At 37.1% G+C, this 70,394-nt stretch overlaps 8 protein-coding genes across 30 annotated transcripts in view; 3 read left to right on the top strand and 5 right to left on the bottom strand.

The window, feature by feature from the left end:
- LOC135608351 (DNA (cytosine-5)-methyltransferase CMT2-like) overlaps positions 1–15,918 on the bottom strand; it is a 20,678-nt gene extending 4,760 nt beyond the window's left edge. For 2 of the 3 annotated variants that reach the window (XM_065101147.1, XM_065101148.1), the window contains exons 1-15: positions 14,753–15,918; positions 13,458–13,492; positions 13,248–13,350; positions 11,614–11,721; positions 11,335–11,454; positions 11,083–11,176; positions 9,435–9,562; positions 9,264–9,329; positions 8,932–9,177; positions 6,308–6,366; positions 6,169–6,235; positions 5,727–6,056; positions 5,583–5,651; positions 3,056–3,142; positions 2,896–2,983 (exon numbers count right to left, since the gene is read on the bottom strand). In XM_065101147.1, coding sequence (XP_064957219.1) covers positions 2,896–2,983; positions 3,056–3,142; positions 5,583–5,651; positions 5,727–6,056; positions 6,169–6,235; positions 6,308–6,366; positions 8,932–9,177; positions 9,264–9,329; positions 9,435–9,562; positions 11,083–11,176; positions 11,335–11,454; positions 11,614–11,721; positions 13,248–13,350; positions 13,458–13,492; positions 14,753–15,853 — 2,701 coding nt within the window. In that variant the 5' untranslated portion in view covers positions 15,854–15,918. The remainder of the gene's footprint in view (positions 1–2,895; positions 2,984–3,055; positions 3,143–5,582; positions 5,652–5,726; positions 6,057–6,168; positions 6,236–6,307; positions 6,367–8,931; positions 9,178–9,263; positions 9,330–9,434; positions 9,563–11,082; positions 11,177–11,334; positions 11,455–11,613; positions 11,722–13,247; positions 13,351–13,457; positions 13,493–14,752) is intronic. The other variant, XM_065101149.1, reaches the window with a different exon arrangement.
- Positions 15,919–18,430: 2,512 nt separating this feature from the next.
- On the bottom strand, positions 18,431–24,880 carry LOC135608349 (uncharacterized). Its single transcript, XM_065101145.1, has 9 exons — positions 24,673–24,880; positions 24,345–24,593; positions 23,396–23,464; positions 23,013–23,042; positions 22,288–22,320; positions 21,214–21,284; positions 20,770–20,851; positions 19,002–19,088; positions 18,431–18,911 (listed from the first exon to the last, which is right to left on the bottom strand). Exons 2-9 carry the CDS (start codon positions 24,444–24,446, stop codon positions 18,858–18,860), a joined length of 528 nt encoding a protein of 175 aa, XP_064957217.1. The 5' UTR covers positions 24,447–24,593; positions 24,673–24,880; the 3' UTR covers positions 18,431–18,857.
- A 182-nt stretch (positions 24,881–25,062) lies between these two features.
- On the top strand, positions 25,063–31,203 carry LOC103978643 (ruBisCO large subunit-binding protein subunit beta, chloroplastic). The gene is made up of 15 exons (XM_009394495.3): positions 25,063–25,220; positions 27,240–27,494; positions 27,593–27,718; positions 28,143–28,280; positions 28,359–28,454; positions 28,556–28,798; positions 28,911–29,145; positions 29,252–29,421; positions 29,515–29,592; positions 29,714–29,785; positions 29,883–29,987; positions 30,118–30,210; positions 30,299–30,391; positions 30,731–30,854; positions 30,957–31,203. Exons 2-15 carry the CDS (start codon positions 27,243–27,245, stop codon positions 30,968–30,970), a joined length of 1,839 nt encoding a protein of 612 aa, XP_009392770.2. The 5' UTR covers positions 25,063–25,220; positions 27,240–27,242; the 3' UTR covers positions 30,971–31,203.
- Positions 31,204–31,675: 472 nt separating this feature from the next.
- LOC135608350 (NADH dehydrogenase [ubiquinone] iron-sulfur protein 6, mitochondrial-like) lies at positions 31,676–33,691 on the bottom strand. Its single transcript, XM_065101146.1, has 3 exons — positions 33,482–33,691; positions 32,174–32,258; positions 31,676–32,075 (listed from the first exon to the last, which is right to left on the bottom strand). Exons 1-3 carry the CDS (start codon positions 33,593–33,595, stop codon positions 31,966–31,968), a joined length of 309 nt encoding a protein of 102 aa, XP_064957218.1. The 5' UTR covers positions 33,596–33,691; the 3' UTR covers positions 31,676–31,965.
- Positions 33,692–34,221: 530 nt separating this feature from the next.
- Positions 34,222–39,484, top strand: LOC135608348 (heat stress transcription factor A-1-like). Its single transcript, XM_065101144.1, has 2 exons — positions 34,222–34,730; positions 37,876–39,484. The coding sequence occupies exons 1-2, from the start codon at positions 34,455–34,457 to the stop codon at positions 39,115–39,117; spliced, it is 1,518 nt and encodes a 505-aa protein (XP_064957216.1). The 5' UTR covers positions 34,222–34,454; the 3' UTR covers positions 39,118–39,484.
- Positions 39,485–40,755: 1,271 nt separating this feature from the next.
- Positions 40,756–41,187, bottom strand: LOC135607625 (protein HAIKU1-like). The gene has a single exon (XM_065099578.1). The coding sequence runs from the start codon at positions 41,185–41,187 to the stop codon at positions 40,756–40,758; it is 432 nt and encodes a 143-aa protein (XP_064955650.1).
- Positions 41,188–41,889: 702 nt separating this feature from the next.
- Positions 41,890–58,431, bottom strand: LOC135581053 (protein PARALOG OF AIPP2-like). Of its 20 annotated transcripts, none has more exons than XM_065101124.1 (17): positions 58,121–58,431; positions 57,549–57,629; positions 54,128–55,339; positions 51,712–51,797; positions 51,103–51,629; positions 50,528–50,977; positions 50,320–50,432; positions 49,622–50,238; positions 49,256–49,486; positions 49,037–49,161; positions 48,285–48,877; positions 45,383–45,503; positions 44,499–45,310; positions 44,285–44,355; positions 43,914–44,179; positions 43,319–43,425; positions 41,890–42,642 (listed from the first exon to the last, which is right to left on the bottom strand). In XM_065101124.1, the coding sequence occupies exons 1-13, from the start codon at positions 58,187–58,189 to the stop codon at positions 44,502–44,504; spliced, it is 5,034 nt and encodes a 1,677-aa protein (XP_064957196.1). In that variant the 5' UTR covers positions 58,190–58,431; the 3' UTR covers positions 41,890–42,642; positions 43,319–43,425; positions 43,914–44,179; positions 44,285–44,355; positions 44,499–44,501. The 20 variants fall into 20 exon arrangements, with proteins under 20 accessions (XP_064957196.1, XP_064957202.1, XP_064957205.1 ...); XM_065101130.1 differs by having other exon boundaries at positions 44,070–44,179; XM_065101133.1 differs by lacking the exon at positions 41,890–42,642 and having other exon boundaries at positions 42,823–43,425; positions 43,914–43,992; positions 44,095–44,203.
- An 11,736-nt stretch (positions 58,432–70,167) lies between these two features.
- Positions 70,168–70,394, top strand: part of LOC135608346 (AT-hook motif nuclear-localized protein 23-like) — a 2,758-nt gene continuing 2,531 nt past the window's right edge. Inside the window, exon 1 of one of the 2 annotated variants that reach the window (XM_065101121.1) lies at positions 70,168–70,394. This exon is cut by the window's right edge and continues 1,138 nt beyond it. The gene's annotated coding sequence lies outside the window, so the exon portion shown is untranslated. The other variant, XM_065101120.1, reaches the window with a different exon arrangement.

Here is a 70,394-nt window from a genome sequence, read left to right as displayed (position 1 = left end):
GTGGATCAGAGCAACAACTCTCGTCATTGTCCTAATATTGCATGCCATAAGATGTATCTGACTAGAAAAAAAAAAAAACAATCAACTTTCAACATGCATATGTTGGCCATGAGATCAGTAAGAAGGTTTTGAATAAGATGAACTCCTAACGATCTTTGTATCGTATAGGCTCTACCACATACGCTAGTAGATAACTATATATCAATCCTCTTCCTCTTTCCTTGTATCTTTTCGTTCATAAACGAGCTTCATGGGTCCTTGTGCTCTATGATCCATGTCCAAAATGGTATGAGTGAAATCCTGCTCATTGCTCCATGCCTCACTCATCAACTCTGAGAAGCCAAAACAAGAAGATTGAGTTACCCAAACCATCATCATCTGTGGATGCACTACTATTCATGTCACTAGTATCTCCATGGACCACATGAAGCACAAATGTTTCTTGTCACCCAACTGAATCTGTTGCTCATCAATTGCATCCAACGAATCAATTGACTATGAAACCTAACCTTTTCTATGCACAATAGCCACATGTCTCTCTCGATTGTATCTTGGCACAACCCCTAATAGATTGGTTGCTCGAAGTCCAACCATATTCTGATATTGGGCGATACTCTTCCTCATATCAATTGATATCCTGGACCCCAGTTGTTCCTCTTCTTCTCGAATTACCTCAGGAATGAAACACAATGGACATGGGTCTCTTATCAAATCAAATAGAGGGTCGCCTTAGTTGTTTGGAACATGAACCCAATCAAGCATTGGATCCAAATCAAGCCTATTCCAATGGATCTAGTCTAGATCATCAAGGATCAAGCATTGATTCTCAGAAATCTAGCTTAGATCTAAAAGAATCTAGGCCTAATCTTAATAGATCAAGCAAGACCTAATGTGGTATATATGGAAGAGATCAAAGCTAAGGTTAGAAGAGAAAGCATAAACACTAACCTAATCGCAGAAATAGCTTGAAGATTGGGTTCAACTTTACCTTTGATTGAGAAACAAATTAAACTGCATCTAGGACTTCAACCTTCTTCTAGAGCAAATAGGCCCTTGATGTCTTGATCGAGTTTGGAAGAGATTTGAGAAAGACTTTTTGAGAGATTTGAACAGATCCTGAGGGAAACTAGCATGAGATAGGGGTGTGTAAGAGGAAGAGTAGAAGAGAAAAAAGGGTTCAAGTGAATGGTTTAAGGCATCCAAAGAGAACCCATGGATCTCTTGGGACAATTAACCACTCAATGGGCTTACCATCCGGTAGAGGAGCAGTAAAAGACGGGCTCAAGTGGCTAGTTTAAGGCATCCATAGAGACCCCAGGGGGTCTCTTGGGTAAATGGACCATCCTATGGACTTACTGCACCAATTACAAGGCCTATACCAGATGGTAAGGCAATTTGCAAGGGTTACTGCATGATAACCCCTATTTTGGTTTGGACAGACTGGTTTATATTGGTCTGTGTCTCAGTGGTTGCCCAAACCAGCATAAACTACCTGTCATGTACAGTTCAAGCAATTTTGTATTCCATGGTATTATCTCTTCACCTATAGTTCACCAAATAATCAACAGTTATGAATCTTTACCTATCAACTAGCAATGATCCAATCCTTACAATAATAAGGAGCATATTGATAAGAACCTAAATAGGACAACTATTTCATAGTTAAGAACGGTAGCGTGTAATACGGATTTTGTCTTTAGTTGGTGGGTCATAACTATAAACAACAATTACAGTTCCAATGATTCAAATTCCATATCAATATGATTCTTGGAAGCCACATGGTTCAAAAGGTCATAGAGACTATGAGTAGGGGTTAGCATTTCTCCAAGAGACTATGAGTGTAGATATTTCAATCAGAATAATGAAGAAATTTTCGTTAATTTATGGTTTGCAATTTAAAATTGATGCAGCCTCAACAAGCAGAAAAACTCATGTGGAGAAAAGAACAAATAAGTAAATCATATTGTATAAGATGCAGTAGAGGGACAAGGGAGGAGGAATGATTGGACCACGGTAGTATGCAGGAGAAGATCCCTGCAAGATAGATACTCATTAAGGGCTGAAAGTAGCAAAGATCCAAGGTAAAGGTCATGGTCCTATGGATATGGAGGAGCTTCTACAATTGGTGTATGACAGGCACAAGCAGCTTGGCATAAATAACAAAGAGACCAAAAAGAAAAGGCAGGAGAAGAAAGGAGAAATAGATAAGAGAATAAGAGAAGAGTTGACAACAATAAAAGAGAATAGATACATAATATATTTAACAGACTTAGATACTTCACAAGAATATGATTACGTTATCTATTTAACATCTTGATGTGGATATCTATTCTCACACTTATTTTATATATTTTTAAAGTCTCTCAAACCATATCCATATATCATTTACTAGTGGAACAGTATATTAAATGCTAAGATCTATACTGAACCTTGCTTTAAGAAAGGATCCATATCCTCATCTGACACTCTAACAATCACTGACCAACATGTACAGAAAAAAAATGTAGAGATAGACAAAGTTTTGACAAATCGACTTTGCTAAAGTGACAACAATAACATACCTAATTCTAAAATTTTTAGGTACAAGGCAAGTGCTCAAAGTTCATGCTTAGTCATATATACAAGATCTTATGGATCTACAAACCAAGCTCAGGCAAGTAGTCAACAGTAAAAGTTGAAAATTCCTGTCATTTATGAGTATAACTGAAGGCAGGACCAGCTAGACCAAGAAAAGATACTATTCTAGATTTCAAGAGGACAGATCAGTTCAAGCTTTATAGGGAAAACATAGAATGAACTGTTGCAAGAACAATGAAATGATGTTTGGCTAAAGGTTAATCTACAATTGACTCCAATACACCACTTAATTTTACTTCTAATGAGATAATGACGCACCATCTTTTGGCATCCGAATGTATCGCTGGAATTCGGTTTGAGGGCTTTTTCCATATGGCATCTGATCCATGTCTTCTGAATGTTTGACCTGTGTAGAAGAACTACAGTTTGCACCATGGTTTACAGATTATGAACATCTAGAAACACTATCAAGCCTTACTAATGGAAGATCAGCAATGGCATCCTCAAGGATGACTTCTTTCTCAAGCACCCGTGGTTGGTCTTCATCATACCCAACAAGATTACGCTGTTATCACAGTTAACTAAGAATTAGAGCATGTAAATTAACACTAATATCAAGCTTAGAGTTAAAACCTAGTGGTGTCCTAAGAAACAAACAAGCAAAATAAATTACAATTGCAGTACAACTCAACCATGCCTTAACCAAGCAAACAATCAACAAAGACAGTCATACAGAACATAACCTGAAGTAAGAAGAAACTGAATGCAACAGTTGGCAACTAAAATGAACGTTAATGCAACCTTAAAAATAATGGTGAACAGCTTAAATAGAAAGAAAGAACTGAGATTTAGTATGTAAGTATCATTACTGATAACAATATGAACAATTCCACATTTTGAGGATCTGAAACATATATTTTAGGCTCTCGTTAAGGTACTTATTTTTCTACTAGTTTGGTAAAGCTTCTAAAATCTTCAAAAGCTTCAAAACTTGGTTTTTTCCCTTATGCTAAAATTTGAACTCTCTTCTGTGGGAATATATTATTCTAACTTCTTGTATTCCACTAGGTTGATATTGTTCTTTTTAACCAAACAGTTAGCAAACGAAGTGCCAGAAGGCCGAGCTGATCACAGCCAGGGTGCATGGAATTGAAGTATATTGAGTAAAATCAATAAACATAACATTTCTATTTCAAATACAAATACAAAATTCTTGTTTTATCTCAATCTTCTGAGGAATATTACTACAGTATTAGATTAGAGAATTCGATCCAATCTTTTTTTATCTTAATGAATCTTTCTTAACAATTATATAAGAATTCCAGAGAAAAAGCCAAAAAAGAAACATAAAAGTCAATTTCAAATCAAAGGACATTATTACTAAATACAAACAACAAAGACACTGTTACAGAAGCAAATCAGAAATTGTGGCATGCGATGCTAGACAAAAGCCTCACTGATTTACCATCATGCTGCTATGGAGCAAGTAGATGCATCAAATGAACAACATGGTATAATAATCTCAGATATATTATGGACAATTGTAACCCAGATTTCAAAAAAAAACAAAACAAAATTTCATGCCTTCAATGCAAATAACTATTATTTGATTGTCACTGCAAACTATGAAAATGATATCCCAACATAATAAAAGTCTGCTACTTTGGAAGATAGTCTATTTGACCACACTGACATTCCTGGGATGCAATTGAAATATCACATGCTTTGTCAGATAGCAGAGGAAGGTCCAACAAATATGATGCTAAATGTAGAGCAAAAATTGTTCAATAAAATGAGTACTAAACAAATTGCCTCATGCTTTAGCAATGTAACATGATTTTAGTTTCCAAATTAATCCACACGCTGAAAGATGTTCCACCAGCAAATTAAGAATTTTCTTTTGAATCATCTTTCAATATAAGGTCACCCCTTGCATTGTTTTGTCAACTTTCCTTCTGATCAATTAGCTAGTTAATCAGATGAGTAATGGAAATAATGGCCCTCAGAAAAAGGAAGTTAGACTATTGTTTAATGTGGCTTTTTTCATCTATTTCAGATAAACCATTTCTTTTGATATACATTAAGATTGCACTTTACATGTGTTACATAACTTTAGTAGTCCTAGGAATAGACCTAAGAATATAGTTAAGTTGGATAGACGAGAAATTTCATTTAGTAAAAGTTTTTGATATCTTAACCAATTATTCGAGATAGTTAGCAAACATTTGCAAATATTCCTATATTCCAAATTAGATACCACAACAATCTATCAACAAACATCTCAACTCCTCTTCTCTTGTATTCCTTTTATTCCCCGCACCTCCAATTGTTGCATGTGCATTCTTTCTTAGGAGATCAACTGAAGTATTATCTGAAGACATTTATTTTAAGAATGAAACTGGGTCATACAACCCATTGGTTTAGCACAAGGGTAGGGCAGAATTTGGTTAAATCAGATCATCACAGATCCTGCCCATCGATGGATGTTTAATGTCCTTTATGAACAAAATAAGCCTAAAATGAAATATTAGATTAATGTCACTAATGACACTAATTATAGGTTAAAGAAGTGAGAAAGTTTATTTGATCAAATGCAGGCATTGTAGATGATTAGGAGCTTAAATGTTTCCATTAGAATAATAGTGAAGAAGAAAAAGAAGGCCCTTGACATTCCATCAAGCTGCTAAGTTGTTGTAGTTAATTACTTGGACTCTTCCCAGATTCAGAAATTGTAAGACATAGGCAAAGGTGAAACATATACGAGAGCTGGAAAATACAGGATCATTTCATTGCATAGCTGGCTTACCAGAAATACAGATTAAGTCATCTAAATGCTCAGTGACCAATAGATCCCATTAGGATAAGTGGATAAATATCCACAAGGATTTATATATACACAAAATGATGCAACAACAGTACAAACAAAAAATAGAGTGCAGCAATATTCAATAAGCAACAGTAATACACATACACAGAAAAACCATGAATGTTATTTACAATTTTACCTCAAATTCCACTGGGGAACCTCTCTTCAGAATCACCTCATGAGTTGGTAATGGAAATGGAGGCAGTTTCTGCAGTTGAGAAAGAAAAACTTATCGAAAGAAGCAGCTTAGATTACTTAAGAATTAGCAACATTAACAACTTGCCTCATTAGGGTGACACCCCCATAGAAAGGCACGCAAACGAAATTGTGGAACACCATAACAACCAGCAGCCATGATCCCAAGTCTAGCTTGGTAGTTGATAGAAACTAAACGACTTAGAGCATATCGTCCAAGTGTAGCATTAGCAAAGCTCAAGATATCCACCACATTTTCCATTAAAACATATTTAGGCTTCAAATATTGTACAATGTCCATGAAAACTACTATTTGTCGATTTTTTTCATCGTCTAAAGGTGCACTAAAATTCCTATACCTATTATAGCCACTAATACCTTGACATGGAGGGCCTCCACACACCACATCTACATCCCCCTGAAAGATGCGATTGAAATATCAGCTTGCACAACTAACAAATTTTGTCATAAACTACGTTTTAGATAACTCCAAATTCAGAAGAGTACTAAAGCATTATACCATCACTTACAGGAAGTGGTAATAATTTTGACTTGAACCCTTCTGTCACAAATTCTCTTAGTCGTCCTTCACAATTGCTGACAAGATTCCGACAAGAGTCATTGAGGAAACTGGTAAACAGTATCATGTCTTAACACCAATTTGCCTACCTTAAACTTTCCATTGGTTCCCAGGTATCCTCACCAGGACCATAGCCCTTCCATCGTACCTGGAAATTTCAGGGTACAACAGAAATTATCCATATTCATCAGAAGATCCCCTAAAACTATAGAAAAAAAAAGAGATACTGGAAAATATACACTGCATTACAAGCATATGCCAGTTCTAAAGTTGTCCAACAGTGGTAAGTTTGACGAACACACATGAATGATGAACGTTCATTCAAAAGGACCTCAGTTGAACTTCTAAGTAATTCAGTAAATAAAAAGTAAGAAAATGCAAGGTCAACAGATTTTCATAAAGATATAAAAAATTCTGGAAAATCATCCAGATTTGTTAAGACAGGTGGTGCATAATGAAAACATAAATTCATCTCTAACATGGGAGAAAAGGAGTGGAATAAAAAACAAATCCTGTAGCAAATCAGCAAAAGCATCACAAGTATGACAAACTGTAGTGAATATTTAGATATTACTGCAATTCAGATTGTATAACCCTTGCATATGATTGTCACTAACTTGCTACGTTTGCATTATATGAGGTCTGGGGAGGATTAATGTACATTGCCTTATCTTTAAATATTTAAAGAGACTCTTTACATGAATCGAACCCTAGTCACCCAAATCACAAAAAAGAAACCTTACCATTGTACCAAAACCTACCCTCTTGTTATATTTTCCAATGCAAAGTGAAAATTATTTTTATTTTGAGTGTGGTTTAACTTATGCTTAAGGCAGCATAAAAATTCTCACATGCTCCATTATGATCAGTATAGCATGACAAATCACATTAAACAGAGCTACTCCCCAGTAATATAGGTGCAAATGCACGAGTTTGCCAAATATCCCATGCCAACCAATTTACTTAATGTGTAAACAAGAAAAGTCAAATTTATCTACAACCAAAATTTTCATCATCAGACACACCATTTCTCACCAAATGAAATATCAACCATCACAACACAGAATTGTAGCAACCCATGGCAAACAACAGTGTAATATTTGCAAAAGATAAACAGCAGCATACTGCCGCTTTATTCATGGCAAAATAATAAGGGAAATCTTTTTCTTAGTTCTCTTTGCTTTCATAAAGCACTCTTCCTCAATGCTTTATAATTGACATGATTAACAAACTAAATTGAATGAGAAGAAAAGAGAACTGTCTAGGGTCGAAACTCGAAAGTATGGTCTCTTTCAAAAAGGAAAGCAGTTCTTTCATGTAGGATAAAATTATATTTACAAATTTGAATTCAGTAATATCATCAATCTCTACACTTGATATCAATTTCTAAAATAAAGATCAGTCTGGTGCTATTATTCTGTCTTTTATTCCAAGATTTAAAATACCTGATTGGATAGGTGCAATATGAACAGTATTTACTTTCCCCAGTCTAGTCAAGTACGCAGGCCATATCAAGTGAAACTCTCTGGTCTGACAGAGCATACAACCTGTGTTTTTATAATTACTCCACATAGTAAAACCACCAGGTGCAAAACCCTTCATTCAAATAAAGACCATTGAGCAAGACACTTGCCAACATTTTCAACCAACACAAACCTGTAACTACTAGTCCAGGACTGGTCTGAAAAGTAGACCAGATCTCACCAGGAGTTAACCTCCCAGTGTCTATCAAATACATGGCTTTGCCCATTATTTGATGCATACTGGTCTTGCATGGGTGATAAGCCTACAAACTGGTACAAGGCCCATCCAGTCAAATAAAAGGCTACTGTGGAAAAACCTTGGCAAAAAATTTCAACAAGGCTTTTCCTCCGTGATATCTTCCTCTTTCTTTCTTTCACTCTGATTTGAAGATCTAGCAATGTGACAAGGAGACTTCATGATAACCTCTCACCGGTTCGACTTCTACTCCTCTTTCACTCTGGTCCATCCACATATGAGGTATGATTTTCATTAAAAATTTTACTTAGCATCACCTTCAATCAATAAACTAATCCTACTTCTAGGGCAGATAAAGCATAGATTTTCATGGATCTACTCCAGATTTTGGTGTACCTAGGCCAGATCAGTTGATCAAGCCTAGGTTTATGTGAACAGAACATAGATTACAGAGGACTGAGACATGGATTCTTGTGCCACTGAAATCAAATCATACGAGCCTACCAGAGAGTATCCAGATAAGTACACTAATTCCAGGCTCAAATATCTTTTGTTAGAAACATGGGGTGTGCCATAAGAGATCGGTTGTCAATGGGGCATAATGTAGGAACTAGGAAGTCAGTTTTCATACAGACATTATAAGGTCAAAGGTAGCACATCATAAGCACTTGATCCACTAGATGCAATTGATGAGCAACCATTCCAGGAGGGTGACAAGACTTCTCCCTTTAGTCCAGTCTCCATGTTATTTCTAAAACAATAACATTAATGTTATGTTCATTACATCAATGACAAACTTCTTATTTTAACAAACAAGCCTTCTCCATTCATGTAATGAACATGACAGAAAAGGAGTTGGAACAAGATTCATCAACCAAAATAAAGAGTCCAGAAATTAATAAATAAAAAAAAATCAAATACAATGATAATAAAATCTAAAGCAGATATTACACACTAAGGCCATAAAATCTATAGGACAAATAAGATCATATACCTTGAATTTTAAACCAGATTTTCCTGTACTAGTGGGATCTCCATAACATATATCAACTATCTTCAGTACTTCGTATTCTCCATCTGAGATCTTGAAGTTTGAGTCAGTAATCCTCTTAGAGTATTTCACTATAAAGTTCTTTGAACAAGAATCTCCTAGTTTACCAACATTTACACAATATTTTTTGCAGAGTTTTCTCCATTCTTTCAATAAGCTAAAGAAATCATCGGCAGACTCATTTCTAACCTGTCAGAGTGAGCATATCAACATTGAAGTATTAAAATGCTTATGAACAATGACAAAAAAATTAATGAAATGATCAAATAGCATACTTGAGTTTCTTTATGATTAAGTTTAAAACTTTCGCAAGCAGCCTCATCGGAGTCAACTGCCCATCTCTATGAAGGAAAAGAAAAGTATATCAGCAAGAATGAATGTGAGTTGCATCCAAAAAGTAAATATTAACACATCTGCAAATAGTTGGTTATTATGAGATAACTTGCCGACACAAGTTTTACACCAGCGAAATGAGCTCCAAAGCAAAGCCCAGTTGACATCCCACCACAGCCAGAATATAGATCTAATAAACCTAGCTCTGTCTTTTCCAATGCAAGGTCAACATTGCCTTTTCCTGCAAGGTCACATAAATCATATAACATAAAAACATCATAATATTAGTCAATGAACTTAAAAAGTGAAACAACAATGGAGGAAGAAATAGATCTGAAGGAAAAAGTGTGTGCCAAGGAATAAATGAGAAACTAACAGGCACAAGAAGCTCATTAGGCTTATCAATGTCAATCAAACATTTGAAGAACAAGAAAGAATTTCCTTAACAGATGCAGAAATTCAACCATCTCAAACTACAGATGATAGCACCCAATGACTGACCTAGATTCTGCGACATCAGTAAATTGAGGACTAAGATTGAATTGGTTAGAACAGTAGTTGGACTCTAGGAAGTTCAAAGGGCATGATTGCAGATGTCGCTAAGCATACCCTCTTATTCCATCTGAAACCTGTGGCATTGCCAGAAAAGGTCTAGGGCAACCAGACAGGTACATGACTAGTATTTACTGGTTTGGCCAAGTACATTCATTTAATTTTATTTAGTGATATCGAGAAATATAGGTCAGTATACTGTGCAGTAGACAAATACCTCATTTGTCTAATTACTTACCAAAACCAATATTGAACCAGTAGTTAAATCCTTAATCTGAAGTCCAGTTTACTAAATTGGCTAACAAAAATTGATCAGAATCTTGAGACTGACCAACTGTTTCTCGTATTTTCCAACTTTAATAGCATTCCAGTAATTCTTCATGGGATCATTAATTCAGCCCCATCCTACATCTAACCATGGTTTTCAATTTTCTCAAATATTGGTTTTGACAAATTGTTAAATTGGTGCAGTACCAATACATAGCGCAATATACCGACTTGTACCAACTGAGATCACAAAAATGATAGCATGTTGTAATTAGACCTAAATTATCACGTTACAATAGTATTAAGTTGTTTAGGATTTCTTAAACCTATGCTTTCAATGAAGTTATTATATCATCCAAATAGACCAGGATGAGAAGAGCCTGGAAAATCTTGTTTTTAAGTCCAGTAACAAATCATATTTCAACTGTTCTGGAAATGTTCATACATATATACTAGAAAATATACTTTCTTGTTTAGTTTTACAATTACATATATATCTTTACATGATACTAAATTTAATGTTTCCCATAACAAGCATATGTACATAGATAATGACAAAAAAAGAGCTGTGGTAAGTGGGTCAGTGGCTTTTTAGCACAAAGAACCACATCAAAATCATTTAAAAGTCATATGATTTGGAATTTATCTGTATCTATAACTTAAATAGCTTATAATTTAACATGTCATGCCTTCTTAATTACTAAATAGCTAGAAAAGCATGTACACAATCTCAAGAAACTAGAAAGTGCAGAACAAGATCAATAGTTGCATAGTTGATTTCTACTCTTTTTCATGAACTACATTATCTCTAGCATCTACAAAATATACACATGTTATGTGCACATAAATGACAAGTGAAAATATGGAAGCAAGAGTATCGGAAGCAAGAAATCTGAATTCACTATAATATAAGAATCAATTTAGACAAGCAATACAACTTACTGCTCTGCATATTATAGAATGAAGAATATTCCACGGAGTATTTCATGTCACAATAAAAATAACATGAAGGAATAGATTTAGACTCCAAGCATTCCTGCAAAGAAACAAGTTTTTGGTCTAAAGCAAATAAATCAAACAGTAAAGAAACAGGAGAAGAAGGGCAAGTCAGATTGAATAGTAGAAAGCGTAACGCTTAATAGGATAAAAATACTTCAATTCAAATAAAAGACGAAAAGCACAATTGTCACATACACTGGCAGGAACTTCTGCAATCCGAACTTTTGAAACAAGGCAATCTAATAAGTTGTCATTCTTTAGATCAGAGTAGAAAAGTCGCTTTCTATCATGGAGTGCTGCTTGCTCTTTCAAAACCTATAATGAATGGTAGGAGACATTAAGAAATGATTATGCAACATTAATCTGTCTGTTTTTGTTCTATAATTTTTATATTTGTATGGGAAATAAAAGGAAAAGGATCAGGATGAAGGAAATAGGATTCCAAACAGAAATTAAAAAGTAAAAACATCTTACAGTATCTTCAGCTCGAAAGAACCATTGCACTCTACAGTAGTAGTCCCCTTTTTTTGTTTCAAAAAATTCCAAGATCCTGCCAATATAATTGGGCTTGTGTTTTGGACCCTATAAGACAGTAGAAACTCATTAGATAGTTTACTTGTAGCTAAATTTAGTAAGAATTGGTTCTGAAGGCAAAAGCCTCTCTACTCTCTATATCTCTTCTATAGATAGGACAATAGTTTTTCTACTTGTTGATAAGTTCCCCGCCTAACATGCAGGTTTTAAGGGAAGGACACTCCATAATCTAAAAAAATCAGTTTCTCCTTGGCTCTTAGGCACAAACACTTTCACTATAATGAAAATTTATGAATTCTTGCTTAAGAATGGCAAGAATGATAGAAATCTAGATTTGCATTGAGGACTTAGTTAGTGTTTATGTTACTGTGTGCGTGCTGGCATGTTTTGAAGCAAGGAATCAAAGATTATTCAGAAATGCAGTAAAGGGACACAACTATGGGGCAATTTTGTTATAAAGAAGACTGACTGAAGATTTTTGTTGTCTATCTTATCCTCTATTCTTCTGTTTCCTATCTTGTTTGTTTTTTATTCTTCATCCTTTTCTTGTTTTTATCTCTGCATCTAATTACCTTTTCTTATTTTCATATGTTCAGTTCAAACTTTTGAAACAATACTGGTGGGAATTCCTTTCAGCTTTTCCTTTAAAAGGGATAAAACACACACACATGTGTGTGTATGCGCTACCCATTTAAAACCCTATGTATAGATTAAGATTTGCTAACAATACCAATAAAAACTAACTATTCACCATTTCTGATCATGGTTTACTTACTCCTGTAAAAATTGACAAGAAAAAATGAAAAGCATGACCAAACTATTCAGTGGCAAAACCAGAAATCAAAGTTTTACTTCTCCGTCTGGCTTCTGGCATGCACTTATGAAGCAAAATATGCAATCATTAAAGATAATAAGGAGGCTCGACCAGAGTTATAGTTTCTTTTTTTTATAGAATTAGAAATTAGAAACTGATTAAAGAGGAATTTTCATAATTTCATTCTATTTTTTTGTTTTTCAGAATCATTTTTACTATCTCTAAATTTTTTGGAAGTAGAAAATTCTTACTTCATTTAGTTTAAAACAAACAGCTTTCAATTCTGTTTAGCCACATGACCATCCTTTGTTCCCATACACAAGCCATAGCTATTCAAAAGTATGGTGATCTTCATAGTGCCTATAATTAATGAAATTATCAATCATCCAACAAGTCGAGCAATAGACACAACATCAAGGTCACAAATACCAGTCAGTACAATGCATACTGACCTATATTTACAAGTTCAACAAAGGACATATATCAGGCTATATGATCAGATACTGGCCGGTATTACTCATTCTTTTTTTGGTTGGTATAGAGTTATATGAGTCCATATACTGCCCGATGCATGAAAGATTAACAAAAGCAGCACCGGACCAAGATTTGAGGCCCAGAATGCAAAATGTTTTTTTCTCATAACAAAAACTAAAAATGAAATTTTTCTATCTTTAATTCTTAAGAACAAAACAATGTAGAAACAATGGAAAACAGGTCCAGCTAAATGACAGGTCTTGACAATCACACAAGGATAGCTCACCTTTACATATGCACAATCTCCAATGTCGAATAGGCATCCGCATATGCTAGCTTTTTGGTAGTGGCATTTAACATCTAGGATGATTTCATCTTCATCATCAATGCTATATCACAAAATATAACATCAATACGTCAGAAATGTTGAAGAAAATAAAGGTTAAATAGTCATTCCACATAAGTATCTGTAGTATGTTTAGAAGCTGCAGCTTACTTGGAGGTACTGCTCTTTCTATTTCCCCCTTTATCCTACAAAATCAAGACATCAAAAGATAAATTAGCAGTCCATAAATTAGAGAAACCAATATAGATCATTTTAGGGACAATAGATTGTAATGCCAAAAACATATAGATTTTAAAAAATATTTGAAATATGAAACATTAAAAGTAGAAATTATTTAGCCTATAAAGCAAGTACATTTAGAGGTCATGGCTTAGCAACAAGTCCATAAGGTGCAGATACAGATGAGCAAAGATGCGGAAACAATTTCCACAGACAAATGTTCCATCCAAGCAATGAAAGTGCCTTGACCACCAAAGATGGAGAGTCTAACAGCATAGGCAAAGTGGCTGAAGATGGAGCACCAGATCATCACTCCAAATCTGATACAAACCAGACGAAAGCGAACCCTTCAATCGCCAAAATTTCCAACAGATTACCAGCATCCTGAAGCACGGGCCTGAACGATGGTAAAAAAAAAAGTAAACCAACAGAACTCGTTCTTTTTTAAAACGTATTATTCTGTCCAGGTCAGCAGCTTGACACTTTCCGCCATATTTCCTTTATCAGTCTTTGATTTTCATTCTGCTGCATAATCATAAATTAGGTGCTACTTACTATTCCATTAAGGTTCTACAACTGAACTTGAAGGCTGAGATACTTGGAATAAACTAGGTACACTTGAATCAAAAGCAAGTATACATAAGTAACCTTCTTTTTAAGTTTGACACTCCTTGCCTAGTGAACAGGCATAAAGACACTGGGTACAAGAGAACACAGTCACATATTATACACCCTGAAAAGGTAGGAAAAGTTAAGGATGATAAAACTTAGTCAGAAAGCCCCAAAAACTGAGAGTTTTACCCCAGGCAGCTAGGCAGAGTGACACCTTTCTTATCTTTGCTGTAAAGGATTAGAATTTTCCATAAACGCATGACAACAAAGTTTTGCCAAGATAAACTGCCTGGAAAGTCTTTAAATGAAGCATTTGGAAACACCATCATGCCCTGGACAATATAAGACGCATCTCTAGAGCAGACAAATGTGCCATAATAAGAAATAATAGAGAGAGGTTACGCTAGTTGTCTCATAATTTCCAATTTAAAAAATCTACTTTACAGTTTCCACTCACTTTAAATAAGTCATCTTTAAAACATCAAATGTGACCAACACATTAATATTAACATCAGCATCCTTTAAGATACTCTAAAAGGCTGCATTTAGTCACAAAATTGCAAAATCTAGCATGAGATCCTATTTGGAAAAATACCACTACATAGTATGATTACCTTCCAACCAAAGCGGTGGGGCCACCTCTGCCTTGCCACCTCCTCCGTCACAGTCTCGCCAACAAAGAAGCATGCATTATTATTGTTGCACAGCTTACTTGATTCAGAAGTGACATTCGGGTTAATAGGATGTACTAATACTTCATTTGAAGAGAGCTTCAGCTTCTTAGGAGACCGTGAATCTTTCATCCCAGGTGATTTCCTGCTCTCAAGCTTCTTTGGATGTGTATCACCATTCAAATCATTGGATTTCCCACTTTCACTGAAGGATCTCATATTGATTCTTGGTGAGCACCTTAAATTTCCTTTCTCCAACAACTTGACACGAGGAGCGGTCATGCAATCACCGTCACTCACTATAACGTTTGAGCTAGAATTCTCAGTTCTGGATATTCTCGCCGAGCGGCGCAAGCCACCATTTTTAGCGACAACCTTGGAACCATCATTACTAACCAGAGTGGAAACATCATTACTAACCATATTGATTCTTGGCGAGCGCCTTAAATTGCCTTTCTCCAACAACTTTTCATGAGTGGTCATGCAGTCGTCGTTATTCGCTGTAAAGTTTGAGCTAGAATTTTCAGCTCTGGATATCCTTGCGGAGCGGCGCAAGCCACCGTTTTTAGCCACAATATTGGAACCATCATTACTAACCAGAGTGGAACCCGATAGGGTCCTGGTTGATATCAAGGCCCTCAGTAACCGCCACAGGTCATTCTTCTTGGCCTTTTGTCCAAACGAACAAGAATTGCGCTTCAAAGAATATACCGATGGCTTTGGCGATCCAAGCTTCTTTGGTGATGAACCAATGCAGCCATTTTTGGCGGCATCTTGATTAGCAGATGAAGCCTCGAAAATGGGGTAGTCCGAGCCAGGGCCGGGGAATCTCATCATCCTCGGTGACTGCCGCACGCTATTCGCCTCAACGTTCTGGGAAGAAAAACAACCTTCGCCCATCAAAGAGTCCAACGGCGGCGGCGGCTCCGACGGTCTGGGCGACGTTGGCGACGAGTAAGCGAGTCCGTTCTCGACAGCATCCTGATCGGGCTGTGGAGGCGCCAGCATTCCTGGAGACCTGCGTGGGGAGCCATCGCCCTCCATGGGCGATTGATCCCCAAAGCCCTGGGAATCGGAGACAGCGGCGGATAAAATGTGGAATTAGGGTTTCTCGAGGGATAAAGTGACGAAGAGGAGAACCGGGGCCCCGGCCAGTGAGTCGGCTCTCGTGTCTTATGCCAGACACCCACCAAAACAATTTGTATTATTATTGGTCGATAGATGGGTCCCGTGTACCCTTCTCGTCTCCCAACGAATGAGAAAATTGATAATTTGCGTAAGCCGGTCGGCCAAGACAGGCATGGCAGAGGCCAAGGCGGGAGTTCAATTTTATGGCGATCGGGCGCGGGGACAGGAGGGAACGTGCCATCGCCGTACGATCACCGACCACTCGATCGAACGGCAGGGAGTTGATCGGGTGGATAAGGGACGAAGACGGCCGAATCTAAGAGACGGCGGCCTGGATTCGTGGGCCGACATCGAACGGACTTGACCTTTGTCTTAATTCATCCCTTATTTTGAGGTGTCCTTTTTATCCTTTCTTTTAATGGGAAACGACTGCAACTTACAACTGTGATCTTTTTCCGGTTTGACTTGGGTTTAGATATCCTCTGATGGAATAAAAATTAAAATTAGATTTAAAAAAAAGGTATTTGAGTCAGAATCAATTTTGAATAAAATAATATCATAGCTGATATTGTCGGATATTATGTGTATCTAATTTGTCTAAATCAGATTTATGTCCTTTGATCGAATCCGAGCCATGTTGGTATGAATAAATAAGAATCCAAGTTCAGTTAAAACAGGAACAACTAGTTAAATTGAATATAAATTGAGTGATGTGAAATTAATAGATATCTGGGATGTGACATATTAACAACAACGGCTGATACATGTTACCCATTATCGTTAGATCTTCTTAGCATTATAATCTTTAGGTTCAAAAAATTTATATTATAATTTTTTATTTTTTTTTGCTCTATGATGCTATCAATTTTATCAATAAAAATATAAAAATAATAAGCAAAATAATAATTTCAATGTTCTATTTGGTGGTAACGAATGACGTTAATGATGGCGGATGATGACGTTGTTGGGAGCCACGAGTGGTTATGTGGATAAGGAGAGCAACAACGAGATATGAGAATCGTTCTGCATATGCGTTAATATTAATACAATTGTTCAATGGTGAAAGAGTTGCTTAGTATTTACATCGATTGCCCTTTCGTCCATCAGCAATTGAGTCGATGTCGATGCAAATACAAAATAGTGAAAATGTCACTCGACAATTGTGTTGATTCCAACGCAGATACAAAAATGATGAAATAGTTGCTCGACAATTATATCGGTGGCGATGCAGATGTAAAATGACCCTTATCTCTTGTTATCTTTTTCTTCATTCATAACAATTACCCATGTCCCCAATAGCATCGGTATATGCTACCATCGACGTGGTCTATCATCACTAACTAGAATATTAAAATTATTATTTTTCTATTGTTTTCATATTTCCATCGCTAATGGGATAAATGAACTTAGATATTTCATTTTTATAAATATATGAAGATTCCAATGTAAATTTTTTAAATCCAATGATTATAATACTAAGGAGATCTAAGTACATACAGTAATTTATAATTATCCCTTGATCTCATATAATGTTATGTAAGCCCAACACATTGAACAAACAATTTACATAATCAACTCTATCTTCACATTGGAACAACACTTCATCTTGTAAAACTAATTTCATAAATTAATTATCATTTACTCACGAAGATTATCGAAACTCATTATAAGTGAATCGTGTAAACTACTTTACACACGAGATATTCTTAATCATTTAATTTTTTTCGAATTCATTAGTTGGATGTCAATGGGACAAAATGGGAGCACCATCCCTATTCCCATCCCAAGGGTGAGGATAAGGAATCCTCATTGAAAGTATGAAATCCATAGATTCTCAATATTCTCTTAATTTAAATTTTTTTATTAAAAATTAATATAAAAATTAATCAAATAATATCAAAAATCATAAAAATAAAATATTTTTTTGAATAATTTGTTTCATATATCATGGTAGGATACAATATTTATTATTTTTAAAATTAAACTAAAAAAATAAGGTGCGTCACTTTTTTATTTTTAATTTGGTGAGACAAATTAACACACTATTTTCTTCACAAAGTCACACTAGTTTGGAATTGCATGTACTGAACATGTGGATGTGAAAATTGCATGAATGTTATATGCTAACAAAACAAGTCAAACCAGATAATGACTTCTCTAGGATAGGAAACAACTGAAAGCAAAGATCATAAAGAATAATAAGAAAAATTAATGCATTCAGGTAATTTCGATCAGTTGTGCCTAATCCATCATTATAATACACCAAGAAGGTATTCAGATATCTGGATCTACAATAAACTGAATCAGTGTACTTGTATTAACTGCAGAAAATCCTAGGAAGAAAAATTTGCCAAAGAACATGAATGTGCAAAGAATGAACAATTGTAATAAACATTTCCTGAATCAACCAGATATGGATTTATGTCACACCTCCTTCCCTTGTTCATGTCTTGGATTTCAAGCTTAAAGGAAAAGTTTAAACCCCCCACACAGTTATGCATGACAGATCTTTGTTCAAGTTCCACTTATCTGAAATACACTTACAATACAACTGTTGATCGAGGAAAACATCTTGGTTGATCTAAGCAAACACCTATTCATCAAATGTACAGCAGTTGATTGAGCAAACAAGTAGAAGCAAATATCTGTCAAGGCAGCAGTCCAATGTAGCTTCATAATCATTCATGAAAAAGATGCAACTGCAAACTGTAAGGATGATGCCCTTATCTATAATTGCAATAGAAAATGTAGTCAAAGATTCTGTAGAGGCTAGTTATATCTTGTTTCTTGATCAGTGACAGTGAAACAAAGGAGCAAATCTTAAGCTCAATCTTCCTTCACTGGAACTGAGACGAACAATTGGAAAGATTCTCTCATAGCTTAAGCTTTGACATGTGGGATTTTTCACCAAACACTGGCTTCACCCGTTCAAGCTGCCATGGTACTTTTCAAAGTTGCCATTCCAGCTTCTCAACTGCAAATTGAAAACCAAAATAGCAACAAGATGCTGAGAAGCACAACACAAGTTATTACAAGAAGGCATTCAACTTGCTGCCATCCATACCTGCTCCACAATGTCTGCAGTGGAGAGATCCTGACTAGTCTTAAGCGACTCAATGCGAGCTTTCATAACATTGTTGTAATCATCAACCTGAATGAAAAACAGCAAGTAGTAAGAAAGACTCATCATCATCACCCCTGCCCTTTCACGTCAACACTGGTCAGCTATAAAGCACAGCTCAAGAAAACCAGAGATTTCAAGAACCTAACAAACATCAGCCAAACTAAAGTCATTTCCCAAAGTCTACGTTGAGCACTTGACCAAAAACTAAAAACAGCATATGGCAGTGAAGAGACCTACCTAATGGGTGCAATCTAAGCAAAGAATGATTCTTGAGAAACCTCGATATAAATTTAGAAAAAGGGAATTAGCATGATCTGCTAAAAGGAAGTAGTATTCACTTTAAGGCAAAAAAGAAATAGCTAACAGAACACAACTGCCAATAGGTTTAAGCTGTAAGAGCAAGCACAGTGTATGAACCTACTTCCATTGAAGAATCTGAAAGGATCAGAAGCATGCAGCCTTCCTTGCATGCAGAGACACTACCACACACACGATAAGGTTGTCCACTTCAGTATCAGAATCAGCTATGTCACGTACGGCTTGCTACAGCTCCAATCAAGCTCAAGTAAGAACCTTAGCAATTTACAGCCTAGACCATTTTACAGCTCAGGATCCCAAGCCGTAGTTTCCCCATGGTAGGTTTCAAAGTATAACATACAACAGAATTCGTAGTTATAAAAGCAGCATTCTTCTAAAATTGTCTACACAGATGCATTACAATATGATGGACACATGCTTAAGTATTTTATTCAATAATCAATGATTAAAAAATAATCCATAATGTTGTTGCTTTATTGGCTTCCACAACCAGCTTTACTAACTGATGTATTTCACCTGATCAAACATCTATGGAATAGGCAAAACTAGAAGCAATACATGTGACAGTGACAGTAAATGCCTGGTTTTTCCCTCTGCAATCCTCTACTTTCCTGCCCTCAACCTCTGGTTGCCACCTGTGGCAGCCATTGGCCTCCTTCCATTCCTCATCTTCTTTTATTTATTTTATGGTTGACAATCCACTAGAATTGTACCAGCATACAACAGTCATGATTAATCAACTATGACTAATTTCAACCGATTTCTGGTAATGAAGTTGTGAAATAGGCTGGAGACTGAGTGACGTCGGTTGACAGTAATGAGAATTGAGTGGATACATGCTGAAGTCAATTGACACAGCGAACTATGGCATAAACAATGATAAATTCACTAACATGATCTTGGGTTGGGAAGAATCCATGTAGCTTCTTTTGGAGGTTCTCTCTCAAAATCTGTTTGTCACTAGACAAAAACATCACGTGTCCAAGTCATGTTCAATCAAGTAAACCTATATGAGTATGCCTGATTATTCTTTTGTATTTGAAGATAAAAAAGAGCTAATACTTGGCCATTCTTGAACCAGCTACTTCCACTACCACTGGCTATCTACATAACATCAACAAATACTAGCATATCTCTCCTATTTTTGATGTTTCTTCAATTTGTATTTCTGTGCAAATGTCAGGCATGGTGTAATTCAAATTTTTAAGATAGTGCGCTCATTCCTAAATGTCTATTTATTCACTATGAAAAAAATATCAGAGAGTCGATACTTATTTTAGTCATATGTAATATATATACTGATTCAATTGTATACCATCAAACATACCAACTTCATCAAATGTACTAGAAATAATCCTGAAGGAAGATCAAGTTTTTTAATTTAATCTACCTTCTGCAACAGACTCGTCAAGTCTTGGATTTCATCCTTCTTTGCTTTTAATATCTTCTCTGTGATGCCTCCTATGTCTGTCCTGATTCAGAGACATTCATTATCAACAAAACTAGCAAAGCAGAAAAGATAGCAATATATGTGAATTTGCATCTTTATCATATATTTGAATGTTCTAGATATGCAAAAATTTCAAGATATAGACATGGCAAGCATAAAGTCATCTAAAAATAGGGACTCTAGTACAGACCAATCAAGTATAAACAAAATTTTTCATAAACAACAACACAGTCTATAAACCTATAATGAGTTCAGAACATCAAAAAATCGTGGAAGCTCCTTGTAGCAGATGAAGTCCATTCTCTCCAATCGTTTAACTTGATGCAGTATGCAGATTGTTCATTCATTAGGAAAATCATGAAATCTTCTGACCTTGTTACTTACTTATCTGCAGCAAGGACATCAAGGTTATGCTCTTCCACAAGTTGCTCTATCATATCAAGAGTCTTACCTACCTGTTATGAGTAATTTAACTTCTGTAAGTTTTCATATTAAATCAAAAGTAACAAGATAAACTTCATCATTGACTTGAAATCGCACTTACCAGATCAATTCATAATTGTAAGAAAATATGGAATTAGGAGAATAAATTAGTGACATTTAGATGCATCAAGGTCTCTTCAAGCTCGTTGCAAAGGCAAATGCTATTAAGATGATATTTAGAAGGTGAAGAACAAAAGTTAATAGAGTTGTATCTTTCCCCTTAAGGGAAAGGTTGGGCAGAAGCCTATCCAACTCATTTCTAAAGAAAATGAAAGAGAAAAAAAGAACAAGAAGATCCTATAGGAGAAAAAGAAGTATAAATAATGTACAAACAACTTGGCAACCCAGTGGAAGTGACATCAATCCACCACACATTGTGACCAAACTCATTTCATCTAGAAAATGTAAGAGCTAGAGAAGTACAAAAGGATACCACACGAGCAAAGAAGTACACAACATAGTAACAAACAATGTTGCGGCACAAAGCAAGTGATATTAACAAAGAAATCAGATTTATTGTATACAACAGATGGCTGGATCTATCAAATGGACTTAAACACTTGCAAATGTAGGAGGTCATAGAATTGTTGGACGGTCTATCAGCTACTTAAGGCTATCCAATGGCCCTTTGCAAGATAAAACAACTTGTTATGATGCTTCATTGAGCCTTTTTCTGCTCGATGAGATCACTTTTGGCACGTAGATCGACTTAATATATGCCAACAGGTCTTCATGTAGGAGCTTAGGGCTTACCATTGTAACTTCTTTATTGTTCATCCCTTTTCCCTTAGTTTACCTCATTTCTCTACATTGACAAGATTGACATGGCATCACTCACATGCTTCATTAAAATTTACAGGCAAATTACCACAAGTGTGGCAACTACAAATATGGATTCTAGGAGCAAACTCGTTGGCCATATCTTGGAAACAAACTCTCTGCCTTTATCAGAAAATTTGTATGTTATATGCATACCTCTGTCTCTTGACATATAGATTCGAACTCCTCCTGCACAAGTGAAAAAAAAAGAAGAAAAAAGGAGCTTTGTTGGTATGTTTACAACATTAATAAACGTATCTATTAGTTAAACAAAAAAAATTAAAATTTCTAAATTACAAACCTTTATATAATTATATGAAATCACAGAGCTCAATGGTGAAAAATGATCCATGATAGTTGGTACTTTTTGATTTTGTTATTATTGTTATATACAATTAGGTGAAATAAATTCATCTCATTCTAGAAGAGTTTGTGATAACAAAGGTAACTTATCCATATTCAAGTTGTCTAACTAGATATATGGCTAGATATCATCATACAAAATGACACTGGATATTTTCATTCTACCATTAATGGAAAGGGCATCAGAAAATTGCAATGTTGATGAGCATGAGACATAAGTTGCAGGAACCAAATCTACAACATACTCATGATCAATAAAAAATAACAGGTTAAAAATATATCTCAAATGTACAGTGAACTCTATACCTAACTTAACAATGTGCCAATCAACTAGTTAGACAAAGAAGATTGTCCATTGGATGTCAATTCCTCATGAGGATACAAAGCCAAGAACATCATATTTTCATAATCCAATCCTATATACACTGTCATTGGATAGCTTAGTATGAACTATGGACCACGTGTTGCCATCAAATTAAACAAGTAACTAATATATGTCCAGAATAAAATTTTCATACCTCTATATTCTCATGTAATGACTTAAGCACCTGGAAAAGCAAAGAGAAAAAGCGTAAATATTATCTTCACAGCAGTCAAGTAAAAAAGTACAGATACACTGAAAAAAATGTAAATCCTTCTCTGAATACATACAAGATATACTATCAAGATCTCAGCCTCTACTAATCAAACATGTAAAGTACGTTGGCATTCAACAGCCAAACATCCAACAAGTGTTACTCTGTCATATCAACTTTATACCTAAAATATTATTTTAAAGTAACCACAATTTACAGCATCTTGCTGTTATCTCTAGCAAAAGATCAGATATGACATATGGCACTTAGATGCAAAAACTCATCAATCATTAAGCAATTTATAAAACACATTTTAAAAAATTTACCTGTACAAACATGAGATAAAGGCTTTCTCTCTCAGAATTGGTAATTGTTGGAAATGCTTTCTCCACATCCTAAAGACACGTGTTAAACAAATAATAATTTCCATAGTTACCAAAGTCTTAATACATGATTAGAACCGCTCAGAACTAAAACTACAAAAGAGGAGTATATGCCAAAAGATCATAAATGCAAACAAATAACCAGAGACCGTTAGTAGATAGATTCATTTACAACTAAATAACCCTCTTATTTCTTCTTACAGTGATTCATATAAAGTTAGATCGACTATAAAAGGAACAAAATGTAAGAACATATAATTCAGTAGGTCATGATATCATGTAATAACAACCTATCAAGTCATTCTAGGGATTTAAATACATGACAAAGATAACAGGTTCATCAATGTGTTCCAATTTGAGCAAGAAGTGACTGAAATTTCAACATCTTCTATGGTGCCTGAATAACAGCAGGTTATATGTGCTATATGGTTGGTACATCCGTTTAATCACGATGTTACACCTACCCAATTCATCCCTTTAAAGGCTGCATATTGCCACTAATTTCATCTAGATATCGCCAGCCATTTCTATCAAGCCACTCGAAGATCTGGGCTATTCATGAAGGATTATTCAGTCAACTTCTAAAGAACAACAACTTCTAGTTGTATACCAAGGCTCTCTTTGCATTAAATAAACTTTGGGTCGGTTCTTCTACAAACGTCAACTATTTTCTACAGCGGATAATTAAAAAAAATGCAGGTATTGAATAGTTTATTAGCAGAAGCAATACAAAATTACATCTAGAAGCCAAACTCTAGCTAGCAAACTCAAAATTTCATCTTCTATATTTCACAAAGCTGATATTTTGAACACACGTCTTTTGCGAAGAAGCATATACCGAAGCTTCATGAATAATCAGAGAGAAATTATAGAAGAACACATCAAAGATCACCTCTTTGGAGAAGGCCGTGAGAAGAGAACGAATGCCGAGCTTAAAGGACTTCTTAAGATTTGAATGCCGAGAACTCATCGGCAGATCGCCACGACCGTCCATTGGCGCAAGAAACAAAGGCCCCTTTCGAGATTATCACTAGCAGAAACGGGCGCGGAAACGAAGAGTTGAATCGCTTCACACGAGAAATGGAGGATTTCGAATTCTAGGGTTGATGGGGATGTGGCAACGGAAGAGGCTTCATTCGATCTGTTCGTCCGAGAAGGCAAGATAAGATCTTTGAACAAAATTACATATATATCCCTCGGACCAATTTAATCCCTCTCACCCTCTCTAACGACATCAATCAAAGCGAGCGGCGGCGTCGAAGGACCGAGCGTCGGCTCCGCGGATGGAACGGATTTGAAGAGGCGACCGTCGTCGTCGGAGATGGTGGGATCGAATCGCACGCGCCGAGGAAGAAGACCCGAAGCAGGGGCGGTGTCTGGATCCGAACCGGGCCGAATTAAATCGGATTCGGGTTACCTGGCACCGAATGGATCGGGTTCGGGTTGACTCCATTACCCGTCAAGGTTAGAGTGAATGTTGGATTAGGAATACTAACAATAGAATAAGGAGGTATTAGTCATTACGGTAAATACTTTGGACTGTTATGTAAATAGCCCCATAAAACATCACAGGTTCCATCGACTTCCAGATAGTTCGGCGTCATTGAATCCAACGGCCGAGATCGTTCCGGACCTCCACAAGCGAAAGCCTCCCATAAAACCTCATCAGCCGCCATATCGGCGGCTCGCTGGTAGCCTCTCCACAACAGTCGATCCTGCGCGAGCGAGCCCTATCCGCTCAAATCCTGAGACCCTACCCTTCTTCAAGGTGGTATTTTTATCTCGATCTTGTTTCTTGTCTTCGATCTGGTGGTCGCAGTGATCCTCCTTTTATTGCCTTTGTTTCTTTCACGAATGGATTGGTTAGAGTTCGGATGGTGTAAGTCTGAGTACCAAGATTTGAGATTTGGTGTCTGATCGGATGATTCCTACTCTAATCCTCCAGAAAGCTTGCGCCTTTTGTGTACCGTCCCAGACTTCTGAGATGCAGCAAGATAGGTGAAAACTGAGGGGAAGTGTATTGGAGCATGCTAATATTAAAGTTTATCCCTTATTTCTTTTTGTGTTACTCGGGAGAGTGAGAGATGACTGGGAGGCGGTAGTCAATCGAACTTTCTCGCCGAAGAAGTAGATAAACTGAAGCTGCTTCCTTCTTTTAGGCAAAAAGGGGAAAAGGATAAAACATATTGAAGCTGAAACTATCAGTGTCTGAGGAGATAGTGAACTGTCGAATAATAATTCTGGGAATTCATGGAGTAATTGAAATGTCTATGTGTTTTCTTATCATTTTTTTAAAGATCGTATAGGAATAAATATCTAAATTGTCACCATAAATCATAAAAGATAGAAAACTGATATGTGTTTTTTCTTTCTAAGTTTTCACATGTTATTGGTTCTCATCTCACTTTTCATGTGTCTGAGAATTGGACAATAACATGTCATACTGAGAGCTCGGTTGTGCAGAATAGAAAGTGCCGTGCATCTCCAGTAGTGCCATTGGAAACTCAGCTTTCTCTTTGTCATTTTAACTACTTAAGACCATGATTTTTACAGCTTCTTTGCTCCTCAAGGTTGTTGGCTGTTGATGGTGAATGTATTGGCTTGATTATTAATAAAGGAAATCAGTGTCATGTTATCAACTAACTTCAAGGATCATTTTGCATTCTGGTACAGTATTGCATTTATATCTCTGCTAAAGGAAGTTAATATCTTCCCATTTTTGCTTATGACCTTGATGATTAACTTGTGAGGATCAAGATTTCAGTTGCTACATCTTGGAATGAGATCGATTTGAATGTATACATTGCAAAAAATTTCTCTGCCCAAACAAAAGATCCATTTATTGCCAGTTAACTACATTCGAGGAATCTGACCAATACATGTTTTATGCTTTCTATATGATCTGTTCTGTCAGGTTGATGGTGGGCAAAGTAAAGACTCACTAGATGTGATTGATTGTGTGACTGTGGGAAGGGGATGGGCATGTTAGGTTCTAAAAGGTGATACATGCACGTGCACTGTGTTGACATCCCATAATAGGGAGCATATGAGAGATAAGAAACTAGAATATACAATTTTGCTAGACTAATCAACCTACAAAATGTGACCTGCGGACTGTGTTATCTAATGTTTCTGACAGTTGAAAATTTTGGTTCTTGAGATTGGTTTCTTGAGAAGTTTCATAACAAAATCTAACCTAACTGAATAATTATCTCCATAACAGGTTCAAAGGACGTAGTCTACCTAATTTACCCAGTTTGCTGAAGATCACATGATTTATCCTAGAACAGTGTACTTTAGGATGGCATCCCCCATATTTAAGTTATGCCTTTTAGTTGGAAACTTATGTTCATTTTGTGTGATAATGCAAATAAATTTTTGCCTGAGTTATGTGGGATTTAATTTTTAAATCTTTTTAATGCCACACCATGATTAGTTTCATTTATCAATTGAATATTTTGTATGGTGATAACTGAACATATCCAACCACTACTTTTCAGCAAGACTAGGTAGCATGATGCATCATTTATGAACTTGAATATAATTACAGTATCTTCTACTAGACTTTGTTTGGACTATATTGAGTCTTTATGCTCCTTTGTCAAAGTTGTACTCCATGTTCACTTGTTTTATGCTTTCACTACAATATCACTTGTGACCTACAAATTATTATGTTTTTCTTGCTTTGTTGGACACATTATTGTGTATGTTTCTATAAAATTTGTAGATGAGAATCTTTGTTGTGCACCATTGTGAGCTATAAAGCTGTGTTGTTTTTCATCGACAGGCAATGGCTGCTACTTTCTATGCAATGTCTACTGTTGGTGCTATTGCTTCTCCTAGCAATGTCAGACCAAATAAGAAGCTCTTGGCTTCTAAACAAAAGTTCTCCCAGTTTTCTTCTTTTTCTTCTATATCACCTATTGCAATCAGCGGCAGGGGACAGAGCTTGTGTTATCTGAGAAGAGGAAACTCTAAGATTAATGCAATGGCTAAGGAATTATACTTCAACAAGGATGGATCAGCTATTAAAAAGCTACAAGTGAGTTTTGTAGAGATATAATTCTTCAAAGCATGCCTTTTTCTTATATAAATTAAGTGTCATTTATAGTTTCTTATGTGTACAACTGGTCATATCAGACTGGTGTCAACAAGCTTGCAGACCTTGTTGGGGTTACCCTTGGTCCGAAGGGCAGGAATGTTGTCTTGGAAAGCAAGTATGGATCACCTAAGATTGTAAATGATGGGGTGACAGTAGCAAAAGAGGTGTGTTTTCCCTGCATCTCATGTCCAAGCTTTTATGATATGCTTCGTCTTTTGATGGAAATTGTAGATATAATGCTAAATTCAGGATATAAAATTTTCTTCATGTCAAAATGGTTGGAGAATTAATCTTGTAGCTTATAGAAAAATTTAAGAATGTTGTCTTCCAAATTTTGCATCCTCAGCTGCTTTTTCTTTGTTGCTTTTGTTACTGATAATCTCTATTGCTTTACTGTATGATATTTGTCATCAATATTCCTCAATCTGTGCACTGTAAATTGAAAGGCAAAGTATGCATTCTCCCTCTCTTTTCTTAAATTGTGTAACAAATTGATGTTTGGTGATTTAAGACTTGAAGTCATGGAAGTCTTTGAATTAGTCATGTGAACTATAAATGAATCCTTATCAAACTTTAATTGCCTTATAGGTTGAGCTAGAGGATCCTGTTGAGAACATTGGTGCCAAGCTAGTAAGACAAGCGGCTGCTAAGACCAATGATTTGGCTGGTGATGGGACAACTACGTCAGTTGTTCTTGCTCAAGGGTTGATTGCGGAAGGTGTTAAGGTACATCTTCCCTGCATATATTTTCTTTTGTAGGGATAGATTTCTCTTTCCTTGTTATTATATTTGTAAATCATGCAGGTGGTTGCAGCCGGTGCTAACCCTGTTCAGATTACTCGTGGCATTGAAAAAACTGCCAAAGCACTAGTTACTGAACTTGAGAAGATGTCTAAGGAGGTAAACTGTATTCCTAACCAATGGTAAAGTCAGGCTAGGAAAAAAAGTTAGGGAACTGATCATGAAATCCTGTCATATGCTCATGCATTCTTATGTTGCAGGTAGAAGACAGTGAACTTGCGGATGTTGCAGCTGTTAGTGCTGGTAACAACTATGAGATAGGGAACATGATTGCTGAAGCAATGAACAAGGTTGGGAGGAAGGGGGTGGTTACCCTTGAAGAAGGGAAAAGTGCCGAGAACAACCTATACGTTGTTGAGGGGATGCAGTTTGATCGTGGTTATATTTCCCCTTACTTTGTGACAGACAGTGAAAAAATGACTGTTGAATATGAGAATTGCAAGGTTTGGTCTCAAACTCGAAGTACTTCTATATATGTCATCAGGAGTCGTATTGCCGTGTTATCTGTATGCATGTTAAGCTTGTATTTTGAAAATCACGTCTATTTGTATTCAGTTGCTTCTAGTTGACAAGAAAATCACCAATGCTAGAGATCTTATCAATGTTTTGGAAGATGCCATAAGAGGGGGATACCCAGTAGTCATAATTGCAGAAGATATTGAACAGGAAGCCCTTGCAACTCTTGTTGTGAATAAATTAAGAGGGTCACTGAAGATTGCTGCACTAAAAGCCCCTGGATTTGGGGACCGCAAAAGTCAGTACCTTGACGATATTGCGATATTGACTGGAGGTTGATCCATTTCCTTTTTCATAAGTATCTCATTGAGAGCCGTTCTTTCTGTAACATTAGTTCATTAGTCATCCTATGATTCTGACTATTTGTTGGTTTTATGTAGCTACTGTAATTAGAGATGAAGTTGGCCTTTCACTGGATAAAGCTGGCAAAGAGGTCTTGGGTACTGCTGCCAAGGTTGTACTCACCAAAGATTCAACCACAATAGTTGGAGATGGGAGTACGCAGGAGGAAGTAACTAAAAGAGTTGCACAGATAAAGAATCTGATTGAGGTTGTATTATACAGAATTTTTTTTATTACATTTTTTGGCTTATAAAAACTTAAATTCCTAAACCATCTAAGCTCCATCAATCTCTATTTCTAGGCTGCGGAGCAAGAATATGAGAAGGAAAAGCTTAATGAGCGAATAGCAAAGCTGTCTGGTGGTGTTGCCGTCATTCAGGTAGGGTGAAGCATTTACATAGAGGTTACTCCGTCTCGTTTGTTTCTTTTTTGCACACTAGGCTCCATGGTTACATGCAAAATGGCACACTGTGCCTTTCATTTTTCTCAAATTTGTGTAGGTTGGAGCACAAACAGAAACAGAACTAAAAGAGAAGAAGTTGAGAGTTGAAGATGCTCTGAATGCTACCAAGGTTTGGCTGTTGATCTGTCATTAGTTTCATAGTTGGCTATCTCTTTTTATGATTTATGTTTTCATCAACTGTTTTTGTGTATTTCTTTTATGTTTAGGCTGCTGTTGAGGAAGGTATTGTTGTTGGTGGTGGCTGTGCTCTTCTGAGGCTTGCATCAAAAGTCGATGCCATCAAGGAAACACTTGACAATGACGAGCAAAAGGTTAGCATATATATGATAATATATTTTTTTCCCTCAAGAAGAAAACAATGGCGCAACAATACTATGTTGAATATTGACATCTCTTAGATATACAATATCAATGCCTTTCTTTCTTATTTTACTTTCACAGGTTGGTGCGGACATAGTCAAGAGGGCCTTGAGCTACCCACTGAAGCTGATTGCTAAAAATGCTGGCGTTAATGGAAGTGTGGTCATGGAGAAGGTCTTTGATGCCTTGTGATTTTTTGCTTGAGTGATTTGTTTAACAGATTTGCATTTTATTTAAGCTAATCGTTTGATAATTGCATTAGGTGCTGGCCAATGATAACTTCAAGTATGGTTATAATGCTGCTACTGGGAAATATGAGGATTTGATGGCTGCTGGTATAATTGACCCTACTAAGGTTTGTATATCTCTTTTCTGCAAACTTAGTGTAATCATGGGTGTTCGTTTTCATGCTCCGTAGGATTAGCAATTTAAATTATTTTACTTCAGTTTAATTGATTAATACACTACTTGCCTGAAAAATAGCTTCTCATAGAGATTGAGGTTTTCAACTTTTGTCTTGAAAATATGTTAATACCATTTTTGCCTGTAAGAAATCAATCTAAAATTCCATAATAATGGAAAGTGATAAATGCGTGTTAATCTCTACCCAAGCTATTGCCCTTGATTTGATCCGGCAATCGATGCATTTTGCATCTGCTGTAGAAAGTTTGAATTACCATGTAAAATGAAACAGGTGGTGAGGTGTTGTTTGGAGCATGCCGCATCAGTGGCAAAGACTTTCCTCACGTCAGATGTCGTGGTTGTTGACATTAAGGAGCCTGAGCCTGTGCCTGCCGGAAATCCAATGGACAACTCAGGTATCCCCAAGACCGAACTAATCTAACCGCCGTTCGCATTTGCTTTTTGCGGCACTTCCCTTTTGGTATGATATATGTTCTTTATACTCTGTTTGATGACAGGTTACGGATACTAGTCAAACTAAGACGGCATTAAAAATCCGAGTGATTGGAGTCGATGGAGCTGCAGATGAGGCTATGCTGGGTTAGGTTTTCAAATTGGTAGACAGTGATTCAAACAGGCTAGTGTGAAAACCTCCTGGGGCAAAAGGAAAATGAGATGTCACCATGGGAACCTCAGTATATTTGTATGATGATTGTGTCGTCTTCCTAAAATTTTGCAGCCAAATAAACCCACAATTCCTCTTCCTGCTTGCTTTTGGCATTTCTGTGCCGAGTGATTTTGCTGGGAACTATAATCGATGAATTCCTTATCACGCTGTGATGGCAGAGGCATTGCTAAGCTTCAGTTTACCTCTTAAATATGTGAACATTAAGGATTAGTGCTTGCAACCAAACAATCTATCATCTTAAGTAACTTATCCACACTTTATTATCTATCAAAATTATACTAATTTGTTTACTAATAGACATTTTTTTTCCTTTCTTTCACTCCACATATCCATCCATCTTATCATTTAGCAACGCATATGCTATTTCTTAACCATCTAACATTTGATTCCATAAAATATCACTAATACAATAGTGATCCAACAAAACATGAACTTGATGCATATATATTTGTTTGCAACTTCTTTTTCTGCCACTGATTTGCCTCCTGGAATGCCAGTGAGGTCCAATGTTAATAATGGTCAAAGCATACTGGGTTTTGCAAAGTGAGATGCTTATAATGATAATACCTAAACTAATGGCAAATCCACACTAGTCTCTGCTACATAAGGTTATTGAGAATAAGCATTTCAAGGAGCCACTGATACACTCCAAGAGAAACAAGCATAATAACAACACAAACCAGTTTAAGCTGTGGAAAGCTAAGCACTCGATCAGCTTTCTTATGAAAAGTCGAGTAAATCAAGTAAATCAAGGTAGCATGACCATTTTCAGCCAGCATAAATCTTGGATCATAAAAGAACACTCTAGGTTCAGTGCTTCGGCTGGATTCTGTCGTCTTTTAGTGATGATGGTTTTGAACATAACGAAGGCCACAGTATTTGCATACAGCTGGTGCTTCTAGGTCAAGGCAAATAAACTCTATCGGATGGCCTAGCGCAGGATTACTATCTGCATTTTGAACAGCAATTTTGTTAGCATCACGAAATGAGCAAAAGATGGGAGTGCAAGAAGTTACTAAAAGAGGTGGAACTAAGTCGGATGATTACGTCCTTCACAAGCGACGATCCTTCCTTCAACTTTTATCGGAGGCACTTCATTGATCAACTCCATTGGTGATTTCTTGCGGGTGTCCTGCACAACTCATTTACACATGTTTTAGATGCACTTTTATTAGACATCGAACAGAGTGTGTCTAAGTCAGATTTCATTGTATACAAGAATTAAAATGTTGAAGGAGAAAGTTTTGCATCAAAATTCTATCTAACCGCCCAAAAAGGCAAAAATTTTCTCCCCACAAAGGTACTAATATTGTAAAGAAAATTGATACAGTTGCTTTTTCACTCACATTTTTGCCATCAAGCAAACAGCCAATGATCATTTCTTTTTCTTTCCTTTTACATGAACACTTTTTATATTTAGATTCACTTTCTTTAGAACCTTGTGTATCAAACAGGGCTTAAATCAAGTTTTAAGTTCACCATATAATTGGAATAATTCCCAACTAAATGGAGATGAATATTATAGATCCTTCATTTGGTTGAGTACCGATAGTAGCTAAATTACAAGATAACCAAGCTCTATCATATCCTTTCCTTCTGTTTCTGATCAAGTATCCGATGCTCTCACTCCATCTCTCTGGCACTTCTAATTTCAATAGACATAATAATTTTGTAATTATCTGATATATATTTGCTTAGTGCAAATGATACTTGGTGGGTGACACATAAATCTCAAGATTTCTCTTCTCAGTTCTAACAATCCCAGTTTTTCATTCTATAAGCACCACACTCTTCAATCTCTTGTTCCCATCAAATAATAGAACATATCAAGAAATTCACTTCTTGGAATGGTTGATAATTCAATTCACTTTACCTCCATTTTCTCTTCCTAAAGCTAGAGTTGCATCAGATCATTAAACCTACCTCTATGTCATGTAAAATCTTTAGCTTCTAACATTTTCTCCATATCTCTCGTTCTAAAATATACTCTATCCAACCAACAAACAGCAATCAGTATATACTCCACAAAATGCTTGTCCATAGTAAGTGCAAAGCAATAAAGCTTGAAGGTTAATTCTTGGTACAGACTTACTATTATTGAGAGAACCACTGGAAGAAACCCTTCCAACGAACCCTAATCGTAATTATTAAGGGAAAAAAGGCACTTTTTGAGACGAATTCATGAAATCCCATCGAGACCACATCGCAAGCTCTTCCCCATCAGACGGACAAACCAATCGGATTCCTAATCGGGAAATAATATGCCCTGCCGGAACCAAGGTGGCACCCACGCGAAGCTACATCCGATCAAAACAGAACTAGGGAAAAAAGAAACGATGGGATCGAATCGATTACCTGCATCCATTTGGCGGTGTGATCGCTGACAAGAGAGCCGATCGCCCTCGTCCCCAGCGGGGCGCGGAAGGGATCTAGGGTTTTCAGGAGGCGGGGAAGCTGTCGCGTCGCCATCGCCGAGCGCCACAGATCGAGGACGAGAGGGAGCGAGAGGTTCTCGATTGATAGGAAATAAGACCATAAGATCTCGACTATCCAAAGTTTTGCCTTTGTTCCATGATTCGTGCGTGGGATATTAACACAAATCAAAAAGCAGCGGGCGCCGTTGGCCCGAGGTCAGCATTTGTGTCGGACCAGGAGTCAAACTATTGGCTCAAATACGGTCAATATAAACCTATTTGGCAAGCCATCGATCACCAGAAACCAACAGTCCAGGCTTCCTCAATTGCTATAGGCCAGAACTGTGGGACCGACAAGGGACCCACCTGTTAGGCCTTCCTCTTCCATTCAAAACGCTGGTAGCAAAAGAGGTACGTCAGGGTGGAAGGAAACAAAAGGCATTTATCTTCGATTCATCTTCTCCGCTCCACACTCGACGATACTGCCTTGTGAAAGGGGTCGAGATCCCCTTTAATTCTTGTTTGAAGTAAGTTTCTGCTCAGCCACTCATATCCGTCAGTGATGGCTGGGTCCAATAAATTAACGGATGTGATGCGAATTTCTTCACGCATGTTATTGAAGCACTCGGAGAGGATCCTCATCCTACAAGAATGGCCTCTCATCGGATCCACTGATTCTTTAATCGAATGTGTTCGTCAGCGCCGCTCTCCGGCTTCTTCCCCGTCTTCTCCGCCGACTCTTCTGTGGTTCTTCCTTGCTATCCCCCGAAGCTCCCACCGCTCTCTTCCCATCCCCCAGTTCTCACCCGTAAGATCGATTCCCTCCTTCCAAAACCCTAACCTTCCGCCCCAATTCTTCCTCGATCGAGCGCGTTCCGTCTGAACGCCTACTGGTGATTCTTGACGGCGAAGGGATGAACGGAGAAGGAGGAGACGCGGACGGGGCCTCTGCGTCAGCGTCAACGGTGGCGACGACCGCTAACGCGTGCCTGAATGGCGGGGCTCCGCCGCCGTTTCTGAGCAAGACGTACGAGATGGTGGATGACCCTGCGACGGACGCCATCGTATCGTGGGGGCCGGCCAACAACAGCTTCGTGGTGTGGAACACCATCGAGTTCGCGAGGGACCTCTTACCTAAGTACTTCAAGCACAACAACTTCTCCAGTTTCGTTCGCCAGCTCAATACTTATGTACGCTAATTCCTCTGAACCCACAATCTTTTGGTTTTTCTATACAATACGTCTGTAACCTAGTTAATTTTATAGTTCATCTTTTTGGTGATAAATTTTGTGTGCTCGAGTTTGATTGAATCGATTAGGGTAGCTCGGATGGTAATAAATCGGAGTTGGAACATTGTCAAAAGTTGAGAAGTTTGTGCGGTAGACATGGAGAAAATTGGGAATTCGCAGATAAAAATCTTATCTTCTTTAGGAGATTAGTATTTGCAACCCATTTTTGCTATTTATAACCCCATTTTAAAATTTGTTAATATTTCTAAACTACCTCTTTGCAAATGGACTTAGATATCTTTGTTTTCCTCCTCCTCCTCTTCATCTTCTTCTTTCTCCTCCTCTTCTTCTTCCTCCTCAGAGGACGGCGTCGAGGGGGTGGTGAGTGCAGGGCAGCATTTGGTGACGGCATTGGAAGGGAGCGCAAGGGGAGCACGGGGTTGTGGGGAAGAAAAAAAAAAAGGTAATATCGATAATACTAGGACTGTAAATAGTGTTTTAAAATTTTATTTTTTTTAAAGTGGTTGTCAATAACAAGGGTTTGTCAATAATAAAAAGGGGATTATGAATAGTAAACTTCTTTCTTTAAAGTAGAGATAGTCCTCTTAGTGCTCTGGGGTTCCTGTCCTCTATGGTAGAAATCAGAAGCAGCACATCGTAGAAGTGAAGGAATGATATTGACTGGACAAAGAAGAAGCAGAGAAAGTAGAAAGCTATTTCTTTCATTTTCGCTGTCACGTTCAATTTGTTAACTTTTGCATGGTTTCACATGTTTATTATTTACAATCTTGGTGCTGGAAGTTCGTTTGAATTTTGCTATTTAGTATGTAGATCGATGTAGAAGGGAATGATAGCTAGAAATGACAGTGTCAAAAGGAAAGAAGAAAGATAAAAGCAGCATCATAAACATTGGATGAGCAATGATTCAAATATAATTAATAAATTCTAAATGTTTAATCATCTGCAATCAACCTTCCAGTTTGATTTAGGTATAACAATAGCACTGATGCTGAATTAGTATAGTCTGAACTGAATAGAATATACATTAGATCCAAAAGAAACAGAAGAGTATAATAAAAATCGAAAAAATGATATAGTAGTCTCAGAGGGCAGGGAATGATGGTTAAAGATCATAGAATATGCTATCCTGAACTTGGTTTGTGGCTAGACCAGGTTGGCCATGAGTTTGACTTGGCTGACAGTTTAGGCCCTTGTTCAACCCTGTTATGGACTGCATCAAGGGCTCATCGCTACAACTAGTTGAGCGAGTTCATGAAATTGACTTGGATGATGATGTGGCAACAACTGTAGCACGTATTCAGCCCTATTTTGATTCAAAGCAGATACAGAAAGCTTTTGGAGAGTATATTGTCACAACATATTCTAGTTATCCAACACATGTGGGTTCAAAGTGTCGAGAATACAAGGGATTTGGCCCGAGATCTTGCAAAAAAACTATGTCAGAGGCATGCCCTATAAGATCCCTTTGATGCTTACGTTAGTACAGGCTCAGTGGATTCAGTAAATGCATTCCATCATATGTGTTTGCCGTCAAGGAGACACCTAAGTCCTTTTTAGGGTTTATAGTGCAGTAGACGTATATTGGGTTGAGGTCGTGGTAAATGTCGAGAACAATTATGCACATCCTTCGACCATCAATAGGTCATAGAATCATTTTTAAACTTTGGGATAAAAAGTAACGACTTGTTGAAGTAGCTTTTCGCCTACCCATGGAGCTGAATCAACATCCTTATTGGCGCCATGTTATCGACATAATAGGTTTGGATCCCTCATGATGTGTTGGTTGAATGGGATCGGGGTGTCAGCCAGACGGAGGTGATGTGTCGGCCAAGTGTCGACCATGTGGCGATTATGTGTTGGTCAGAAGAGGATGATAAGTTGATGGTCGCCTCCTATGATATCTCCTGTATCATATAGTAAATGGGATTTCTAGATGGACTAGTGAAGTGTTTCTTGTCCAACCCTAGCAGCCTATATTACCCACTTGGATATAAACTTAAGGAGGCTAAGAAGCACAGCGTTCCAACTTGACAGGACTCTTTGTTGAAAATTAAAGAAACTGTTGGACGACAGGGCAAAAGGAAGTTGCTACAGCACTAAATTAATATATCTAAGATTATATTATTGCTGAAAGTTAAAAAAAAAAGTTGTTTTGAGTTTGGAGTACAGTATTAATTTTATCGCACTAGTAGCCTACAAGTCCCAGGGGTTGTCTTGGATAATTATTTTTCTTCATTGCAGTAGAATTACCACTAGTTAGTTGTTCTTTCTTCTCTTTTGTCATTTTTATCGTTTCTCCTCCTTAAATTGGAGAATACCAGATAGGAAGGTTATATCCTATTGGAATTTGATATTTTTGTAAGAAGTCGAGCCATATCAAAGCTGACTACTTTATCATGATTAGATTGCACTTATGGCTTTAACACACAAGTTATCTTCATTCTGGCTACCAAAAAAACCATGCAAATATTTAGCTTATCTTTTTATGATAGTTTTTTAATTCTTGTGAATCTTGTTTCCTGATTGCCTCATCTACTATTTCCAAATTAGTTTCTAAATCTACTAACCATGATTATATGCACTGAAAGTATATAATAAGCATAACCATTCTTGATCCTTATAGAAGGTGGGGGGAAGATTATATCATGGTAAGTTTGACAAGACTAATGTATAAGAATTGCCACAAAAACCTGACCTTGTGGGAAAGAAAAGGGTTCTAAGGTAAAAATGGACCCATTTTCTTCACTGATGGTGATGGAAATTGTTACTGATGGTGATAGAAATTGTTTTTTTTTTTTTTTTTTAAACCTTGTATTGCACAACTTTTTTGAATCACAACAAACACACTTGTCTGACAGACTCAAGTTAGTTTAGTGACTTCTTGGGAACTTTTCTTGTTAAGTAGTATTTCCAACTTGGGGAGCATGTAATAGTGGGTTTTGCTAGTCACATTGAATCTTGGATTTGAAGTTCAGAATGGTTGGACCATAGTTGGTACCTTTTGGCTTGTTTTAAATGGTTGTATTGGGGTTTAGAACACTGAATTTAATTTCTTTTTCTGGCTTGTGTCTCATTGTTTGTGCAGGGTTTTAGAAAGGTTGATCCTGATCGATGGGAGTTTGCTAACGAGGGATTCCTGAGGGGTCAAAAACATTTGCTGAAGGCCATCAGTAGGAGAAAATCAACCCATGGACACAATCAACAGCCACAGCAGCAGCAGCAGCAGCAGCCTCAAACACAGAATACTATTGAGGTGGGGAAGTTTGGGTTAGAAGAAGAGATTGAAAGGCTCAAGAGAGACAAGAATGTACTAATGCAGGAACTGGTTAGGCTGAGGCAGCAGCAGCAGACTACTGATCAGCAGTTAAACACCTTAGGTCAGCGCCTTCAAGGAATGGAACAGCGCCAGCAACAGATGATGTCATTCTTGGCAAAAGCCATGCAGAGCCCTGGATTCTTAGCCCAGTTGGTGCAACAAAATGACAGCAATCGGCGCATAGTTGGAGTAAGCAAAAAGCGGAGATTGCCTAGGCAAGAAAATGAGCTGGATGGTGAAAGCACTATGCAGGATGGTCAAATAATTAAATACCAGCCCCTGATAAATGAAGCAGCAAAAGCAATGCTGATGCAAATTCTGAAGTATGACACATCTCCTAGATTGGAATCCTTTGGCAACTCCCAGAACTTTTTAATTGAGAATTATTCTTCACCTCTAGAGGCTTTTGATAGCAGTTCTCTAAAGCGGACTTCAGGAGTCACTCTTTCTGAAGTGCCACCTACAAGTTCTGGTGTTCCATCTTTGCCAGCAAGCTCTGGATATTCAGCAATGCCGCCTCCTGTGTCATCTGAGATTCAATCGTCATCCAATGTAGCACATATGGTTACAACCACCAAAATGCCTAACATGGATTTGAGGTCTGGGACTATTGCTCCATCTCATACTAATAATGGCATATCAGAACTTTCTCAAGTGCAGGCTATGATGCCTGATGGATTCAGTCATAGCTATGTAGGGTCTAACGGAGGAAGCATTCCTATGAACCCTATTTCCGATGTCATGGATGAGCTGGCAGGAATTGAGACTGAAAAGTTTACCTCCGATATGGACATCTTAAGCGATGACGAGCAGCTTCCAAGCATAAATGATCCTTTCTGGGAACAATTCTTGACTGCAAGCCCACTATTGGGAGATGCCGACGAGGTTGATTCAGACTTGCATGAAACTGAGGAAATAGGGCTAGAAGCAGGGAATTCTGGGGACAGTACCCAGATCATGGATCACCTCACAATGCAGATGGGGCATCTTGCCCCACATAGCATTAAGTGATAACAAAATGCACGCCTCTGTGTGTTTTTGTTGGATGCAATCTATAATAACATCATAATCACATTACTCTCAAGAGTCAACCGGCAAACACATTATATGTGGCTTAGTTTTGCTACTTTAACTGCGAGTCAAACAGGTATGTGTCGGAGCCAATTGTATTGTTCTTGGGAAATCCTTCCTGTTGCTATTGCTTAAGAGATCTTATGTGGAACACACAGCTTATATATTTCCTTGAAGTTGCACCAGTCTTCTCTAACATGGTCTTTTTTATCTTTTTGTTGTTTCTGAGACCATTAGGTCCTTGTTGTACATCATCATTGACCATATAATATCAATATCAAGGATACATGACCATTAGGCCCTCTAAGGTGGAAAGTCAAAATGGGCTTTTTGCAGCAGCAGTTTATTTGGTGTAGATTTATCCTCGTATGGGTTGAGCATGGATTATATAACATGTATGTTTGTATTAGATTTTGTTTCCTCTCTGAGACCTACTTACTGTACAAACAAATCAAAGCCAGTTTGGAGAACATGCATCTGCTCTGAGAAATGTGGCTTTGAAGCATGCATCTTATGTGACTTGGTCATGGTTAACATTTGAGAATGGTTAACATTTTCTCAAGCTTTGTGAATTGGAATTGGAATGTAATTAGTTATTTTTAGCATCTCGATTTAGTTTAGATTATTTTTTATAATAAATTATTTTTAATATTTCGATCTATATATTTTTAAAAGTTATATTAAGATTTTTTTAAAAAATTATATTGAGATTTTTATATTTATGAAAATGAAACATTTAAAAGTTACATTGAGATTCTTATACTTACGAAATAAGATTTTTAATTTAATTATTTTAATATTTTTTATTTTTAATCAATATATGAATCATAATATAATTTTTAAAAATATAAAGATCGAGATACTAAATATAAATATAGTTAATTATAGAGGTAATTTATAATTAGTTTATATTCCATCTAATCTATATTTGAATACTTTCAAATTTGACTTTAATTTTTTAAAAAAATTAAAATAAATAAAATAAATATTTATGTTATATTTGTCCATTAATATTAAGAGACTGAAACGAGTTATGATATTGCATTTATTATATTTGATTTCATAATCAACCTGAAAACATATCAAATTCGATGTAAAAACCCATAAAATCATCTAAAAATAAAGAACATAAGACGAACCATGCTATATTTGATTGTAAGATGCAGATGAAAATGAATTATATTACTGTAATAAAATGAAATATAATTTTATTTATGAATATAATATCATAAGGTTTAATCTATCCACAATTCATGTACGGATCCACGGGGTGAGAGAACAAAGCTGTGCGATCATTTGGTAAGAACAGAAAGAATCTGCATGCAGTTTTCTTTGACTGCGTGCAGTTGATTCAGGGAAAGGAAGAGAAACGAACGAAACGAAAAGATTACATCTTTGAGACTCCCGACGAATCGAATGACTGTGAGAAACCTATCGATCACTTACTGTCTACGGATCCTTCCACGTGGGGCTCGTGAAGAGCCCCGGAGGACCGCGGAAGGAGCAGGCCCGGCGATGGCGGTTGCGGAGGCTGCAAGGCTACCGGTGAGAACGGAGCGGCAGCGTAGGGTGGCGGAGTCAAGGCGACAGCTGCGGGCACCTGGGCGACAGCAGGTCCAGGAACGCGCTCGGCGACTCGAGGTCGAGCGGCAAGGGTGGAGGAGGGGAAGGCCGGAGCGGCGAGTGGGCGGGGCGGTGGGAGCCGTCGGAGTGGAGGAGGGAGATCTCCAGGAAGCGCATGTAGGCGGAGAAGGGGGTCTCGGCGGGCGGCGGCACAGCGGGGTCGGCCGGGGTGGTGGGGACGGAGGGGCGGGGGAGGGGGTCCAGGGGCTGGGGACGGGCCTGGTTGAGGCGGCGCGGCCGCGGGAGGGAGGCGGAAGCGCCGGTGAGCTGCTGGACTACCGAGCGGAAGTCGCTGCTGCGGATGTTGTAGACCCGCGGCTGGCGGGGGCCCTCCTTCTTGATGGCTTTGTTGACGCCGAGACTGTGCTGGTTCCTGGAGCTCTCCATTCTTCTTCTTCTTCTTCTTCTTCTTCTTCTTCTTCTTCTTCTTCTTCTTGTGCTGCTGTGTCTGATTCAAACGAAAAAAACTGCGAGAGGTGTGCAGAGAATAAGATGATAAAAGAGTGGGAGAAGGAGATGGTTAGGCACAGAAGTCTTCGTTTCAGACTGTCGTTTACGGTGGGAAGGTTGGCGGAAAAGTATTCGCGGACGCGCAAAGGAACGAAGAATAAGAAGTGAGAGAGCGAGAGAGAGAGAGAGAGAGAGAGAGAGAGAGAGAGAGAGAGAAGAATTCAATGGTGACTTGTACCGGACGCCAGTCAGTCAAGACATACACATTTCTTTTGTGTCTCGAAGGCATACGCATGCATTAACAATACAATAACATATAACGGTTTTTACGTGGAGTTTGGAGTGCGGCGAGAGAGAGAGAGAGAGAGAGAGAGAGAATAGATTGGTCGAGGGATGAAAGAATGGTGAAATGAAAGAGAGGAGGAGAACGAGAAAGGTATGTAATATATAACTGTTATGATAAATCATCAACAAGAAAAATGATACGAAAGTATGCATATATTGTATTTTGATTCTGTTTCTTAGGCTCAGATTATGAATACATTGATGTCACAATTTTTTGAATGATAAGTTATCATAAACTACTGAGAATTCAATTAATATTCATTTGCTTCAACTATATACAAATATATGCACACACAATGGAAAGAAGATGCGGTGGTGACATCGTTGCAGCAGTCATTATCTGCAAATGCGATCAGACTCCATCTCACATGGCGACGTGGATGAGACGGTACTGAAGAAAATTTGAGGATAACCTGCAGGATCACGGCAGTTGAGTTGACAGACATGGCGGCGGCGGAGGAAAAAGACGACGATGGAGTGGCTCTCAGAGAGAGAGAGGTGGTCGAGTGGCAGCGAGACGCCAAGAATCGCGCTGCTACATGACCCACCAAGCCGCCCCCCTCCTTACTGGACGTCGTCGTCGTCTCGTGCCAGCAGCCGGCGGCGGCGGTACTTGAAGGGGCTGCTACTGGTGAGCGAAGACGATACTTCTCTTCTAATTCGATGTTTGGGTCCACAGGCACTGCGCCAATATATTTGACCACTGTGGTTTGAGTTGGAAATCGAGATTCCATCAGCGACTTGGATTTAAGCATTTTGGAGATTATGACTTTGAATTCATCGTGTCTTCGTGATAAGTGTCATCATTGATTGTTCATCGAATCAACGAGGCACACATCACAATGTGGGAATGTTCTTGAACTACACATGTCATCTATATAGTCACGATTTTGACTTTTGAGATTTGCTTGTTGACGGTCGACATGACATAGATTTACTAATAACAAGGAACGATTTGATGCTGTTGTTTCATAAGGTGGTGAAGAGTCTCTTCTCCATTGCTCATCAAAAGACCATTGAGGTTTTCATCTCACCGGCCATGAAGACCTGAGAACACAAGAGGTGATGGAAAGGGGAATGAGGTCCTGTTTGAGACATGGGAGTGGATAGAGACAGCACAAGAAGGTAGGTTTCAAAACTCAGATAATGATGTCTTCATCAAGTGTTATATCTGATGATTGAAAAGACCACAGATACAGATCTATCACTTAGTTATTGTCACAAAAATGGACTAGAAAACCACTTCTTCAACAGTAAAACCATAGGAGAATACTGTGTCACAACTATTGGTTTCTCAACAACAGTGATATATGTTTGCCACCTCTTTCAAAAAAAAATAAAAAACCCTATATTCTCATAATTTATCTATAACAGAGATCAAAAATAAAAAATAAAATACTAGCTTTTTTAATATATTTTTCATAAACTTTTTTTCATTCAAACATTACATACAAGGCGAGCCATTAGAACATCTCCTAAAACATGAAGATAATACTATTTATCCATAGGAATTCCTCAACTTGATAAATATGGTGGATGATGCAGCCTGAAGTATCAGCAAAGAGTCTATTTCACAAATTCCTCAACTTGGATATGGTATCCTTTCATTTAGTTGGTTCTCTATTTGGATTCCATGTCAAAAACTTGTCAGACTTTTCAACTAATGCCTGGCTAGTAGGGCAGGAGATGCAACCAAATGGAACAGCTAAAAATAATAACTCACATTTTAAATGCATCGAACCTGCAGTCGGTAGAATGGAAGCAGGACAACAAAGTGAAACTAACAGATCAGCTAAGTACTTGGATATCTGGTTTTCATTTGTTTTACTCCTGCAGAAAACACAGGTCAAAACTCAATCCAGATACTCTAGAGAGTAATGTGTTTGTCAAAATGAGATACAAGCACAGGTTCTTTCCAACAAAACTAAAATGTAACAACAAAATTATGATTACAAACTCTGAAATGTTAATCTTGTGCCGACACTTAAAAGGAAACATGTGGGTAAGGAGACAAAAAAAAAAAACTTGCCGCTTGACCGAAAAAATCTACAAGCTAGACACCTCAGCATCCATGTACATTGAACTTTAAGAACACTACCTTAGCTTCCATAATCCACCAGCATGTAAAAAACTACTTGGGCATGACTGGATGCATCTCGGCTTATTTTCCAGAGCTCTCTCGATTTTTTAACTATGTACTAAATACAGGGAATGATGGCATTTACATTCTGCTGCAAGTATGAACTGGACTCGAAACCTAACCCTGAAAACTTAAATAAGAACTATAAACAAGATATAATGACAATATTGGACTTAACTTCAATCTCTCTAATGTACTTTTTCAGGTATTGTTCTGAGTTATCTGCTGCACCTAGGGCCCATGATAATTGTCCAATGCTGTAAGTACAAGACAGTGAAAGCTCCAATCTGGTAATTAGCATCAGGAAGGGGAAGTGGAGCAGTAGTAAACTAACCACACTTCAGCAAGCAAATATGTACCATGAGTACATCTAGTGGACCCAGCTGGCTCAAGGATGAAGTATGATGCTGATATTGTCATGCCTCTTCATTCTCAGGGAGAAGACTGCACCTCAATAAGAATTTATACCTAGAAATGCATTAGTTCACATACTTTTTGCAAACTTTAGAGAGAGCCAAATAACACATGAAAGCTAGATAACTAACTTACATGGAACATATCAATGGAGCCCAAATAACCAGATACTGGTCAGCCTTCTCTTATACACTAAACCATGGTGACTGCACACAAGAGCAACAACAGAAAATAGGAGTTAAAAGCAATGGAGCGATTTATGGCTAGTGGACAGATGGCCATGCGCCCTCATCATGCTTTGTAATCTTAAGAAACTATATTCTGGCTACACTTGCAGGTAATAACTTACAAGCTATATGTGCTCTGAATCTGTATAGCCACCAAAAAGAAGCAAAGAAGTGTTAATACAAGGCTTATCAGGCAAAAGTTGCTGTGTCTGGGAAATCGGTTTGGCAGTCTGTGCCCTATCAGAAGAAGGAAAAGCTAGCGAGAGCGAAAGCAAAGCTGTTGAACCATCACCATCATCCGCTGCAGTAGCAGGCATCTTGTCTAGATTACCCTGCACAACTTGTGTAGATAACAAAGGCAAGGTGTCCTGTTTTATTGGTCCCCTGTTTCCCCCCAAAGCTAATTCAAGATCCGGGGCACTAGATTCAGGTGAATCTTCATCATCCGAAGAAAGAACATATATTAACTTGTCTTCCTTTGCACTTGTTGCACGGCTTAAATCAATTGGGAAGTATCTTTCAGCATTTCTTAAGCTTTCAGATACATTCTCATGGTAGACGCTGTCATTTATTAAGCCAGATGGTAAAGGTTGTATCTTTGAAGATAATTTACTGCTTAGAGTTTCTTCCTTAAGTCTACAAGCAGCATGCCCTCCATTATCAAGCCTCGTCTTTTTGTGTTGCTCAGCACTCAAAGATGTGCAGCTTGCCTCGTCTTTCCACTGCATTGCATCAGCAGTGGGTTTTAACATATGACCAGCAGAATTTCTTATCATTTCCACTGAGCTGGGTTGTGCACGTTTCCGATTAGGCTTTGATTCCCAGCTAAGACTGTCTACTTGTACAACATTTTCTGATCGTTGACTGTACAAAACAACTTCACTCGTTATAAAATTCTCTTTCTGCTTGATTCTCTGAAGATCTGTTTCATTGCCTGTTCAAAGAAGTAGAGACAATATGAGAAGAGTATATGGTATATCACAAAATGAACCTTAAGACAACTCACCTTGACAGCAATTTAATGAAAACAAATATGCTGGGTCTTCACAGTTACTAATTTTTGTACCACTGGCATGAACATGATGTTCGGAATCATTTTTGCTGTCTAAATCATTAGCAAGTTTGTCCTGACATAAAACAACACGATAACCAAACGGGTGAGATTAAAGGACCAACAGAAAAAGACATGATAAAATAACAATACAAACTTGATTTAAGTTAGCACCAACACTTCAACAGCATGTATCTTTTCTTTGGAGGAAGATAAGACATTTGCATGTCCACCAGCGAGTAGACCAAGTGAAGAAAAAATTATAGGAAAATGCAAGGCAGCCCATGCATGCAGACCTTCCAGAATATGCCTCAGAATGTGTTTGAGAAAAACATAAAGGCATTATCATGTGTTATTACTAGCACGAGAATTGAATCATTAAAAAAATGAGAACAGCATCATCAAAGATACGTGATCAACTAAAAATGACAAACAAACAAAGAGAACCTTCAAGACTGAGGTAAAACTCGTCTCCAACTCCACCAATGGTCTCTAACTCTCTAGTGCCAGATGATGCAAATTCAATGACATAGATTAATCACCATGATTAGTAAGTTATTTCTTGGTGAAACAACTACTGATGCAAAGAGCATGGCCGGCTCATCAACTCAGCAAGTAACAGCAGATTATACAGAAGTAGCCCATCATTTTAGACCCACAATTTTGATGGCCCATCAGGTTTATTTATTCAACTCTGGTCCCAGGTTCAAGTGAAGGTTGGCCCAACTCTGTTCAAATATGCAGAATAAATGACTTATGCATATTTTAGTTCTATTAATTCTTAATATTTTTCAGCCATTCCTTTTTGTCCTGGGATCTGCTAGATTGGTTAATCACATATGAGATTTAAAAACCAAGATATGCAATTTCGAATAATACCATCCGGTACAGGCGGTACGTACCGATCCGTCAGCTTACCGGTACACGGACCGTCCCTTACTGGACGGAACGATATATATATATATATATATATATAAAGGCAACGTTGGGTCGCCTTTTTCGGTGACGCGATGTCACCCGCATGGGAGAAGTAAAAGGTGACGTCGCAGAGACGTCGCCCAGCCTGAGAGAAGAGAGTATATATATATATTCCGAGCGATATATCGAACAGTATACTGCTCGGTATACAGTTTCGTACCGTACCGAGCGAACGTCGAAACTCCGATACGGTACGAAATTGCATACTTTGTTAAAAACTATATCAATCTAAGGTAAAATTCTTGATTAGACTGACTAAATAACACTTGACTTCTGCTCCTCCATTTACCTTGATGCAGCTACCAAAGCAAAAGAAGACAAGCTGACAGATGTTGAGTAAAAGCTTGACAAAGTTCAATTACAGCTCCAGGAAACTGTGTATCCTTGTTTCTAACTTTATCCTACCACATCTATGTACTTGATATTTCTGAATTTTCTCATAATTCCATGCATGGGAAAAACCAATCAGGTTATGCTTACATGCAAACAAGTTTTGTTGAGCAGAACTAAATTATGAACAAGAGCATTTTTTTTCCTTTTTTTGATTCGTATGCCTTTTTTTCAAAAGGAAAAATTATATTAACTCAGAAGTCTGTTACATACCAACACATGCTCCTCAGAGCACAAAAAAGAGGCAAAGTCAGAAGTCCAATTTGTCCTCCATAAATCAGAGGACTAATATGCCTTTTTTCTTGTGTTTGTTTTAACTGTTGTTTTAAGATTGTAATAATGATAGAACTAAAGCATCATTATCTTTGAAAAGGTCAATCAGCTTTGATAATAGACTGGGTGAATATCATATACATATCAAGTAACCTGTTTGTAGAGAAAAACACATTTCAGATGGGGAAAAGGATTTAGTTAACCATCAAGGACCTGTACATGAATGAATTGGGATTTATAGCACCATGAAATACAAGAAGCTGTAATATCCCAATGCTACATGGATTACATTTCCTACCACTGAACTCTATTTATTACAATATTATTGTCCAGCTAAAAGATTGAATCTTATTCGTTGCTTCAAATGAAGTTTTGTCAAGTATCCCTCCACCTCTCTTTGCACGACTAACCATAATCAAATCATCTTATCCAAGGATTGACATTTTGATTATTGGACCCACACAGGTCCATGGTCGGGCCAGCATGGGTCTGGTCCATGCTGGTATACAGTGACACTGTACAACAAAACGTACTGAGGTACCAAGAAAGGGTGGAAACAAACCCAAATCCATAGTTAAAAAAAGGCCTGCACTGCCCCCCCGGTTCATGCCCAGACCAGTAAACTGGTTAGTGCAAACCGGTCTGAACAAAATGGAGTACCTTGATCTCATCCGAATGGGGCATCTATAAACCTCTAATGGACATGTTCATACCATCTTAAAAGGTTCTCATGATATCTGAATAAAAAGTCTAATTAGCTCTTTTGAGTGAAAATAAGGTCAGTAGCAAAGGCATCAAAGCCAACCCCACTAAGATCAGTGCATCACCATGAGACTCATGATGCATTTGGTGTTGGCATTGAGCATCTGACCGAAGGACAATTGTGATTTTATTATACATATAATATAACATAATCATTCTCTTAACCAAAATGCAAGGATTCAAAGAAAAACTGTCGGATAAGATATCATATTCAGGCTAAGGAATACAGGCATCTAGCATTTTGTATATGTTTAGAAAGATCCTAGTTGTTCATTAAAACAACAATGTGAGCTAGTATATAAAGGATCCATCATTGGTTTTAAAGATGCAAATCATTTCCAGAGGTAATTGCAAGATGCCCCTTGAACCAAATTCCATTGGCACATAAATGATATTGGAAAAAGTACGAGGCCATGAGATATGCACCAGAATTTGGAAAAAAAAAAGAACTTACCAGGCTAGTGGGCTCATTTTCCATTTCTATAGGCAATCGTTCAATGTCTATCTGGAGCTTTGGCTCTGAATAACCAACAGGGCCACTATTAATGTTAGGCTTTAGCTCTGGATAAGCAAGAGGGGCACAAGGAATCTGAGGGTTTGGCTCTGGATAAGCAATAGTGACACTAGGAAGCTGGCTGATGTTCTTCAATGAGCAGCTTGCAGGAAGCGAGCATGAAGCCTGCTCTGTTAGCACTTTATCATCAGCAATGGCCTGATGAAAGGCCTTCTGAACAAGAGGCTGCTCTGAGTTGAGAACCTCATTCTCATCTCCTGATGTTGGAATATTCTGAAGATCAATGCAGTTACCAAATTTAGATGACTTTGCCTTGGGTGATCTGTCAGACCTTGACAACTTCTGAGAATTCTCATCAGATATATCAATAGAGCTACAAAGTCCAGAAACAGCTGGGGTAGGCAGATCACGGACAGTAGGTTCCAAGTTCAAATTGGAAATAGAAGGTTTTTTCTCCAGATCAGGCAGGTTCGTGAAGCTTCTTTTATTTCTTCCTCTAAATACACCCCAAAGATAAAATAACTTGTTCCAACCTGAAATAGCAGAGAGCAGCCAGTAAGTCAGATGATATTTGTACCACATAAAATTGCATCAAGCATGAAGATTGTGAAGCTTATACAACAGACTATGCAAAGGTAACTCCCTCCATTCTCCCTCTAGTGTCGGTTATTAGAGTTAAAGCTGTTGCTTACGTTGGGAGTTCTCTGGCAATACATTTGATGGGAATATAAGAAGTTCCACTGCATCTATATTGCCTATGAGAGCTAAATCATTTTTTAGCATATTTTCCAACAGCTTCCAATAGTATTTGTCATAACTGCACAAGATGAAGCATAATTAAACATAAAATACTGCATCAACATATAGATCCTACGATAATTCACAATGAAAAGAATACTCAATGAAATGACCTTTCAGTATCTTTAGCAAAGAAGAAAAGAGCAATGTTTTCTTCTTTGGGGCTGTTTTCATAAAACTGTAAAGGCCATGAGTTTAGGCGAGGTACTTCTTCCAGTTGGACCTTGCAAGGAAAGTGTGTTGCCACTTCAAGTGCTTTAGGTGAGACATAAGCCGACAAGTGAGCCTGAATGCCATCAAAAAGTGCAGGAGGCTTGGCAGTTCTCAACACCTCAAAAGCACCCCTGCACAAAATAAACAAAAGTAGAAAGAATCATAATGCTGGACTTCCTACTAATGGTATCGAATCATCTACAAGATCAATAATTAAACACGAATCAAAATGCACTGCATGAACTAGAAAGAAAAACAAATCATACTGCCAAATGTACTCGAGCTCTGGAATTACTGAAGCTTTTAATGGATGTGTTGGAAACGAAGCTTGATCAAGCAAGATTTGTATGATTGGCTTCATGTTCAGGTCATCTGCAGCATCAAGAGATGCTCCTTCTCTAGAACAAATTATAGTTTTCTTATGGTCATCCATTTTCTGCTTCATGTGGATGGAATTTGTTGCTTTGCTAAAATTGTGCACATCAGCAGCACCTTCCACCATAGGCAGGTTTCCAGAACTTAAAAAATTAGATGTAAAATCGCTAGATGTTGATTCCGAATTTACATCAGTACCGGACAAAGAAACTTCCTCAGATTGATCCGGTGATCTAACACTTCTTTTTGTTCCAAATTTCCAACTCAACACCTCGACTGCATCTTTCGACTTGATGCTTCTGTTATCCATATCCCTTAAACTTTGTTCAGAAGAAGGCTTCACGGCAGACATGCGAAGCTTGTCCACAGCACAGAACTGTGCTGAATGATCTGTTTCTTTACACCTTTGGAAATGTTGCAATCGATCGCCAACTGAAGCACCCTGCCTAGAGTTGCTTAAAGAGGTATGGTCCTTGGTTTTATCATCCCTATGTGTCAGTTCTGCAGGCTGAGGTTCATTGGATTGTCGCTGAGTTAGGATACTGCAACATGTAATAAGCAACACAAAGATTCAAGTAGGAACAAGTACCTTGGGAACAAGTTGAAAAAGCTTTTGATCTTCATTCTTGCATAATCTCATTGAAGATGTCCTTCCAGAAGCTCGTGAAAGACATGATGACGGCTGCTGCTTCACTTCATTAGCTAAGGAACCCCAAAATGTTCAGTTATAATTTAACTAAAATGATGATGAACAGAAAACAGACAAACTACAAAGTCAAAACAGAAGTTTTATTTACCTGAACTAGTTGCATCAATTGAAACCCTATTGTTGCCAGTATTGCTTGAATCAGATGCCCTTTTTAATTTGTCATCATACTGTTGAACCTTTGAGTTGATTTTTGGAGAAAAAACACTGGTGGCAGATACTGAAGGATTGACAAAGCGGCAATTGGCTGTAGAAGTTTTTTTATCTACTACACTCCTTTCTTTCGCTTGTTGCACGCCTCTAGGATTATCAGGCTGCGGTGAGTTAAGTGACTGCGACTTGCTCATTGTCTTGACACTGGGGACGATTGAACTCTCATTTCTAAATGAAGCAGATTTTGTGATTGTTTGTGACGGTCCTTTTCTTGAGCTGCTTGAGTTAGATTCCTTTATCATTTTTTTATTCTGAGGAATACTCACCAGCAACTGTTTTACTTTTGGCACTTTTAAGTTGTTAAAAGAAACTGACTTTGATAGAGGTCCTGGTACAAACCAAATTACAATTTGAAAATTTTACGAACATGTAGAAGTAGGAATGATAAAACAGAATTGTCCAATTGAGAACAGAAAAAGGAAATGCACAATCAATATAGCAATACAAAATTACCTCTTGGTGGCTCAATATGTGCATGTGGCTTGGATGCATCAGGATCAGAAGACGTTTTCGAGTGAGCAACAGGCCGAGAGATACCTTCTGACTGACTACAAGATGTAATCAAGGCAGATGGTTTTACCTGAACAAAATCAGGTTTGCTGAAGGAGTTCTCATGTGATAGCAGATTAGGTTTGCTTGGAATGCTTGTCCCAGTGGAAGGACTGCATGCTTCAAAGATTTTTTCCTTTGTAACAGAAGTAGCCTCTGAATTCTCCCCCTTCATCTTAGATGAAATTGAGCTACCTAGTTCTTTATTATCTATTTTAATGTCTGGATCAACTGCCTTATTTTCTACACAAGGCAAACTTTTTGATGTGCTTTCAATATTCTGTCTGTCTGTATCTAAGCATGGTGCTTCTACTGCTTCAAATTGTGCTTCAGATTTTCCTATCATTTGATTTTCATCCTCTTTGAGTTGACATTCTTCACATAACCACTCACCTTCAGGAACTTTATCCAACATTATTCGCATACAGTAACTGATCAAAAGCAAATTTCCATTAAACATGATATTCCAATGAAAAGCATCTCATATGAAAAACTCAAGCACTATAAACTTACGTATGCTCTGCACCATCACTGCACCTGCTACAAATAGCAAGCAACTCCTCCTGACCTGAATCTCCACAGATGTCACAGACTTTTACCTGCAATGGATTAAATATGGAATATAAAAGCAGATTTCATAATTACCAAATTCTCCAGTATTAAGTTACTAATGGATATTTATGGGTCTATGCATAAACAAGATGGATAATTGCCACACTTTGATATATCATAAGATCTCTATGCTATTTAAATATGCATGAGGCATAAAAACTACTGAAATTGAAAGTTGACTGGACCTTCTGCAGAAAAAAATGGCATAACCACTATGTAATAATCTGCTAATGAACCATAATTTTAAGTGATAAATCATTCTATAACCAGCACACCTATCACAGGCATATTAGACAGAAATTTAACTGAACTCATACATATAATAGGAATTAATTATTGAAACTAACCTTTTGCATATGTACATACAGACATATAATTTCCTTTTTTTCACATTTTTTCTTGTTTCCACCATGAAGAGTGAAGAATAACAAGTAATTAACCATGATGGCTCACTTAGATACATTGTTTATGTTTTTGCATACATCTGCAGCCACAAGCAAAAACAGTATAAACTAGAAAATCACCCATCAAAACATGACACTCCCCTCAAGGCCTTGCAAGGCAGTAGGGAGAAAATAAACAATGGCATAACAAGCTATCTTTAACTTAGGTATACCAGTGTTTTCTCAGGCTAGATTTTAGAATTTTTAATGAAGCATGGGTAAGGTTGCAAGAAACCAAAACAACATGAAGCTAACATGCTGATATGCCTAATATTGAAAATAAAAAGATAAAATGACATGGATATGAAAAAAAATATTTCCAATATATATATACATACATATATATACATATATATACATATATATATATACACATATATTATATATACATACATATACATATATATATACACATATATACATACATATACATATATATGGGTGTGTGTGTGTGTGTGAGTGCGCACAGGCATATATACACATATCTGCAATATTTTCACCATGCATACGAATGAATCAAGAACATGAAACTCATTTATAATGTTAATTTATTTAGTTACATATCGTAGTAAATAAAGCAAGTAACTAGCAACTTTAATCTAATTATCATTAAAAATCATTTTCAATGAACATTCAAGAAAAAAAGTAGAGTCCATAAATAATCTCCAAGAGTAACCCAAAAGTATACAATACCTTAATAATTGTTAAAATTGGATACTGAGAAAATGTCTTGCCACTTATCAGAAGAACCTCCAAGTCTCAAATGCAACATATATCTACTATCAACACAGCAAGAAATTTGACAGTATCTCATTTTCATACAAAGTTCTGAATTATCTAACATAGAAGCAAATAATTCAAAATGGATTTCTATAACTAGTGCACCTTGTGGCCAACAAAGAGGCATTCTTATAAAATTGGGAGTCTACTGTTTAATATGAAGTATACAAATGCATCTAATATTTTAGCCACTATCAGAGGCGGGAGAGTTCAGGTAGTTACCTAACCCTTATGAGCCATCATCAGCCCTTTATCTGTAATTTTACTAAGAATTATCTAGGTTAATGGTTGCTTATTCTACAAGGTCCTTTCAGTAGTCTGAGGGAAATAATCTATATCACTGGAACGACCTCAGGTTCCCATTAATAAATTTTATGTAGTAGTTCAAGATACAGTCATTTTTATTACCTCCCACTGCATAATGAGCACTGAACAAAGTGACAACTGATTAGGATGAGGATTGCTGGTCATGGATGAAGTTATTCTATGAAGATGATTGCTGTATGCCATTACAAACTAGATTTGGAAGCAATCATACTGATACACCACATTACTAACTCAAAGACCACATAATTCAACAAATTTTTTTATGGCTTACAAAAACTTTGGTTCAATGATCAGTTCGTCCATGAATTCTGCACTGTTCTCCTTTCCAGAACGGAATCCTGAGATGACTTCTAGTTACCTTAAATCTAACCAAAAGGGCAAAAGATTCAGACAAGGTTCGCAAATCCTTGAAATCCACAATCAGCAAGATACACACACCATTTTCAAGTTAACATCAAAAATTAGAAATCTCTTTACTATCTCAAACAACACAGAGTGCACAACAGGAGAAACGACTAAATTTTTTGACATATATAACATGGAAAATTTATCTAAAAACTTGATCATCATTTCAGTGTACACCAACATACACAACCTTACACACCCTCGACCCTCATTGGTGGAATTATAGTGTGAATGATTCAGTACTTATTTATAGTAAGGTACCACATAAACATACTGTCAATTGCCTGACTTAAAAAGAATCTAAATTAACAAGTTTCTAAAAGAATAATTCAAAAAAGAAAAAAGCAAAATCATGAACTTACATCATCTTCAATTTCTGCTGAAATTTCACACTCTGAGTTTGGTTGCAATGGCTGCCATGATATCGGAGAAGTCGGCTTGGGTTTATCAGGTTGCTCAACATCTGTGATGCCCTTTATTTCCTCATGAGGCTGGAACCTACTGTTATCACCCTTTTCAGTTCCCAAAAATACATCAGCTGTTGAAGAAACTAACTGAGGCTGACTCTCTCCATTATCTTCTTTGCTAGTTCCATGTGCAATATCCTTTCTCACATCAACATTACCAGCAACCAGTTTCCTGTTTATTGGAAATTTCTCATCATCAATAGAGCACTGAGTAAGACTTCCCTTCTTCAATGAATCTGAATCTGTTAATTGCGCTTTTAGAGATGTATTACTACTTGAATGTGGGTCTTCTATACCATCAGCCTTCTGACACAAGATATCATCTCTAAGACTACAAGTGGCACTAATCTTCACTGAATAATTTCCATTTCCTTCAGACCTCTTATCCTCTTCAACTTCACTATTGTTACAGTCATCAGCAGCCTCTTTCTGAATTTCCTTTTCATCATTCTTAACAAGCAAACCATCTGTTGATCTGGAGATGACTTTGTCATATGATTCCCCAAGATGAGAATGAATTGCAGAATTAGCATCTTTATAAACATGTGAATCATTTTCTAAAGGACACTGTCGTCTATGTTTTTCTTCAGTAATATCTGAAGTTTTCCCCTGTTGCAAATCAGCTGGTTTGCTGCCATTTGACGAAAAAGGACTACCAGGGGTGGAACTAGTTTGTTCTTGAAGGTAGTTATTATCTTCAACTGTATCTAAAGTGACCTTTGAACTGATGACAACATTCTCAGATGCATCATGTTCTACTGATTCTCTAAATGTTTCTTTAATTTCAGAATTTTCAATAGAAGAATCATGACTTGAACTGGAACTTAATAAATGACTAGTTTCACTACATGCACTCTTTTGCTTATCATATACTCTGCTCTTAACAACATGACTACTAGTGGCAATATAAGAACAGCTATCATCTTCTTTTCTGGAGGAGATACCAGAAGGTCCACCCTCAATTTTTGATTCCATAGGTGGTGAAAGTCGGTTAAAGTGCAAACATGAAGAGCAAAGAGCAGAACACACGTTGCATGTCCCAGGTTCTGCTCTAGTGTGGTGATCCTCGAGTATGTTTAAGCATTTAGTTTCAAGTAGAAAATTTCCCTGTGTGGCAACACATAAAGAAGGCCAAGTGTAAGTTGTTTCACATGTTTCATAAGCACAAAAGTTACATACATAATTCAGTGTTGACCATATCCTGGGTCCAAATGACTTCACACTTCCAGTGTTACAAAAAAAAAAGCACAAGAACTATGAGAGATGCCAATGTCAATGCTCACAGAAATATGTTCAAAAATCTTGAAGAAAGCAAAACTAGTTTGCAACAACAGGATTAGCACAAAAAATGTATCCACAAGTTGAGACAAAATACTTAAAATACCTACTGCAGTAATAAGATAACATACAATGAGATTATCAAGATATTACGGAAAAAAATATAAAACAGCAAGTAAAATAAAGACCACCACATGCAGGAACTAAAACTCCTCTTCTTCTCCTTCTCCACCTCTCCTCCTCCTCACCCCTTCTGGTGCTGCAGTACCTACCAGCATATCATAAATTAGTATGTTAGTTCGTATAGGGCCCATGCTAGGCCGACCAAGGAATGGTATGGATCCAACATCTGAGATTTTAAACCATGATTGTAACCATCATTACCACGACCATCAGATATCATTGTTGACATCACTAGTATTGTCACCATCTCGACCATCTCTTGAGCACCTATACCTCCACCATCAATGCCACCACCACCATCACCAACTATCGCCACTACCAAATAACACCATTCACCACCACTACCATTGTCCCTCCCGCCACAACGACCTAGTACAACCACCCATGATCACTACCACCAACATTTAGCCACCACCATGAGCACTACTGTATCCACCACCAACAATATTGTCATTGCTGCTACCATCATCACCATTGCTACTGCCACTGTGGATATTACCATTGTTATCACCATCGACCATGGTCGCTACCATGGCATTTACCACCAATACTGCCTCTATCTCCAACACTCCCACCATTTGCCCATCCCCGTTATTGCTATCACTACCACCACTATCTTTGCTATTGTCACTGTTATCATCACCAATGGCCAATGCATCAATCATCACCACCATCAGCCACTACTACTACCAACATCAACTATTATTAACGATCACCACCCTGCCAATGGCCATTGGCCATCACTGTTACAACAAATGCTGCCACCACTTGGGTGGTGGTGCATGGCCGTTCCTAGTTGGTGGAGCAACTTGTCTGGTTAATACCGATAACAAATGAGACCTCAGCTTGCTATCTAGCTACGGGGAGGCATCCCACCATGGCCAGCTTCTTAGAGGGACCACGGCCATTTAACCCACAAAAGTTTCGCAATAACACATTTATGATGCCCCTAGATGTTTTGGGCCACATGCGTGCTATATTGATATATTCAACGAGTCTATATAGCCTCAGCCAACAAGCCCTGGTAATCTTAAAAAAATTCTCGGTTGCAACATGACAAAGCATTTTTACGAGTGCAATTTACTTACAAAAGCACAATCCAAATGTTTCAAACTATGCTGCAAAGTAAATTTTAGATGTGAAACTCTAATACAACCATTTCCTTGAGAGGAAAATTAAGTAAAAATGATCATATCCTTATTTTCTTTGTCATGGCCCTAAGTGAGGTGTAGAGTTATGACTCTGTGAAACTAAAGGAAGAAAATAATAAAATTAAAGCTCTTTTGCTGGTAGGTCCATAAGGTGTATAACTGAAGCATCAACAACACTTTACACCGAGGGGCATTAAAGATTTGCAATGCAACTCAGCTAGTTTTCAAGATATCAAGAAGCAGATTACAAAAAACAGAATGCTTCTAACTGGTTTCCACAGAGAAATTTGGAAATAAAAGCTAATTAATTACTAGAATTAACTAAATAAAAAATTAAAAAGAGTTGACTAGGAAGCTCAAAATAAAAATTATCAGAAAAAGGTCAAGATCAATTATTCTTATGCTCGTATATCCAAATTATCGTATCTTACATGCAAGCTATGAGAAACTAACCAATGTGACTCCTAATACATTATAATCATGATGCTCAAATCAGCAGTCTTGTACTCTTATTAAGAAACAGTTAATAACTAACATAATAATGTCAATTGCAGAGAATGATCCCATGAAAATTCTAGTTTTCATTGATGCTGCCAAAAAAATAGACAAGTACCAATTGTATGAAAAAGAAAGTATAAGACTAAAATGTAAGGATAAAAATTACAAAAACAGAGTCAAGAACTTATCTCAGTTGAGTGTCTCACCGAATCCGTCCTCTGAGGCCCGTAGTCACACTCATCAACAGGACCTTGGATGCGGCAAGTCCCTTGAAGTATTGGCGTGATCTAGAAAGCAGGTTCAGAACCCATATCAATTATAACAATCAGCATACAATGAAGTAAACCCAATAATGAAAAAAAAGCAAAAAAATTATCACCACCCCTAGACTATTAAACAAAAAGACTCGTCAACGGACACATCAAGATCTGTCATTTACCATCATTAACCATTTCCCCTACCTAATAAAACAGAAGCACAAGGGCATGGAACCATGCGGCCATTTCAGAATGCCTAGAAACCACAAACTAGAGTGAATTAATATGCAAAAAGAATTAATCTTTCTCCAACAAGAAGCATAATATCTATATAAAGGAACCCAAATTTCCACTCCAATTGAATACACACGCAGATAACATCAAGTACGGAGCAAGAAAAGAATCATAAAGCGAACAAATCATTCCGCCAAGAAAGGCAAGGACCGAAGCAGATCCAACTGATCACAGATGCGAATGCGGGATCATGATCAAGAGCCGGAAAGGGGGGCAACTTTACATGCCTCCGGTCGCGAGAGCCTCTCGGTGGCGTCGTAGAGCTCCGTCAGGGCGCGTTCCCGGCGGTTCCTCATCTTCCCGAGTCGGCCCTAATCGGATTGCGCCTCCCTTGGGTTCCGGCCCTCTCTGCCGCGCTGGGAATTAGGGCTCCAAGGCTTCTGAGGAGAAGATGAGGGCGGAGATTGGCAAGGAGGCGGAAGCTGTCGTGCGCTGGGGTCGAGACGCCGTAATAATTAACAACGCTGGGGTTTTTATTGGAAGCGAAGGGAAGGAAAAGAGAGACGGGTGAATTGGGGCGAAGAAATGGAGAGGCAAAAGATCATTTCTTTGGGATACATATATATACAAAGAGCGATGGGTAACTCTCGGTTATCACGTGAACCGCACGTGATAATTTTAATGCATCTAATAATAATTATCGGATCATATATTTAATTTTTTATAAATAAAATAAAATATATTTAACTAAAAATAAATGATCTTAAAAACAAAATTGATCGAATTCTCAGACAAACTTTTTATTTTGGATTTTTCTTAATTAGTGTCTCTTTTATTTTTTCCTTTGATAGGATAAGCCAAGAAACTTATCTTGTCTTTTCATGAATTAGTATCTCTTAAATGATCTATTTTTTTATATATTAATATTTTTTTTAAATAAACTTAGTTATAGTATTTTTAAATAGATAATATTATTTTTGGCACATCCACAAAAATACTATAATCCTATTCACAAACATTATAATTAACATAAAAGTTAATTTCTTTTTACATGTTGATGTTCCTAGGACTGATAAGAAACATTTTTTTCATGTAAGTTTACTGTGTTCTGTATCAAAAATATTACAACCCTATTTAAAAATATTATAACTTTAATAACAGTTAATCGATTCACTTTGTGGATCGATCTACTGCAAAAAAAAAAAAAAAAAAAAAGGAATTTTTTGATTTTTTTCTATCAGGGGAATTTTGATTGTAGATATAGAAAAATGAGGTCTCCTATTGTTGAATGTCTTCAAAATGTTAATTGCTAAAACAATTCTTAATTCGAGTTCTCGTATGGCTTAAACAATACTAAGATTATAAAAAATTACTGATTAAGTTATTGAGTATTTAGAACTTCTAATTCTAAATTTTTTTTAATTCTTTTTAGATTCTAAGTATTCATTATTGGCGAACGATAGTAATTTTACATATCAACGAAACTTTAAGAATTATAGAAATTAGTTCAAAAGGAAGATAAAAATATGTTCAATAATCTGGTTTGATCTTGTAGTCCAAATAATTCCTTTGAATTATTTGTTTCTATCAATTGATTTCAAAACTTATACTATAGTTCTATCTAAAACACACATTAAAAGAATTTTTATTTATTGCTTTGAATTGCAAACTTAATTTTATATGACTAAACTCATTTGAGTCTTTGGTAATTTGTTTGGGCTTTGAACATTCTTATGTTAAGTAAGTTTCCCCTGAAACCTTCTATTTCTATCTCCCATGTGTGCCAACCTGATACACAGGTTGCAAAGAATTGAAGTCAACAACTCTTTAAATATATTATTTAGCCACTCAATTGAAGGAGAGGTTACATCACATGAAAGAAGATCCAGCTCTGTGAGTTGATTAATAAATGCTCATTGCTTTCCTCATTCATGCAAAGAAAGAATGCAAGATGATGCTGGCTGGTTTCCTTGCCAAATTCTTGAGTAGCTCATTTGTGATGATGTCTGGCTGTCTTGGAACACCAGCATCACCCAAGTAAAATTGGCCTAACTCTCCTAAATATATGAGTTTAAGCTGATGAAAAATAGAATGAAATGACCATTAATTATGTCATCATTCAGGCTGCAACCAAGTCCTCTGACTGACAGACTAAAGCAGGGGAGTTGATTTATCATACATTCTGTGCTTGATTGCATTCCTTGTCATCTTCCTCCTCCATGTAAGTCTCCCCCAGTTTCATGTGCATGTCTGTTTCACTTCAGATTCCAACCTCTTCAACACCTTTGCACTTTCTAATTTCCAGAAGCCTTTTCTACTTGTCACCATTGGCTTTCTGAAGATACTTTGACCCATATGTTTCCCTGTCACTCTCACTGTCTCACTCATTAACAGTATGGAAATAATTAGAAAAAACAAAGCACTAATTAGTTGAAGTGATTGGAAATTAAGTCTCCTGCACAAGAGATAAGTCTATTGGCCTGGCTTTGTTTTATTCTGTCCACATTCTCTTTAGAAAACAGGCTCATATAGTCCATTACTTGTCTGTCTCAATTCCTTCTGAGGAAGTGCATTTATTCCTCTCCAATTAAATGAGAAACTGTAGGATTCTTTGACCTATCAAAACATCCTATTCACACAAGTTGTGATCCTTTTTTGGTGTTTCAACAAGTATGAGCAAAATTCTTTCTGAAGGACTTGCTATTTGTACAATAATAGTAACAATGAAGTTTTGACTGAGACAAGAAAAGACAAAGGCATCGAACTTTGAAGAATTTGCAAGCCTAGAAGATCTAATTCTTTAAGCAGTCTTGAGTGGTATCATAGTATGAAGATGTAACTCAAATATCCAGAGTGAGTTTGTGGTTTATTTGGTTTAGACCTATTTTAACTTCTGTGGGGCTTGATTTAGCCATGTTAGGTTTTGTGAAAGTAGTTCATGTTCAAGATCACTATCTTGTGATAGTAAATTGCACTCTAGACAATCAAGATGACCAAATAAGTCTCATCAGATTATATAACAACCATCTGCAATAACTATTTCGGGTCGGTCACATGTTCGGTTGTTTCATCTTTCTTTAAAAAAAAATTATATAGCAGTCTAAACAAGTAAATCTAATCTCTAACTGTGAGTTTCCCTTGGAATAATCCCATGGAATCAGACAATTTCTTGTGGATTTTCAGTTTGAGTCTCTGAATTACCCATAAGTTTTAGCTTAGGAGATCTTTTTGAGCTTCTTCAGGGGGCAATTTTATCCATGTCTTTTGATTAATGAGTGTCTGAAGAAATAGAAGATTGAGGAGGAAACCAACACATGCCTTTCTCACCCTTTTAAGTCATAACCATGAATCATTCTGCTTGTTTCTTATTGCAAGGAAACATATTATGTTCGAGTTGCTAGAAATAATTACATGGCAGGCTTTATCATTCTGATCTGCTTCATCTCCAAGACATGTATCTTCTGATGCAGTGCTGATTGCCACTATAAAAAAAAATACATGTAAGATTTCTAGCTAAAGACAATGTAAAATTTCACAACTCAATCTAGTTAGGATTCTGAACATAATAGATTATGAATAAAGTAGACAAAGGCAGTCATGAATGTACTATAAGTTCTAAGGTTTGTTTTCCTCAAATAAGAAGTGCTAAGAATTCCAGTAGGAATCATGGATAATTTAATTTCTGGCAAGCAACTATGTCTTAGTGTTCCTTAAACAGGAACCTAACATTGATGCAAATATTCTTGTTATCACAAATTGCTTTCTAGGTTCCTAAACCAAATCAAACAAGATAAATGGGGACAGTGAAGGCAAGCCTTTCAAAAGAGACTTCTCTGGTCAAGAAAGAAACCCATCCAAAAGCAACATCTAGAGATCCAATTTGCATACCTGGAGACCACATCATGATCAATTATTTAATAGTTATTCTGCTTCTCAGTTAGCCACCACAGCAGGGCTTGTCTAATTCACAGTCTCAATCAAAAAAGATATTCCTTCCACTCGAGCTCCAATTCTCAGAACCAAAAAAAATATTCCTCATCTTTAAAGAACATGAATATTCTAAGCTTTAATCACAAGCTCTGTTATGAGATTCCTGCTCTGACTGCTGAACAGTACTTCTGGTGAGGTATAAATGATATAACTATTAAATACATTTCATGAAAAAAAAAGAAACTGTTAAATATATAGGTTACTTATTCACCACAAAACATGACCAATTAGACATACTGGTAAACAGATGCTTCTCAAGAAATCTATCATTGGTTCTTCATGCCAAAAAGACAGGATTGCACCACATATCTACAGATTACATGACAAGTCGGAAGTTACTGAATTATCTCTCAACTTCATTTATTGGCTGATAAGCTGATACCGTATAGTACACATAAATCAAAAGCAATTTTTCATGAACTTGGAAGAAAAAAAGGCATTTCTCTTATTTCCTGCGTATAGAGATTGCAGAATCCTCTTCAACTTTAAACAGTGAAAGGTTTCAATGATTGTAGAATCCATTATCATGTCGAGAAAGAACAAGGAAGGAAGAAACAAGCATGACCAAGAAAATTACACCTTGTAAAGCTGTCCCTGATAACAATCAATGCCTGAAGCTGTCTGTCCATTATTTCCGGACCTCCCAGGGTTGAAGAAGGAAGAGGTGATCATTGAAATGGAAGAAGAGAAGGTCCTCAAATTAAGAGGGCAAAGGACTAAAAGAGAGTGAAGAGAAAGGTGATATCAAGCAAATCATCAACAACTTCTTCTTGAGTGTAAGTTTGCCACAGAACACCAAGAATGATGGTAGGAAGACAAACCTGGAAATTGGAATCCTTATGGTGAATGTACCCACAGAACCCAACCAAGATGTGTGTGATGTGCTTAGCATGCAACTCCCCAAAGCAGTTGTTTGAATATTTTACTCTTCATTCATCTTTATTCTGAAATTATGATCTCTTTAGTATATGGAAAGATGACCTTGTTGGTATCATTGTACATGTTCTTTTTACTTTTTGAGTACAAAGTCTTTGCAGGCTTTCTGAGTATCCAACAGGAAACCTCATGATCTAAAAGTCGGATCTTTTTGGGTTCAGTGTTTCAGCACTTCACTGTTCTTAATCTGGAGACAGTTGTTTATACTTCTTTTTTATGCTTGCTTTGCATCTTTCAGGTAGGCATTTGTTGGTGCTTTACCATGACAAGGGTTAGAATGCAGGGGAAACATTGAAGCCAAATGTATTAGTGACCAGTTACAAGTGCCAAGAGATATGTAAAAGATTCATTATCTTTGCTATATAGTGTCTTTTTGGAGAAATAGTTATTTTTTATTTGGCTACATGATATACTCAGAGGTGAACTCTATGATTTGCATCTGAATGCAGAAAACAGATCTGATAACTTGTTTGCATATGTGAAACCTTATGAAATGTGAGGCTAATGAGAGGAGGGAACATCTTTGAACCCATTTAAACTGCTAAAATATTCTTTCCACTGATCAGTAGCTTGCACTGAGACTCCATTAACTAAAATAATATTACCATAGAGATTCTTAGAATGCACCTTCAAAGGACAGGAGGAAGAGATCAAAAAGTGAAAGAGTACTGAAAGCTTAACATCCTGCATTTCCAACACTGCACCTTCTGGTTGATGTTGTTTTCGTTTAGGAATCATTCTAAAGAGCCAACATGGCCTTCTTGCAATCATTTAAGAGAAAAGGTGAAAGATATGCAACAAGAATCATTGTGGCAAATGGCAGTAGGCATCATTGCAATATAAAAGGTAAAGTTCATGAATGGAATAGCTCAGCATGTCCTTCTGTTGATCCATTGAAACAAATTACAATTTGTTTGGTTTCATGCTTAGATATATAGGAAAGCAGCATAGTTTCAGGATTCATATCAGACTCACTGTTGACTTGTTGGAACCCATGAGATCATCTGTAACTCAGCACTTGAAGAAGTTGGTGTTGCAAACAAGATACAAAATTCAGCAGTCTTACTTTGGTTTGTACCACATTATAAGTTTTAAATCCACTCTTGTTAATCTTTAAAGAGTCATTTGGTGTAACTGAGAGGAGATCAAAGTTATAACATTCTTGGCTGCTAAAAAGTGATTATAAAAGGAAATATTCTCCATTAACTTAGCACATAATATCTTATGCAAAAAGATGTCAACATTTGTAGTGTTTGTGAATACTTTGTTTCATGCATGCTTCATTGATGTCTTTGATATTAAACAACCAAATAAGAAGAATCAATGATCTCAGAAATTTCTAACACAAAGTTAAACTTCAGATATCAATGATCATGTCCTAGTCAACTTAAATCAAACTTTTCCAAAAGAAAAAATCATTCTGAATTAGCCTGATGCTGTCTAAAGCTAACATGTAATGTAACTTATAGTTGTGATTGCAGTAACTATCAAGCTATAGATATAAGCCATCCTAAAGCCAAGAATAAATTAACTTTTATCAGTATCCTTTGATCATCAAATCTTAGCTATCTATCTGCAGCACAAAACTTTATGCACTAACAAATTGTTTAGCTGATCATTGAATTATTAGTTTCAGGACAATCAGATCCTTCCAATATCTATAATTATTAGCAGTTAATAGACATAACCCTGAATCAGTTTGAAGTTTCCAAGAAGTATTCCACTCTTAAGTAAGATGGAAATGGTGATTAAAGGATGAGAAATAAGGTTACAATTTGTAGGTGATGTGTTAGGTCAGTGGAGTGACTAATTACATCAATGTAACACAAGTTGAGTCCTAGTCATGGCATGTCTTAAAGCAAATCCTAAGCATATCTTTTCTGAGATTGAGACCTTTGAGACTCTAACTTAGGTTTTTGGCAAACTTAATCCACTCCATCATTTGGATTGAAATAGAACTAATGCATGTTTCAGTTGATACTAATAGGATAAGACAAAGATTATTGTCAGCTAAAGAAATTAATAGAGGGGTTCTTGGATGAACTCATGCTATGGTTGTAGGTAAAATTTTGCATCTTAATATTAGGGTTTCAACTACTCTATGATGATCTAATGTTTAATTATGCTTGTAACATGTGTTTGAAGTGTTTGAGCATGAATTTTAGGCATAAGTTTCTAAATGAAGAGATTTCTTCACAGATCACATTAATTTATGGGCAAGAATGTCAGTTCCATTTGACTATAATACAAGGATAACCTGCAGAAGGAAACTTATTGGTGAGGAGGCATCAATAACATGATGGTGACAAGGTTAAGGAAACCAGTAGTTATCTATTGCTTTCCACTCTCCACATTAATTAACTTCATCTTAATATAAAAGGTACCACCATCCATTTTCAATGCCCAACACACAGATTATAGTTTCTCATACTCTAGTATTTGACTTCATAGCATAGGCATGTCATTCCTCATTTGATGAATTGTATATATGTTGATAGAGAATATAGCTTGTATCTTCTTGTTCTTTAATTATGATAAGCTTTTCTTCTCAAGTGGTAACCTAAAAAATATACCAAAAATTATAAAAAAATCCTTTTTTTCCCTTATAAAAGTTACTGTCTGCTACAAAGATCCAAGTATTTGTTGGTACTTTACATCTTCAGATCCTAAGAGAGTTCTCATCATAGAATGATTGGGTTAGAGAATCTTCCTTAGGTTTAGGCAATTATTCAAGTGCTTATGCATCATAATTTAACAGTTGAAGGACATAAGCTTGGATTTCTATTGAGTTATTTACAGTTTCCAATTACCACTGTCATCATCATAAACCTTTTTGGATAAAATGATCCTTGTGTACAATGATCGAAAGTAGCATAATAATTAATGTTTTTGCTCTCTTTTTGAGATACCTCACATGATTAATCAAAGCTGCTCCACAATGGGGTGTTGTAGATGATAATTAAGCCCATGAGATTGGAGAATGCAACTCCATCCATCATTTCTTCATTCAACATATGGTGCAAGTCATGCTCTAATCTTTCTCTGAGTCACCAGGGCACATGGCCGGGTCGAGAAGCCTAGCAAAGTCAAGGCGAAAGCTTGAGGAAGAAGAAGGAGATGACGTGAAAAGCCTTGCAAGGTCAAGGAGAAAGCTTGAGGAAGAAGAAGGAGATGATGTTGCCATGGATTGAATAACAAAGCTCAGCATACAGTTCACACTTCAAATCAAAGTAATCAGATAGAAAACAACTCCAGTGATCGAGACGTATGTCACAGATGAGCTGAAACTTCTCACCTTTTTCCCTCAGGTCTGTGATTCGTGAGGTTGTAGTAAATACTTGGGGATACCGCGGAGGAGCAGACCGCGGTGAGGGGACAGAACGTGGGTTGATGCTGACATGGGAAGAGATGATTGGCGGACGGGAAGTGGACAGATCCGATGGGAGCGAGCGGGAATCGATATATTATATATAGGTTGTCAGAGACTTATTGTATGCTTTCTTCATGCTACCGGCAGATGCTGTTGAGTATAAAATGATGTGTGCTTTCTTCATGCTACTGGCTAATCTCACATTGTTGAGTAACATGGTGTTCATTAAGGACATCTTCTTTCTGCTCACTTAATTATATTCATCTCTCTCTCTCTCTCTCTCTCTATGTGTGTGTGTGTGTCTGGAGAGAGAGAGAGAGAGAGAGGGAGCGAGCTCCAAGGCTTTTCTTATGTGTCTATCTTATGTATTGCGAACTTGCACAAGTATATTTATGGAGATACTGCAGATATATGTATATATATGGAGACAGAGATAGATAGCTAGGGAGATAGATAGATGTAAGACTCTTCTTATGTGTCTAGTTTCATTGGTATTTACTGGAAGCATGTTTGTGTGCGAACACAGAGAGAGAGAGAGAGAGAGGGAGCTGTGAGGCTCTTCTTTATGTGGGTGTGTTTCTTTAAGGCTCGTCTTTCTGCTGCTCTTTCCTGAATGCTGAAGTGCCAGTGGATCCATACTGCAAACGCACGCAAGGTGGGAGATTGCAGCCCGGGATTTGCGGGCGGGGAGCGCACTTTGAGTGCAGCATGCGGGACGACGGAGCCATTCCCAATGAGAGTGAGAGTGAGAGTGAGAGTGTGAGAGAGAGAGAGAGATAGCAAAGCAGTGGGAGGTGGGGATGAGGTGGGTGTCTGCGGGACATGGCCGACAGGACCACAATGGCGCTGCTGCCTTTAGGCTTGGAGACCGCGCGCACGTGCTGTCCCACACAACCCTCACACGCTTCCCGAGGTGCCGCTCATCCCCTTCATTCCTCGCTTCATCTCTCTCTCTCTCTCTCTCTCTCTCTCTCTCTCTCGCGCACAGAGAACACAGCCATGGACAGTCGAGAGGGGTGCTGCGTTCCTGCGAACTTAGTACGCTCTTTCTTGTGGTCTTGTGGGTGAGATGGACGTATGAACTCGCTGAAGCAGTCCTCTCTGTCACACACAAAGATATCGATATCTATCAATACCTATCAGCAGCTCTGCAGTACTGAAAACAGCCTCAGTGCCTCATCTACATCACTACTTCAAACAACACAAGGATTCAAACCCATTCAAACTGAATTCCATTCCTTTCTGTTCATTGTTAATGTCGTAATCCTGTCGGGAACACACATTGTTAATAAGATGAGTTTACGTGGAAGACACTAATTAGGGCTAACTATAGTCAACTTGTCTCACCAATTCCTTTGTTTACCTTCTTTTATCCACTGACCTTAGCTCTGATATTTTACTGACTTTTGACTTTTAGGATCATGAACCTAAATCAAATTAGTCAGGATTATCCATGATACTAATTTTATACTCAAAATATATGTCTCTCAATTCTTGTAATAATTATGGATTACTATTTTTTTAAAGAATAATACAACGTATCTTTTGGCTCAAGTTTTGGATGAGTTGATGGTTGTGAAAATCTAGAGCTAATTATATATTTCCCCTGTAACTAAATTCTTATATATTCAAAAGTTATATTAGGATTCTTATACTTACGAAAGTAAAATATTTAATTTTATTTATTTTTACATCATCGATTTTATTAATGGAAATACCGCATATGCTCAGTGGTAAGTTGAAGTAAAACAAAATTAGCACGTGCTCAGTGGTAAACCCTATAATATTTTCATCAATAGAGTCGATGATATGAGAAGAAACAATGTTAAATATTTCACTATTATTAATATAAGAATCTCAATATGACTTTTGAAAGTAGAATGACCAAAATACTAAATATAGTTAATTGTAAGGGATAATATATAATTAGTCCTAAAAATCTATAATAATATTAGAATACATGATAGTTTTTGAGCTTATATGTTTATTGAACATTTCATAGGTTTTGCATGCACACGTATTTTCACATACAGATATGGATTCCTTGTACATTGATGGTATCCTTGACATAAATTTTCCCTCAAAGAGAGGTAAGAAAGAGGAAGACATGGATTATCTCAAGTGTCTTAGTCTACACTTCTCTCTAGCTACAAGTTGCCTTCCATGACATCATATGATGTTACCCATAAACTATCATAGCTCTTGGTAAAATTTGGTGACAAAGGAGGCTTTCTTATCCAATCCATTCTTCCTTGCGACTCTTCACTTGTTTTCCTTTCTCATGACGACAAAATAGCTAAAGCAGCACACACATTAAACTAATCCAAACCATTAGCAAAGCATTGACTTGTGGGAGAAGAAAGGAACCTAATTCTTTCGAAATTGAGGTGGCAAACCAAACTTTTCTATGCTTTATCAAAGAAGAATACACCTTAATATAATAATTACATTGGTGAGCTTCTGATCAAGCAAGCATTAAGCATCTTTCATGCTTGAGAAACATATTGTGGAATGTCCTTAATTCCATGCTTATGTAGTCCTTTAGTCACTAATAATATTTGTTTCACGCAACGACGAGAAGAATACTACTTCATTTTGTGAAATCTTTGGTTTTTGTTGGACCATAGAGATTTTCAATCGGATGACAAGTAATTTTAAAATCTTAAACTAATATTTCCTTTCACGCACAAGCCGTATTATACTTGGCAAATAAAATCGAACCCGAGTAGAGAGAACGATATTGTATCGATATGAATAAAACAACACTTATAACCTAAAAATCTTGAATCTAATAATCAATAAACACAAAATTCAAGCTATTAGGGAAGAACTAGATCTATCTAATTCATCATCTGCCATTGTGTATGAACTATTTGGTAGACAACTTATCATTTGATAGATTATTACCTTCAAAAGCGACATAATGAGCAGCTGCAAAGTTGAACTTTTGATTTGTTTATCCTGCTGTGCTGTAGTTGATCTGTGACCATTGGCAGGATGAGGAGTAATGAGCAGGCTGAAGGTGTACAATTATTGCATGTTACTCCCAATTAAATTATCTTGACATTGCACTAAACTATTGGGGAAGCTTAGGCTGCACTACAAGTCTTTGAGCTGAACAACCTGTGAAGAACATTCAAATAATGGAGAAACTTGACAGAAGAGATAATGAGTTGACAGATTAATCCTCAACAAATTATTTATGTTGCTCAATAAGTTAGTTGACATGCATATTTTATGTTGTTTGATTTGCTTTTGAATTTTTAATTAGGGATTATTGTAGATGATGTATTCTTGAGCACATCATTTTTTAGCATTTTCCCCATGATTAATTGACCATCCCAGTAAAGAAATTATTTTGAACTTGATTAGATCCCTACATAGGTTGAAGTACAACATTCAAAATCTTATCATCAATACTAAAGAAATCATATTGTAAGGAAGGGAAGATATTTGTCTATGTGGTTGGAGTACATATTCAAGCCTTTATCCTTCATTCAGATTGCAATTTCTCAATCTATTTACAAAGTTTAAACCAACATTTGTTTGCATAAAAATTAAGAACATACATGTCTAATAAAGTGTTTTTTTGTCTTTCATTCTATTTTCATATTATCAATATTAATTATCTCTCATCGTCTAATTATACCGAAAACTATATCAGATCTCATGAATATAATTTTAAACCGGTTTCATAATAAGTATTCATAGCGAAAAATTGTAACTAAGTACTAAGAAAGTCTACTGTCCTTTGAAGCTGAAATATCCCAAATAAAGCCAAACAAAGTGGTCTTCTTTGATAGATGGTAAGTGATAAAAGCAAGTGAGCCCTCCACCCTATCATCAAAGAGATAAAAACACAGGTAAACCCTAGGCAAAGGCTCCTCACTGCAAGCCAATCCATGCATCCTATGCTGAATTCTTCCACCAAACGCCAACTTTTCTCAACAAGTTATCCATCCATGCATGGAAGAGTGAGAAACACTTTGGTGCCCACTCTTCCTCCTCTCTTATCAACCCTGAACCTTAATCCCTCAATAAATGCTTCCTTCTAAAGTCTGCACCACCCTCTTTGTCTTGATCCAAATCCAAACACCTTTAAATTATTCCTCCCCCACAAACATCCACATCTCCATCACATTATGTCACACATCTCTTCATGCCCCACCACTCTTTCATGTCACACATTTCTTCTCCCCAGATCCTTTTCACCTCATCAAAGTCTAAGCATCCTCTCCACCCTTCTCTCCCTGGTCTGTCTTCTG

Source organism: Musa acuminata, chromosome BXJ2-3, assembly GCF_036884655.1.
Source record: "Musa acuminata AAA Group cultivar baxijiao chromosome BXJ2-3, Cavendish_Baxijiao_AAA, whole genome shotgun sequence".
Classification (NCBI taxonomy): domain Eukaryota; kingdom Viridiplantae; phylum Streptophyta; class Magnoliopsida; order Zingiberales; family Musaceae; genus Musa; species Musa acuminata.
Note: the sequence above shows the minus strand (reverse complement) of the source record. Positions and strands in the feature narration are given on the sequence as shown.

Coding starts and splice junctions, on each gene's coding strand:
- LOC135608349 (XM_065101145.1), bottom strand. CDS start 24,446: ATGGACGGTCGTGGCGATCTGCCGATGAGTTCTCGGCATTCAAATCTT. Junction 23,043..23,395: donor TTTATCTCATGTTTGTACAG/GTAAATTTTTTA, acceptor TTGCTTTTCCAG/GTGCTTAAGTCATTACATGA. Junction 22,321..23,012: donor CATTACATGAGAATATAGAG/GTATGAAAATTT, acceptor TCACTTGTGCAG/GAGGAGTTCGAATCTATATG.
- LOC103978643 (XM_009394495.3), top strand. CDS start 27,243: ATGGCTGCTACTTTCTATGCAATGTCTACTGTTGGTGCTATTGCTTCT. Junction 28,455..28,555: donor TTGAGAAGATGTCTAAGGAG/GTAAACTGTATT, acceptor CTTATGTTGCAG/GTAGAAGACAGTGAACTTGC. Junction 29,593..29,713: donor GTGGTGTTGCCGTCATTCAG/GTAGGGTGAAGC, acceptor AAATTTGTGTAG/GTTGGAGCACAAACAGAAAC.
- LOC135608350 (XM_065101146.1), bottom strand. CDS start 33,595: ATGGCGACGCGACAGCTTCCCCGCCTCCTGAAAACCCTAGATCCCTTC. Junction 32,259..33,481: donor ACACCGCCAAATGGATGCAG/GTAATCGATTCG, acceptor TGAGTTGTGCAG/GACACCCGCAAGAAATCACC. Junction 32,076..32,173: donor GATCGTCGCTTGTGAAGGAC/GTAATCATCCGA, acceptor TTCAAAATGCAG/ATAGTAATCCTGCGCTAGGC.
- LOC135608348 (XM_065101144.1), top strand. CDS start 34,455: ATGAACGGAGAAGGAGGAGACGCGGACGGGGCCTCTGCGTCAGCGTCA. Junction 34,731..37,875: donor TTCGCCAGCTCAATACTTAT/GTACGCTAATTC, acceptor TTGTTTGTGCAG/GGTTTTAGAAAGGTTGATCC.
- LOC135607625 (XM_065099578.1), bottom strand. CDS start 41,187: ATGGAGAGCTCCAGGAACCAGCACAGTCTCGGCGTCAACAAAGCCATC.
- LOC135581053 (XM_065101124.1), bottom strand. CDS start 58,189: ATGAGGAACCGCCGGGAACGCGCCCTGACGGAGCTCTACGACGCCACC. Junction 50,239..50,319: donor TTTTTCAACTTGTTCCCAAG/GTACTTGTTCCT, acceptor AATGAACCTCAG/CCTGCAGAACTGACACATAG. Junction 49,162..49,255: donor TTTGCTAAAGATACTGAAAG/GTCATTTCATTG, acceptor CATCTTGTGCAG/TTATGACAAATACTATTGGA.